Here is a 72,089-nt window from a genome sequence, read left to right as displayed (position 1 = left end):
CTGCCTAAACATGAGATGAACAATGATGATGTCGGTAGACATCATAACATGGCTGTGTGGCAGACCGAAGCTCAAGAGATCTCAACCCTACACAATACAGGAAACCAAGGAAAACTGAAATCAGGAGAAATAATCTTTCCCAGTGAAGAGCACACTAATTGGTTATCAAATACCAAGTGGTCAACCCTGAAACATACTTACAGATAACATTATACAGACTGAACATGTTGTATTTATGTATTTAAGAATACACACATACTCCGGGCGGTAGTGGCGCATGCCTTTAATCCCAGCACTCAGGAGGCAGAGGCAGGAGGATCTCTGTGAGTTTGAGGCTAGCCTGGTCTACAGATCGAGTTCCAGGAAAGGCACAAAGATACACAGAGAAACCCTGTCTCGAAAAACCAAAAATAAAAAAAATAAAAAAATAAAAATAAAAAAGAATACACACATACACACACACAGATATACATACATACATATACTTATGTAACAACTACTAATAAAAGAAGAAGCCATGGATGTGAAAGCAAGGAGGGTTCTATGAGAGGATTTGGAAGGAGGAATGGGAAGGAGCAATTTGTGTAATTATATTATAATCTCAAAAATAATAGGAATAGTTAAAAAATACCAGTAAAAATTCAATGCTCTGAGCTTTCCTGCTTTAAGTAGCAGAACAGTAGTCCTTTGATGAGATAAATGTCAACATTCCAGCTGGTTTTGTGTCAACTTGACACAAGCTAGAGTCATCAGAGAGGAAGGAGCCTCAGCTGAGGAAATGCCTCCATGAGTTCCTCTTTTAGTGATCAATGGAGGAGGGCCCAACCCATGGTGGGTGGTGTCATCCCTGGGCTGGTGGTCCTAGGTTCTATAAGAAAACAGGTTGAGCTAGCCATGGAAGCAATCCAGTAAGCAATGTTCCTCCATGGCCTATGCATCAGCTCCTGCCTCCAGGTTCCAGCCCTGCTTGAGTTCCTGTTCTGACTTCCTCCAATGATGGAGTATAATCTGGAAGTGTAAACCAAATAAACCCTTTCCTTGACAATTTGTTTTTTGGTCATGGTGTTTTGTCAGAGTAATAGAAACCCCAACTAAAATAGAGGCATTCATTTAGAGAGCCCAGAAAACCCACACACCTTCCCCTGGGTCATCCTGTGCTCCTTGCTTTCAAATAGAAGAATTTCATGTGTTTCTAGTATAAAATCTAGTCTTGTACCACATCTAGTTTTACCTTTTTCTTTTTTCTTTCCTTTCTTGACCTCTGTAGTGGAGATATATGCTAACTTTATCTGGGGCATATTTCTGAAGTTTGGAAATTGAGTATGGATTTTAATGGAGACTTACTGGAAACGTATGGTGGTATTTTATTTGTGCTGAAATGTGATTTTATTTGTATGTTAATAATAAAGTTGCCTGAGGATTAGAGCTAAAAGCAAGCCATTTAGCCGAAGTCTGGCGTTGGTGGCACATGCCCTTAATCCGATCATATGGCAGGCAGAGTCTGTGTGTTCAAGGACACAGCCAGGTTGGTGACACACGCCTTTAATCCAAGTACCAACCACAGAGACCTGGAGGTCTGTATAGACAGGCAGTGATGAGGAAATCATGTAGTTGGTTTTAAAGCCAATGAGAAGGTAGAACAGAAAGGCAATAAGAAGACAGGTCACACAGAAGAAGGTCTTTCTCTCAGGGGAAGGATGGCAGTGATTGGTAAGCTAAAGGCTATTCATTAGTGCTCTGATCTCTTGGGCTTTTAACTTGGTATTTGGCTCTGTGTTTCTTATTTAATAAGACCATTTAGAATTTCATCTACAGAAACTGAACAGATAAAAAGGAGAGAGAACATTCTATTACCTTGGTTTTTGTAATATCAGGTTCCTCCCAGACCAGGATTCAGAACTCCGCATTCAGACATAGCTCCGATAAATTCAGTATCTCTAGGCACCCATCATTTAAGTTGCTTATTAAGAGTGGAGTAACAGGTGATGAGCAATTCCCCGAAACTAGATAGACACAGAGAATAGTGAAACCATTTCTTCTTCTCACACCACTTGCTGGGAGTTTATTTTAAAAAGTATATAGCCTGACACTAATTGTGAGTGAAATAAGACATCAAAAGAATCTTCTTAATTAGCTTAAATAGTGATCATTACCATCAGAAAATGAGTCATTCAGAAAACACACGTAATTGCACTCTTCCTGTGTTATGGGAAGCCCAGAGACTGAGGAGCTACATTATGGGGGAGGAACAGAGTAGACCATGGTAACATTCATCATGACGAAGAAATGCGCTTTGCCATTACTGATTGTGGCATCTGACATGTGCCTAAGTGAATACAAAAGTGTTTTGAAACCAGGAGGTTGGCAGGATGTCCTGTAATTTCATACCTGCTTGACAAAAATGAAACCAAGGAAGTGGAACTTTTGATACTAGTATTTAGGGTATCATCGAAATTTAGGGCCCAATGCTAGGCAAACCTGTTAGAGAGACTTGGGTTTCTCCTCAGGGACATTTACCATCCCTTCCAATGCTTCTAACTGCATAGTTTTCTTTTGAAAATTTTTCTTCAAGGGGTTGGAGAAAGTTGTTGTTTCATATTTATATCTACGTGTGGATGTAAATAACTGCACATCTTTTAGGGGATACTTGAACATTAATTATTTCCACAAAATTACAGAAACTGTTTTTTTTTCTTTGAATTGTAGAAATTAGTATAAAAAAGGGGGAAGGTGGATGAGACCATAATTTTCTTGGTGCCTTAAAAAAAACCCCATCTTGGACATGCTGGGCCCCAGGTAGAACAGCTATGAGCAGGTGTGGTAGCAGATACCAATGGAATCTTTGAATGGTGTTGAATGTGAAGGGTTGATTTACAAAGTTAATTAAAAGAGATCAGTTTATGGAGTACATCCTATATTTTTTGAAAAATTGGAGATGGACACTTGGAGATTTATAATGAACAGAATTGTCATTTTAGTTTAATCTAAGCAAATAAAAAGTCATTTTGATGTTATTGCCTATTAAAATATCACCTTGGGTAGTATTTCTTGTGTGTGTGTCTGTATTACTATTATTATTGCTGTTTTGCTATAGGATCTAGTTATGTTTCCAGGTCTTGAACTTCTGGGCTCAAGTGATCTTCCAACCTTAGCCTCTTAAGTAGTTTGGGCCACAGGCTTGTGCCACTATACCTAGAGTTAGGGATTTGGGTAGTTTTTTTTATTTTAAATTAAAATTTATTTTATGAGCATGAGTGTTTTGCCTTAATGTATGTCTGTGTACCATGTGTGTGCCTGTGGAGAACAGAAAAAGACATCAGATCCTTGGGAACTTAGGTTAGAGATGGTTGTGAGCCACCTATGGCACCAGGAATGGATCCCACAACTAGTGGTCTTAACTTCTAGGCAGCCTTTCAGTCCCTAGGTGAGGTTTTTTTTTTAAGTTTTTTTTTTGTGCCATAAGCTTTTTTTTTTATCAGTCTTGTGAATTTTACTCTTTACAGAGTAACATTTTAATATATAAAATTAAATACTTAAAAATTTAACGTAGAAAATTAATACGATTGAAAGATATTTATCAATATACTTACAGTTTTATGCTGTATGTTTCATGAAGGCATTAAATGTAAGACTTGGTCCACAGGCTTGTCGACTACATAAAACGTGGTAGTGATGAGTTCAAATTATACTTCAACACAACTGTAAGAGCTCTCTCCTGTGGCATGAGAGTTCTGATGGAGGGAAGTTACAGTACTCAACTACTGCTGTGGTCATTATTCTGTATAATACAAAGAAATAGTGCATTTAATTAGGAGCGAAAGGAGCGAAATAGCATACATCCTGGGCTACCACACTTTTCAGCTTTCGGAATCCTGTGACTTCAGACCGTGTGGTGTTGACTCTAACAGCTCCAACTGCAGCTCTCCATGAAGGTTTCAATTGTGGTGCAGTGTTGGGTTCCATCACCCCAGCTTTTAAGGTTTAATTTGCTTACTGTTAAGCTGGGAGATACACTGAATACGCCATGAAGCTACTAAGTAGAACAAACGATGTAGCACATATTTAGTCAAGAGCACAGCAAATGACTTCACATATATTTAATCTACAGGGAAATGCATGCTTTAAAGGAAGTTCAGCCAATAGCAGCTCACAACAGGTATTCATTTACCAACTGTAAGAAGTCTAAGGATGATATAAAGTGACACATAAATCATTTTACAGGGTAATATGGTTTATTAGCTCCAAAAGAATTTGAGAGGGGAGACACGTTGTAAACTGTATTTTACTCTGAATATCTGGAATATGCCATGAATCTACTTGTCTAAAGTTAAGTAATTTATTAGTATATTTTAATTGTATAAAATAATGAGTTGCATCATGACTTTTTCATACTTAGAATGTACTTTGATCATGACTTTTTCATACTTAGAATGTACTTCGAGCATATTCTTGTTGTCTAGTGTTTTAAGCCTCAAGATTGTAAAACAACTTTACAAGAATCAGGTATCAAAAGGCAACTCAAATACCAGTGGGGTACAATAACTTGTCAGGGCTTGTACGTAGGCAACATTATAAGAAAATGATAGAGTTAGTGAAGATCTTGTCTCCCCCTGTGCAAACGTAGGAGGAAGAGACAGGCAGGGGAGCTCTTTGTGAGTCCCACTGGAGGCAAGGTTCAGTCTGCATGTGAACCTAATGCCGCTTCACCCTCAAAACCAGAGCTGGGTGCCAGGATGGCTTCAGGCACTTAGCTCCTTACCTACAATGAGCTAATGGAGAAGAAACATCAAGTGGCTTTCCTCGGGGAGAAAGGTCCTTAAGCCGTAACTTTGCAGGTTGTCAAGAGGTGGCTGGGCTTTTGGAACTTTGACATTGAGCCTTCTACAAGCAGATACATTAATTTCAGTCACAAAGCCACAGTAGTACATTTAATGACCTTTTTCTTTTATGTAACAATAGGTCTGTGTATGATGTACACACGCTCAGCTTGATGAAAGCTGCTAATTTCTGTTTTTGGGTTTGGGAAGCTACAATTGAGTGTATTCAAGATTTGGAACTCGCTTCTAGGAAAAGCACATGACTGTGGCAGAGGCCAGATGAGGACGGCGCTCCATCAGAAGCACCTCTCATTAAGGAGAGAAGGACTCTCTCCCTACGGAGAAATTTATTGTAGGTGCCTCACAGAGACCACATGTTCAGTCACATGGTATGTTTTGTGAAGCCAGGTGCATTTTATTGAAAAGATGCAGTGCACTTTATTATTGTTTTCCTCTTCGAATAAATACCAACTTGTGGGGCTCGTCTTTCTTTCACCCTTTATAGTTGTGGCGAACACCAGAAAGAGTATAATTTTCAAATGTCATGGAGAGTGGCGTAATTGCCATTGCCAACTGCATTACAAATAAGCATTTTCTCTTTTCAAATGGCTTATCTTGCTACATCATCGTGCAAATGACATACACATTGATCTTACCCCACATGATTCTATAAAACGCATAATAGAGTTTTAGAGTAATTTTAGTATTATAGACGGTTTGAGGGGTTAGTACAGAAAGTACTCTCAGTTGGATTCTGTGGCTCTTAATTTATATTTACCAATAGAGAGTTTCTGCTTTTCCTTTTCTAAGCACTTTCTTATTTTTGACACTATAGTGTGCTAAAGTCATGTCTTCTATATTTTCCTCAGTTCTAGAAGTCTGTGTCCTTACACAACTGTTTATTTCACTAAATACTGACACAGGTTGAACATTCTAAAATACCCGAAAATCTGAAATACAGAGTTCTCTGAAGTCTGATTTTGTTTTTTTGCATACAGAGTTTTGGATTAGGAGTGTGCTGCTGGCTAAGTCAATACAAATATTCCCCAAATCCAGAAACTGCTCTAAAATTGCAAACAGTTCTGGTATAGACATCTCAGCTACATACTGTGGAGGAAATCACAATATTGGTGCTAGATGAATTCATTATTGTTAGGGTTTGTTCCTCTCAGATTTTCTCAAATGAGAGGGAAAAGAAATGCATGTAGCCATACCACTCCATATTTATGCTTACATGTACAAAATTACATGTATATGTACATATGCTTATATCCATGCCCACATTCATCTATATCAATCTAATCACAAGGATACTGATATCCATATTTTCATCAGTTATCAGGTGGGTCACAAAAGACTCCCCTCTTGCTCTCCTGTGAACTCTCACTGCAACACACAAGACTCATGACCCACTTATTGTTTGATTCCCGTACCGATGTGTGTTAGCATCGGAATTGTGAACATTTAGCCCTGTATCCTGCTGAGAAAAGACAGCATAACCAGTTAGAGTGCAGTACTTATGAAAGGTCTTTGTTCTTTGTCTTGCAAACTACACTCATTTTTAAATGTTTAGGTCAGGCTTTTGACCTACACTCTCCACCAGTGAGGTTGTTTCATATGTTTATAATATGTGTATGTTTTTTTGTCATAGTCTGTCTGTGTTTCCTCTTGGACTCCCTGGAACTTCTAAATGATTAGTTTTAAGGTTTCATATATGTATAAGTTCACTGTCAATTCTATGGATTTTGACAAATGCATATTTCTGCCACAACAGTATCATATATATAAATGTTGCTATCCAAACACTGCTATGTGCATCACCCACTCAATCCTTTCCCTTCTCTTGGATGCCTGGCAGCCAGTGATTTTTTTCCACACTTTGCTATCCAGAATATCATATAAGTGCTATATATATAGTATTTAGAACAATTATCAATGGTCACAGAGCCTATGCTTTCTAAGATATCTCCAATTACAGTTTTCTCAAACACATGTTGTGATATATAGATACAGTGCAAAGAAATGGAAATATCTAAAGCATATCTTATTATTAAACATTTGAGTCAAAATATGACTGCAACTCTGCTGCCCAGTTGTTTTTCAAAACAGCCAGTTAAAATTTAAGGTTAAATGTATTATTCTTTTTCTAGTTCATTTTTTTTCTCTGATTTGTACTCCAATGCCCATTCCCCCAAACTAAGCTTAAGCTCTTGTTAAAAGGAACATTATAACTGCAAGTTATAAAATATATTCAAGTGAGGACTTGCAGTTTATTTCACCATCAAATGCTGCATGATGTCTGTAATCTACTGATAGAACACAAAAGAGATATGGAACACAAATTACATAAAATAGATACAAAAAATTGCCACCAGTTGTGATGATATCCATTTAGCCAGACCCAGTGGACACTCTTCTGTCCTCAGCCTCCTTGATTTCTCATTAGTGTTTGAACAGGTGAACACTCCCCACTTACGGAACCATTGCTCCCATTGGCTCCAAGTCCCTACATTTTCCTATTTTTTTTCCTCTTCTGATCCTGCTTCCTATATCTCTCTTGAGATATTATTTAATTCTAGACACTCTTCTCCATGATTAGCCTCTTATCTAAGCGATATTTCTCGCTTCCCAAACCTTTAGATGAGTTGTGTTCTTGTGATAAAACTTCAGCTTGACCTAGCTCTTCATCTTGTTCCCTACTTTTTTTTTTTGAAATCTCAGATATTGAATTATTTTGATCAGCAAGGCTATTTTGCAAAGTAAAAGTGCAAGTCCTTAAACCCTGCTTTTTTCCCAGTGGCTTTTAAGTGAATTCTTATGCTGAAATTAGCTTAGATATTTCCTGCAGGAAATATCAATGCGATCCTAAGTCTTTATCAGGAAGTTATATCCACTTATCATTGTTTTTCAACCCCCTTCTTGGACTATGAATTAGCTGCAAACAGCCTGAGATAGATCATCTGTTGATAGGCTGGTGGACAAAAAATATTTGTTTTGGCTGCTACAGGAACTCCTCTAGGATTATTGGCTATTTTGTGTCTGAAACAGGTGGACTTTTTACTGTCTTAATTCACATTAAATTAAAGTAGATAGCTTTGTATTAGCAGAGGATTTTCAGCCTTGACTGTGTCCTGCAATTATACTGAGAACTTCAAAATGTACTCATGTTTAGCTTGCTTAACTATTCAAATTCTGTCTTTACGAAGACAGACGTATTTTTTCAAAGATCCTTTGATAGGAACATGTTACCACAAGGTCTGAGAATTACTGACATGTATAATAGAGTTATATTTCTATCAGTTACATTTAGTATTTGATTCTGTGTCACAATCCTAATAATGTCCTTACCACAAAAACATGGTTGGAAGAATAAATATTTTAATCTACCTGTATTAGTCAAATTTCTCTAGAGGAACTGATAGAATGAGTGTGTGTGTGTGTGTGTGTGTGTGTGTGTGTGTGTGTGTGTGTGTGTAATTTATCAGAGTGTTTTATAGGATGTGGTCCAGCTAATTTGACACTGGCTGTCTCCCAACAGAAAGGCCAAGAATTCAGTCGTTGTTTAGTCCATGAGGCTGGATGTCTCAGCCAGTCTCAGACTACTACACTGGCTTCTGGAGAAAGGAGGTTCTAACCTCAGGGATGCCTCAGAAGCAGGCTGCATGAACTTGCCAGGAGAGTGAGGACAAGCAGACAAAAGCAAACACTTCCTTTTTTTCCATATCCTTTAATGTAGGGTGTCATCAGAAACTGTGGCCCAGATTTAGGGTGGGTCTTCTGACCCCAAATGATCCCATCAAGAAACTACTTCACAAATGTATCCAGCTACTTGGATTTTAGTTGATTCAACATATAGTCAAAGTGATAATTAGAAGTGGCCATCACATCACCTGATGTGACTAGCACTTTTTTTTTTTTTAGGATTTATTACAATTTTAACTCCAACTCTGGCTCTCAAGCTCTCCTTTAAAAATAATTTCCAACATTTTTTCACCATTGGTGCCATTTTTTTTGTTCTCTTAATATATGAATATGCCCAACACTTGAAATTCATGTTACTGATGATGTTGATAGCAGTGTTTCAGAAGCCAGGCAGCAGGACCCAGTGTCAGCCGATCATTCAACTTTTGAAAACATATTTGACATTTGTACTCTTACTTGTTAGACTCAACCCCTTGAAAAATCCCAGGGTTCAATCATGCTGTGCTCACCTTGGCATTGATGCTGATGAAGATGATAACTGTGACCCTTGGCTGCAATCACATTCTACAAATAGGTCACACACACTGTCTAAGAAGCAGAACATGAGTCTGGTGAGTCATTTTGGAGGTAAAGATGCTTTTAGCTTCCTAACCTTCCTAATTTTTGGTTGGATTAAGAGCAGATGCTTAAAATCAGTCTAAAACTTATCTTTTCAAGCCATGTGTGGTAGCTCATAGTGTTCATACTTTTCCAATTAGATTTTTCTGAGTTCATGGAAAAGCCAATGTTAAAACCATCACCATTAAAATGAATTCTTTAAAAAAATGTGTGGTATTTTTGTTTTCAGCTGTTTATCAGAAACAAAGAATTTTTTTTTTTTAGTTTTAAATTTGAGTTGACATTTCTAGGCTATCATGTTTTTGGATATTATGCTATGTTGTTGAAAACTGAAATACTCAAGTTCAAATTAATGGGGGCAAAGTTATATAATCAATGATTTCTTCACATACTGGTGATTTATTTGGTGTTATAAATAATGTACCGTTCAGAAGTATTTCAATCCATAAAAGGCTATCTTGATTCCATTTGTGAATAGCTCTAAGAGACAAAGTATTCCACAGCAATATATGCCCCAAAACTCAGCATCATTTAAAAATCAATATTGCATCTTTATCATAGAGACTGAAGTTTCCTGCACTTTACTCAGCAAAATATAATTCTCCTGCATGAAAAGCTGGAGATCAAATAGACTCTTGCCTTTGGCAGATGTTATTATAATCACATAGTAACGAGGAAATGAATAGGAAATGGTTCCTTAAAAACAATAGCTAAAGACCCAAAGATGATTTAGTGGGTGATTTTTGTGTTCCTATTATCCACTGATAATGAGAAAATAGCTGGGATATTCATATCATCTTCAGGATTAGGTTTCCATGGGTTTAGAAGGAGGGAGACACAGGAGGCTATTTTGAAACAGTCAAATTCTGTGCCCTTTATAAAGACAGAAGACGGCCATATGTGGTGGAATACGTCAGGCTGTCTGCAGTTAAGGTGTCTCAAGATTGGAAGTCACTTATAACATGAGGGAAAATGTAGATGATTTTTGGAAATGCCATTAAATTATCATGAACATAAGGAAGACACCACTGACTTAGTAATGTATTAGATAACACCACCTTCATTTTAAGATCTAATTTCAATTTCTTTTCCTTATCAGTATTAGTCTAGAGATTTGAGGGGAAGCAAAAATATATTTTAGGACATTTGGCTGAGCTAAATCAAACTTGCTAAGGAGACAACTTAGCACACACAGATAGATGGAGTCTGATCAACTCAGAAGTAGATGTCATGGGAAATACACTTTCTGAGTTTGTAAGAGCCTTGTTCTTGCTGTTGACCTTCAACTAACCTGTCAAGTCTCGCTGTCAGAGAACTTATCCACATCCATGAGTTCTCTAAGTGATGCTTTTTTAAAGGACTCTGAATGACTTTTACAAATTTCCCAGTTGTTTGGATTCCCTCAGATGGAGCTATCACCTCTGAATTCATTACTAAACTTGATTTTTTTAAAAATAAAAAAAATATAACTTACTTTTAAAATTTAATATAATTAACTATGGATCTATACAAAAGCTTGATGGTTTTGTAGAGGGCTTCACCTAGTGTTTTGGTTTATATCTGGAATGTCTCTCATAGACTCATGTTTTGAATACTTGGCCCTAGGCTGGTGGTACTGTTTTAAGAGGTGGAGCCTTGCTGATGGAAATAAGCCAATAGAGGCAGGAAAGTTATTCCTGTTCTGGGCTCCAATTTTGCTTTCTCATTCTTGGTCTGCCATGATGTGAACAACCCTTTCCACTTACTCTTCTTGACACGAACTGATTGGCTTTCTATGCCTTTCCTGCCAGCATGGACTGAAAACCTCTGGAACCATGAGGCAGATTAATCTTTCTTTTTCACTTGTTTCTATTAGGTATTGTGGTCACAACATTAATGAACATTCCTCAGGGGAACCTGGCCTTCCCTTCATCTGTGGTCTTCTGGGTGTGCAAATTGGCTCAAGTCTGGAAATTGGTTCCCAGGACCAAGTCATTTTTGCTATGATCCAAAGGAGCTTTTCTTTTACTTGTTGGAGAATTTTTTTTTCTGCTTGTACAGATCAAACAAAAATGTAGTAGGCTTCTTATCTATTGTGTGTGTGGAAACACCATGACTGATTAGCTAGTACCAAAGGTTCAAATGAGTCATGCTACTATAAAATTCACATAGCCTGTGCTGCCCATTATGGACCAGGACACTGTGGACATTGCCTTGCCTATGCTGTCTATTATGATAACTATGATCACTTTGCCTTTGGCTATTTAGTGCCAAAGTGGCTCTTGCTACTTCGGGGCCCAAAACTAAATACATTGCATTTAATTCATTTAACTGAGTGTGAGCATCTCCCATGCTAAGGTCTGGCACAAGGAAAAGGGCGACAACAACAAAGCTCTTCCATTGCGCTGGTGCGCTCTCACTGTTTTGTGTATTATAGGATTAGTGAAGGGCGTGTCTTCTGGGCCTTTCCATTGTGGAGGATTAGGTTTTACACAGTGTACCCACTCTAGCATTGCAATTTCCCTTAAAATCCCTTCATCAGCACTAAGCCAAGCGATATCAGGCATTTCAAACTCCTTTTCAGTGGGCCATCTTTTCACAAATGCTTCAGATAATCATTCAAAGTTTTGATATTTTTTTTAACTGCACAGGTTTCCATATTAAGCCTAGAATCTGCACCTAGAGGGCCCATATCAATAAACTCATCTCGATCCAGTTTTATGTTCCTTCTACCATTCTCTCATTCTTAAAATCCATTCTCACATATGCTCCCCACACTTCTTGAAAGAATTAGCAAACTCATTAAGCTCTTTAGTATTGTAGTGCATCTCCCCATAGTCTACTCATTCTATCTCCTACCTAGAGGCCTGCTTAGCTCTAAGTCTTGTTATAGGTCTAGAGGCAAGTACTGGTGGACCCTGAGGGACATGAATATTGTCTTGCCTGGCATCTCCTTCAGAGAAAGGAGACATGGCTTAGCAGACATGAAGAATTAATTTCTTCAGTCAAAGGCAAAAAAGGCAAAATATGTGTGTGTGTGTGTGTGTGTGTGTGTGTGTGTGTGTGTGTGTGTGTGTGGTGAGTGTGGGAGTACATTTTAATCATCAAAAATGTTATCATTCCTTTTCTTTATGAATTAATTTCCATCCTATTTTTCTTACATATTAAAATCTAACATAGTATCTTATAGTTGTATAATTATATTTATGAACATAAAAGTAAACTTTGTATGACAAGGGCTGATAATGAGGCACTGTGGCTCTATATTTGTACTTGAATAGTACTGATTATTGTAATGAAATCATGTTTTAATTTCAATAGCAAAAAGAATAAATGTTACAAAAACACACTGATTTCTGTCATAGTCCCATTATTCTAAAATTACCAAATTTGTGATAAGAATTAATTAGCAAACAGCATTTGGTGACCAGTGACTGCTGAAGACTGGGCACTCAATTAAAACACATCCATGACTTTTCTGTGCTCAGCGGTGAAAGCAGAGGGACAGTGAGATGCTTCCTGGTTGCTGCATTCTTTGAGTGAAACCAAGGATGTGGACATTTCATTGCTTTGGATTTGGCCCCTACTTGTTTACCCTTTGAATATTTAGGTGTAACCAAATTGCATGCTAATTTGAAAACCTCTATCTGCCATCTGTGATGAATATACTTAATTTACTGATGACTTAAAAGAGCAAAACACAAAGAATAACATAAAATACTTGTAAGTAGGAATATACATTTTGTTTCTTATGAGAAACAAACAAACAAACAAACAAACAAACAAAAAACAAGGCTGGTAAGATGGCATGGTGGTTAAAAGCCATGAAAAGGTGGGAGTTTGGTAGCTATAATCTATATGGGAAAGAGAAAACCAATTCCACACACCTGTACTCTGGTCTTCATACATGTGCTGTGACATACCTATGTGCACGTATACACACATGTATTATGGACATACAAACAATAATGATTAAATTAAAGTAAGAATGTGATAGAATGAATTGTTTTCAATGTGAAAATAAAATTTATGTCTGCAAATGGTATGTAAATGTTTCTAGAAGAGAAAAGGCAAATGAAACAAATACAAGAAAAACTGATTAGATTCTAATCATACTGTCAGAAAAAGGGATACATGAAAACTAGAAAACCAAACCTGAATGCATGTGGCCAGATGATTCCCATTGTTCCTTCAGGTCATTTAGCTTATCATGACTTTAGGAGAAGACAGGCAGACACTGGGCAACTTAACAGCCTAACCATGGTGCTAGGACTTGGTAGAACGCTTTCTTATAGATTGTAGAGATACCAGGAAAGATGTTTCCATACTAGTAGACTTCAACCTTCCCATGTGGGGCCAGCTATTGTAACAGGATAGGCTCCAGTGTGGATTGTACTCCTGCTGTTTTCAAAGCCTCTAGTGAAAGGCTGTAGTTCAGAGTGCTCTACCACATTGTATGGAAAGAAGAGCTAGGACTGAAATTTCATTGTCAGGAATTGGTAGGGGGCATGATGGGAATCACAGCAGCATTGAGAAGACCATCAGAGAATAACAGCTCTGAATCGGAGGTGGGTGGGTTCAGGAGTTGCAGCTTAGTTGATAAATCAAGCATGTAGTTTAACTTGTACATTTGGGTATAATTGGTTTGCTTCTTTATATATAATCATTCTTATAGATTATATTAAAGATACTATTATTTCCCTACTACCCAATCCCTTCAATGTCTCTCCATTCTTTGTGTGTATTTATACTAAGCTCAATTTAGGCTCTACTCAATTTGTAAAAACAATGTACATGCCCATTGTTTATTCCTTTACTCGTCTATCTAAGACACATTCATTACTAGGCACTTGGCTTTGGAAATAAAGTGGTGGATAAGGTAGTGATTGTCTGTGATCTCATAGAGTGTAAAGTATCTTGAGGCAATTACTGTCAGGAAAAAGAATAGTCTAATAATTACTTATGATTGCATTTTGACTTTTATAAGAGTAACTTTGGATAGCACGGCCACATATAATTTGTCAGCTAGATCATAACTAGTTCCTTTGGATTGTTGTATGTCTCCCAGTATAAATCAGAATACGACTGACCCTGCATTTGAAGCTGAAATGACTGATGGCCAATCAGTTATTTTTTTTAAATGATGTACAGTAATTTTATTCTGTAATTTGTGCCTGAAGTCTGCATCTGCAATTCTCACTGAAGTGAATATCATTCTCTAGACTTATCCTCTGGCCAAAGTCCATGTTTAAATAAGAGCAGCTGCATTCTTGATCTCTGAATGTTGGTTTATTGGTTACTGGGTCTCAGTTCATACTGTTACTGTTGCTCATGAAGCCTCCACAGAGCCTGAAAACAGTTTTACAGTGTGTCTTGCCAGAGAGCTGAGACTTCTGCTCCAGGCTGTACTCAGTTGCCTAGCTTTCAATAGGGTTAACTGAATGTGGGTAACACCATGGGAACTCGAGGAGTTTCATGCTAGTACAATGCCATGGCAAATAGCTGTTTATGTGTTTTGACTTGTTAAGGAGTTTCTGTTTTAACTTAGTCACTTAAAAAACTGTCCTTAGCAGTAGAACATGATTGTATGTAAACACTTCTGAATGTACATTTCAAAGGGCATTGAACATCTGCTTTCTTTATGGTCACCCAGCACACACTTTTATTATGGGACCATACCTCACTTGGACTTTTGTGCAATGTCTGTCTTTGCCACCAGAAAATAAGACAAGTTAGACAAAAGTTCTTCTGTGTATCATTTCTGCATATCTTTTTATTCTGTGACTTAGACTGTGTTCTGCTAAGTGAACAAGTAAATGGATATCTGTAATTGCTGAATGTATGGTTCTATTTATGATGAGTTTTTCTCAGAAGACTCAAAAAGCCTTTAACAAAGAATCCCATTTCCCCTTTGAACATAAAAACAGACAATGTACAAGAGGATAAGAACTAAAGTTTTGCCATACAGCTTCATCATATGAATAAGAAATAATAGAGCATATATCCAATTTCTTGTGGAGAAAAACTTAGTCTCTTGAAGCTGAATGTATAATTTTAGAATGTGCATCCAGGAAGTAAAATCAGATCAATAGCTTAAAGATTAATCCTTTACAATTCCCTTCAAGAGTTGGGGATGTAGCTCAGTGGTAAAGGCTTACCTAGTTTGAGTGAGGCTCAGAGTTTAATCTCCTACATGGCCAACATCCAAAACTGTTTAACATACTTAGACCTGTGGATTTTCAGATAATTGGATCATTACAATTTTTAAATAGATTAACTCATTTGGGAAGAAAGGAGCATAATACATGAAAACAATGCTAGTCTTTCTAAAATTTATAGCTTATTTTTACCTTAGTTTTGGTCCGTCTTTTACAACAATGAAACAGTTATGCCTTTAGGCACATTTTTCCAATGGAAATAACTCTGATTTTTAAACTTTTACTCATTTCTAATACATCTTAAATAAGGAACAACACTTTCCCCTTCCTTTTTCTTTCTCCAGCCCCTCCCTCAAATTGATCCTCCACTCTCAAATTGATAGCTTTTTTCTTTGCTTGTTATTACATGCACACACATACACGCATGCGTATGCACAAACCTATAAATACAACCTGCCGAATCTGTTTTTTGTGTATATGTGATTTCAGGGTTGACTGCTTCACAATGTATAACTAATAATGCAGGTCTCATCCCTGAGGCAGGCTAATTCCCTGTCCACCAGCAGTCATTGGTTACCTACAGTTCTTTGTTTAAGGGTGGGGTCCCAAGAGTTTTCCGCCTTCCATGTTAGCATTTCTATTGATATTGCCATTGCTCAGACATTGTTTATGGAACTATTTCTAGAAAAGACTGTGTCACAGCAGGCTTCCTGGTATTCAGGGTCTTACAATCTTTCTGCCCTTCTTTCTGTGATGTTTACTGAGCCATAGCTATAGCAGCTGTGACATAGATGTATTGGTTGCGCTGGAATCTCCATGATCCATTGACCTTTGCATTGTGTCCAGTTGTGATTTTTTGCAATGGTCTCCATTTGCTGTAAAAAGACATTTCTTAATTAGGACTGGTAGCTATTATATCAGAAGATCTGGAGCTAAGAATCACAGATGAAAGAGAACATGTTGTATTTGTCTCTCTGTGTCTGAGTTTTCTCACTGGATATGATGTTTTCTATGTCTGTGTGCAAATTTCTTTTTTTTCTTTATAGCTGAATAGTGTTCTATTGTACATATGTAACCATTTTCATTGTTGATTCATTTGTTGAAGGTCATCTAGTTTGTTCTGTTTCCTGGCTATTGGAAATAAGGTGGTGATAAATGTGGGTGAGCAAGTATCTCTAGAGTAGGGTACTGACCCCTTTGGGAATATGCCAAGAAGTGGTATACTGGAATTATATTGTAGATTTATTTTTGTTTTTTCGAGTATTCTACAAATCGATTTCTAGAGTGGTTGCACCAATTACATTTCCACCAATAATGAATGAAGGTTCCTCTTTCTCTACAACCTCGCCAGTATTTGTTCTCTCTCATCACTCTGTGTGTGTGTGTGTGTGTGTGTGTGTGTGTGTGTGTGTGTGTGTGTGTGTAAATGCCATAACAGAGCCCATTACTTTGTATGCTAACTTCAAAAATTAATTACAAAAAGATGAGTATCTTGTTCATCTTCAACAATACTTGTTAATGAAAATGGTTTTGGCAAAAATATATCTGAACAGTTCAAATGCAGTACAGTGCTACTTTGCGTGACTGAGCATCGTGAAAGAATGTAGATATAGAAGGGGAAATGGACAGTCAGGAGAAGATGTCAACTTTCACAGAAGTGAAAGGACTAATAGTGTGCAGATCACGGACTGGAATTAAAACTTGGCTTAACTAATCAGAAGACAAATATTTATGAGGGGAATATGATGTCATTTATAAAAGATGACAGCATTGGCTTCCTTTAAAATGCTATCTATGAAGATGGATAGAATGGTAAGGATTAATGTTGCATAGAAAGATTCTTGGTCGGGAGAGGGAGTGTTACACTATTGCTCAAAGTTTACAGTGTTACACAACATCAATTTTGCATCAATGCTCTGGTCAAATGTCAGGAAACGCCTATGAAACACATCTGCTATTGAGCAGTAAGCAATTGGTTTATGAAGAAGCTCATTTTTAGGATATTTTATATCCATAGACATTATAAGTAGCCTCCATGGTTGACAGAGCACTTTAAACAGTAATATGAAACCATGGGCATCTGCTAATTGCATACTTATCCAACAGTCTTTTTTTTGTTCTGTGCAGTAGCATAGAATAAAGAACCCAGAAATTGCATGAACACAGACTGATCTACCTACAATGTTCAAGCTCCAGTGCTTATTACTCCTACAATTTACTGATTTACCTTAGTCAAATTACTCAATATCTCTCACTATCAATTTCCACAGAAATGAGACCTGATTTCTTAAGTCCCTCTGTCCCATTTTAGTCTTATTATTCTATACGTCTCTGATTCAGATTCCTATCTGCTGTGTTTGGTGACAGTAAGGTCAGCTTTTTGAAAGTTCATTTTGAATGTAGAGCTACTAATAAAGCATCACCAAAATATGATGATACATATTATACATTAGACACTTGACACATATTCCTTAATGCAAAGAGGCAAGAAAACACAATGGCTAGAAAGTGAGGCTGGAAGCATCAACATATCCTTCTATTACTCCCAACCAGTTGGTCTCAGTTGCTTTAGATTCTTTAATATTTATAGAAATCAGTCAATATTACTGAAAGCAGATTCGACTTTAGTAACAGGAGATGGGACTTGAGAACCTGTATTTCTAACAGGCTCTGATGTGAGGCTGATGCTTCTGCTCTTGGGGTTATATTTCTGACACTCAGTTTCCTCTTCCACATGTGGATAACAATATTATCTCTTTCATTACTCTTCTGGGGACTAAGCCCAGATACTCTGAATGTACTTAGCAGTGCCTATCGTGCAGTAAATACTACTGTTAGTTATTATTATGGATGGCCTTTATATGAGTCCCATGGGACAGATGTAGTTATCAACTGTTTTCTTAGACTTCAGTAACTTGTTTGGGAATTGAGCACAGGCAGTTTGTGTGACAGTTTCTATGACTTCCATAGAAAGCAGTGGTACAAATTTCCTTGTTTACAAATTAATAATAATAATAATAATAATAATAATAATAATTCATTCCCCAAACTCAAGTTTTTAAACCATTCTGTTCCCTGTTGAGTGGACCCACAACAAGTGTTGCTTAGTAGCTTTCCCCAGTGTCCAACAGTCATCTGAAATTTTCTCCTCCTGGATCCCATGACATCTTTAATCATGACTTTCATGGACACATGTGGATGTCTTGTCTCTTCTTCAGTCTTCAACTTGTGTTGACAGTTTCTGATCCTACAGAAGCCACTTGCTTCTTTCAGCATCGTTTATCTTCAAATTTGTATTAACCTTATTGTACTGCAAATGGAAACAGAAATGATGAGTTTTATTTCTTAGAGGAGAGAGTTTGAGACGAGACATTTCATGGGAGGGAGACAGGCTGTGTTTCTGCCTTCTAGATTGCCCTCATTGACCCCTGGGTATCTTTGAGGGTGGCCTTGTCAGGATTAACTGTCTCAGGATTGACTCACAGTGTGTGGAGTTGGGCTTTAGGTGAAATTTTATTAGAGTGAATGATTTGAACATTTAACATCTGGTAAGTTCTCTCTGTATTCAAAAGAGCTTAGAAAGAATGTGAACAGCAATCAATAAACCCAAGATGCTAATGAGGATGTGAGTCAACCCTGGCTCAAGTTTTTATTGAAAAAGTAATGATCCAAGGCATTTTTATAGGGACTAATGCTCTTTGTGTACCAGAAAGAAAGCGAATTAATGTTTCCTATTCTTAAAAACATTAATTGTTTACATTTTAAATTGAATTGGGTTTGGAAAACAAATATAAAAATTGGATCAAAATAATATATTGAAAAAAAAACCCAACTTACTTCTTATTTATTCTTCTCTTAGAGATTGTCACCAGCAACAGTTTGCTGTGGTTCACATGCTTTCAGCTTCCATACGGCCCAGGTGATGTTTTCTTTTGAATAGAAGGCTAGTTCAATTTGCTTTCTCCCTGCCTTCAGATTTACACTCCAGTAGTCAGTTACAAGTCAGTGTCTGACAACCAATATATTACAGAAGTTTAGCGGTTTGTTATCTTTGAAGAGCAATGATTTAAAAGTGCAACATGCCAGCCAGGACTTCCATGATCTGATTAACAGAAGAGAAATCAGATATCTCAAAATAGCAGCACAAAGCCAACCATGCCAGTAACTTAAGGGGAAGTCATCAAATCTGAGAAGTGAGGACTCTTGCTCTGAATCTGAGCAGCTGACTTTATCACAGGTTTCATTTCCTCCCAAGAGATTCCAAAGACATGCTTAGAACGAACACTGTGCTTGTGTCTTTGAACTCTAAGGAACAGTTTCTCATAATTCTTTTCCTGGCACAAAGCAGTTGTGTATACTTGTTTGTTTTATTTTCATCTGCCCATTTAAAATCCATGGTTGTGTGTTGAGATCATTCTGCAATGTAGTCTTGCCAATAGATTGAATGTGGGGAGTCCAGAAAAGGTAAAAATAGCCAAGACTACCCTTAGATAATTGACTTGATAATGGGTTTCAGTGGGGGTAGTTATTAGTAGTTATTTTCACTAGGGAGGGATGGAGGAGACACTTTAGAGGATACTAACAAATGCTCCATGGCTGTCAGAATAAGAACATCTCGAGTTCAAGTGCTAGGTCAGGGCTGGTGACCAGAACATCATTATTATAAGGGGGGAAGTAAGCTATGGGACTAGAGAAGAACTCTGGGGAGTGGGTGCTGTTTTAGATAAGAGCACTATGGTCACTCTACCACCTGGTGTTCAGAACAGAAGAGGCATCCTACAAAATGGAAAAGAGCAGCCTATGAAGCAGGGACAGACAATGAAGCATGGTGGACTGGGACCTAAGAGAAGACTGTTTCCAAAAGGACATGATTGTCTAGTATAATGATATTTTATTTGTACTGAAATGTGATTTGTATGTTAATAAATAAAGTTGCCCGGGGGTCAGAGCTTTTAGCATGCCATAGCAAAAGCTGGGCAGTGGTGGTGCATGCCTTTACCCAGCACTTGGTAGGTAGAGATAGGTAGATCTCTATGTGTTCAAGGATACAGTCAGCATTGGAGACACACACCTTTAATCTCAATACCAACCACAGAGACCTGGACGTCTATACAGACAGGCAGTGACTAGGAGGTCATGTGGTTGGGTTTACAACCAATGAGAAGGCAGAACAGAAACTCTATAAAAAAAGACAGGCACAGGAAGTAGCTCTCTTTTGGAAAGGTACAGCGACAGTGAAGAGTAAAGTTTTTAGCTCTTAGCTATTGCTCTGACCTCTTGGCTTTCATCTCTGTATTGACTCTGTGTTTCTTATTTAATAAGATGGTTGGTTACATCTACAGTCTATGCTTACTATTACTGTGTGTTGGAGTAGTATGGGGATACAGCAATGGTGCATGGCCATCCTACCTGAGAAGTTAAGAAGGCCAAGGTAATTCCTCTGAGCATTTCTTTATAGGGACTGTGCTGCTAGTGAGAAACATGCCAGGTGCTGGAAAAAGATGGAGGTCAGGAAGAGTATTTTCAAAGTGAGTGGGAGGGATTGGAACATAGCTTTGTGATGATCAAATATGATATTGCAATAAAAAGAAGAGATGCCTGTATGAGCAAAATCTTTAAATCGATGGAACAGAATAAATACAGATGTTAAGAACAGGGTTAGCATTTGATAGGAGTACGTCAGTTCATTCACTGCACAAGAAGGGAGGTGGGGGGTATACCATAGATATATATGGAGGTAAGCTTGGTATGTGGAAGATATAGGAACTATCTCCTAAATACTCCTATTTTATTAGGAAAAACAAGAGGTAAATCTTTTAATTTAGAATAAGTATGGAGCCTAGTTTGGAGGTTTGGGGAAAAGATATAAAAGGAGTATTTGAAAAAATTGTGAATATCCTTATATGTGGCACCTAAAACATTTGCTGTCAGAAGTGGATAATAAAACAGTGGTTAGAAGTGGCTTAGGGAAATGTGAGTGATGGAGGGGTGTGGCTGGAGTTATCTCCAGTCCCGCCTGGGCCCACACCCACTCAGACCCAGATAAACACACAGGCGCTTATATTATTTAAACTGTTTGGCCTAATGGCTCAGGCTTCTTGTTATCTAGTTCTTATATCTTAAATTAACCCATTTCTATTAATTTATAAGTTCCCATGTGGCTTGTGGCTTACTGGTACTTACCTCTTATTTCTCATGGCGGCAGCTAGCAGTGTCTCCTGACTCAGCCTTCCACTTCCTAGAATTCTCTTCTCTGTTTGTCCCACCTATACTGTACTTCCTGCCTGGCTACAAGCCAATCAACGTATTACTTATCAATCAATCAGAGCAACACATTCACAGTATACAGAAAGATATCCCCAGCAGTGGGGTAGTGGAGGGTTAGCAGGAGAGCAATTGTACAGGAGGAATATCTTCAGTGTTCTATAGCACAATGGCCAATTATGAGAGAGAATATGAGAGGAATGGACACTATTGCTAGGTAGTATTTGCTCTTTTGAGGGTTAAGGTTAGAAATGTTCTGGATTTTGAGTCCCAGCGGCGGCCCACAGAGGTAGACAGGCCCGGCGGCAGAGACAAGCAGACGCAGGTAGGCCTGCGGCGGGGGCCGGTGGAGGTAGACGGGCCCAGCGGCGGCAGCTGACAGGGATATTCAGACCCAGCGGCAGCCGGCAGAGACATTCAGGCCCAGCGGCGGCCCACAGAAGTAGACGGGCCCAGCGGCGGCCCGCTGAGGTAAACGGGCCCAGCGGCAGCAGCCGACAGGGACATTCAGGCCTGGCAGCAGCCGGCAGAGACATTCAGGCCCAGCGGCGGGCCACAGAGGTAGACAGGCCCGGCGGCAGAGACAAGCAGACGCAGGTAGGCCTGCGGCGGCGGCCCGCGGAGGTAGACGGGCCCAGAAGCAGCCCGCTGAGGTAGACGGGCCCAGCGGCGGCAGCCAACAGAGATATTCAGGCCCGGCGGCAGCCGGCAGAGACATTCAGGCCCAGCGGCGGTCCACAGAGGTAGACAGGCCCGGCGGCGAAGACAAGCAGACGCAGGTAGGCCTGTGGCGGCGGCCTGTGGAGGAAGACGGGCCCAGCGGCAGCCCGCTGAGGTAGACGTGCAGCGGCCGACAGGGACATTCAGGCCCGGTGGCGGCCCCCAGAGGCAGACAGACCCAGCGGCAGCTGACAGGGACATACAGGCCTGGCGGCGGACCGCAGAGGTAAACAGGCCCAGGGACGGAGACAAGCAGACACAGCTTGGAACAGGGACGCCCCTAACCCCAACATCTGGGGAAGAAGCTATCTCCGTGGGTCAGAACCAGAACGAATCTGAACACTCCGTCTGAGGACAACCCAGGGCCCAGCTGCTGATCCTGTGAAACCCAACAACTTGGAGGTGTTGGTGAGACTACCCTGCTCAGCTGAAACCCATCTGGGAGAGGATTCAGATGCCTACAGTTTAAAGTCTGAAGAAACAAGATCAGCTGAGGAGTTGACAAATGAACAAAAAGTGACCTGAGAACACAGAAGAAGGCGCTACCCAGACACCAAACCAGATCACCAGAATCATAAGTATATAATTCACCGATCGAAATCAGCTGCCCCTGAAGAAATAGCCCAAAAGCACCAATTTAACCAAGAACCCCTACTAAACCAAGACTAAAAATTAGAACAAGAGAGGCACTCTCAGACACAGACACCACCTGCACCTCACAGAGGAAGAGATGAGTAGGCGCCAGTGCAAAAATACAGGCAACAACATAAAGACCTATATGGCAACATCAGAACCTAGTGATTCTACACCTGCAAGACCTAAACATACCATGACAGAAGAAACAGAAGAAATCAACCCTAAAAATGACATTAAGAAGATGATAGAGGCCCTTAAAGAAGAAATAAAACATTCCCTCAATGAGGAAATAAAAACTTTCCTTAAAGAGGAATTGAAAAACTACCTTAAAGAGGAAATAAAAACTTTCCTTAAAGAGGAAATAAAAAACTCCTTTAAAGAGGAAATAAAAACTTCCCTTAAAGAGGAAATGAAAAACTCCATTAAAGAGGAAATAAAAAACTCCCTTAAAGAAATGGAAGAAAAAACGAACAAAAAATGGGAAGAAATCAAAGAAAGCCAAGAAAAAGCAATTAAACAGATGAAAGAAACATTCCAAGATCTGAAAAATGAATTTGAGACAATAAAGAAAACACATGCTGAGGGAATGCTGGAAATAGAAATCCTGACAAAACGAACAGGAACTACAGAAACAAGCATAACCAACTGATTGCAAGAGATGGAACAGAGAATCTCTGACACTGAAGACACGATAGAGAAAATAGATTCGTCAGTCAAAGAAAACAATAAAGACAAAAAAGTCCTAACACAAAACGTCCAGGAAATTTGGGACACCATGAAAAGACCAAACCTAAGAATAATAGGGATAGAAGAAGGAGAAGAATACCAACTCAAAGGCACAGAAAATATATTCAACAAAATCATAGAAGAAAACTTTCCTAACCTAAAGAAAGAAATACCTATGAAGATACAAGAAGCTTACAGAACACCGAATAGGCTGGATCCAAAAAAAAAGTCCCCTCGCCACATAATAATCAAAACACTAAACACATAGAATAAAGAAAAAATATTAAGAGCTGCAAAGGAAAAGGACCAAGTAACATATAAAGGCAAACCCATCAGAATAACACCAGACTACTCAATAGAGACTATGAAAGATAGAAGATCATGGACAAACCTCATGCAGACACTAAGAGACCATGGATGCCAACCCAGACTATTATACCCAGCAAAACTCTTAATCACCATAGGCGGAGTAAACAAAATATTCCAGGATAAAACCAGATTTAATCAATACCTGTCCACAAACCCAGCCCTACAGAAAGCACTAGAAGGGAAAATTCAACCCAAAGAAGCTAAACACATCCATGAAAAATCAAGCAATAGATAATCCTACACCAACATACACCACAGAAGGACAACACAACACAACCAAAAAAATAACAGGAATTAACAATCACTGGTCATTAATATCCATCAATATCAATGGTCTCAACTCACCTATAAAAAGACACAGACTAACAGAATGGATTAGAAAACAGGACCCATCCATATGCTGCATACAAGAAACACACCTTAACTCCAAAGACAGACACTACCTCCGAGTAAAGGGCTGGGAAAAGGTTTTCCAAGCAAATGGACCTAAGAAACAAGCTGGTGTAGCTATCCTAATATCTAATAAAATAGACTTCAAACTAAAATCAATCAAAAGAGACCAGGATGGACATTACATATTCATCACAGGAAAAATCCACCAAGATGAAGTCTCGATTCTAAACATTTATGCTCCAAATACAAAAGCACCCACATTCATAAAAGAAACACTACTAAAGTTTAAAACGCACATCAAACCCCACACATTAGTAGTGGGAGATTTTAACACACCACTCTCACCAAAAGATAGATCTACCAGACTGAAACTTAACAAAGAAATAAAGGACCTAACAGATGTTATGACTCAAATGGACCTAATAGATATATACAGAATATTCCATCCTAACACAAAAGAATATACCTTCTTCTCAGCACCCCATGGGACCTTCTCAAAAATTGACCACATGCTTGGACACAAAACAAATCTCAACAGATACAAAAAAATTGGAATAACCTCCTGTATTTTATCAGACCACCAAGCCTTAAAGTTAGAACTCAATAACAACAAAAATTATAGAAAACCCACAAACTCATGGAAACTGAATAATACCCACCTGAAACATCAATGGGTCAAGGAAGAAATAAAGACAGAAATTAAAGAGTTCCTAGAATTCAATGAAAATGAAAGTACAACATACCCAAACTTATGGGACACTATGAAAGCAGTGCTAAGAGGAAAATTCATAGCTCTAAATGCACACATAAAGAAGATGGAGCAATCCCATACCAATGAATTAACAGCACAACTGAAAGCTCTAGAACAAAAAGAAACAAACTCACCCAGGAGAAATAGACGCCAGGAAATAATCAAATTGAGGGCTGAAATCAACGAAATAGAAAACAAGAGAACAATACAAAAAATCAATGAAACAAAGAGTTGGTTCTTTGAAAAAATCAACAAGATAGACAAACCCCTAGCCAAATTAACCAAAAGGCAAAGAGAGAACACCCAAATTCACAAAATCAGAAATGAAAAGGGAGACATAACAACAGACAATGAGGAAATCCAGAGAATCATCAGATCATACTTCAAAAACCTGTACTCCACAAAAATGGAAAACCAGGAAGAAATGGACAATTTTCTGGATAAATACCAAATACCAAAATTAAATCAAGACCAGATAAACCATTTAAATAGACCAATAACCCCTAAAGAAATAGAAACAGTCATCAAAAGTCTCCCAACTAAAAAAAGCCCAGGACCAGATGGTTTCAGTGCAGAATTCTACCTGACTTTCAAAGAAGAACTAATACCAATCCTCTTCAAAGTGTTCCACACAATAGAAACAGAAGGAACACTACCAAACTCTTTTTATGAGGCTACAATTACCCTGATACCCAAACCACACAAAGATGCAACAAAGAAAGAGAACTACAGACCAATCTCCCTCATGAACATTGATGCAAAAATACTCAACAAAATATTGGCAAACCGAATCCAAGAATACATCAAAACAATCATCCATCACGACCAAGTAGGATTCATCCCAGGGATGCAAGGATGGTTCAACATACGGAAATCAGTCAATGTAATACACCATATAAACAAACTGAAAGAAAAAAACCACATGATCATCTCCCTAGATGCTGAAAAAGCCTTTGACAAAATCCAACACCCCTTCATGATAAAGGTCTTAGAAAGAATAGGAATACAAGGAACATTTCTAAACATAATAAAAGCAATTTATAGCAAGCCAACAGCAAACATCAAATTAAATGGAGAGAAACTCAAAGCAATACCACTAAATTCAGGAACAAGACAAGGCTGTCCACTCTCCCCATATTTATTCAATATAGTACTAGAAGTTCTAGCTAGAGCAATAAGACAACAAAAGGAGATCAAAGGGATACAAATTGGCAAGGAAGAAGTCAAACTTTCACTATTTGCAGATGATATGATAGTATACATAAGTGACCCCAAAAACTCTACCAGGGAACTTCTACAGCTGATAAACTCCTTCAGTAAAGTGGCAGGATACAAGATCAACTCAAAAAAATCAGTAGCCCTCCTATACACAAATGATAAAAGGGCTGAGAAAGAAGTCAGAGAAACATCACCCTTTACAATAGCCACAAATAATATAAAATACCTTGGGATAACACTAACTAAACAAGTGAAAGACCTGTTTGATAAGAACTTTAAATCTCTAAAGAAAGAAATTGAAGAAGATATCAGAAAATGGAAGGATCTCCCATGCTCATGGATAGGTAGGATTAACATAGTAAAAATGGCAATCTTACCAAAAGCAATCTACAGATTCAATGCAATCCCCATCAAAATCCCAACACAATTCTTCACAGACTTGGAAAGAAAAATACTCAACTTTATATGGAAAAACAAAAGACCCAGGATAGCTAAAAGAATCCTATACGATAAAGCAACCCTTGGAGGCATCACCATCCCGGACCTCAAACTCTACTATAGAGCTATAGTAATAAAAACAGCTTGGTACTGGTATAAAAACCGACATACGGACCAATGGAATCGAATTGAAGACCCTGACATTAATCCATGCACATATGAACACCTGGTTTTTGACAAAGGAGCCAAAACTATACAATGGAACAAAGAAAGTATCTTCAACAAATGGTGCTGGCATAACTGGATGTCAATATGTAAAAGATTACAAATAGATCCATATCTGTCACCATGCACAAAACTCAAGTCCAAGTGGATCAAAGACCTAAACATAAATCCAGTTACACTAAACTTAATAGAAAAGAAGATAGGAAGCACTCTTGAACGCATTGGCACTGGAGACCATTTCCTAAATAAAACACCGACAGCACAGACCCTGAGCACAACCATTAATAAATGGGACCTCTCAAAACTGAGAAGCTTTTGCAGGGCAAAAGACACAGTCAATAAGACAAAAAGACACCCAACAGATTGGGAAAAGATCTTCACCAACCCCACATCTGACAGAGGATTGATCTCCACAATATATAAAGAACTCAAGAAACTAGACATCAAAGCACTGAACAGTCCAATTAAAAAATGGGCTAAAGAGCTAAACAGAGAATTCACAAAACAAGAACTACAAATGGCTGAAAGACATTTAAAGAAATGCTCAACATCCTTAATCATCAGAGAAATGCAAATCAAAACGACTCTGAGATACCACCTTACACCTGTTAGAATGGCTAAGATCAAAAACACCAATGACAACCAATGTTGGAGAGGATGTGGAGCAAAGGGAACACTCCTCCACTGTTGGTGGGAATGTAAACTTGTACAACCACTATGGAAATCAGTATGGCGGTTTCTCAGAAAATTAGGAATCAAACTACCTCAAGACCCAGCCATCCCACTCTTGGGCATATACCCAAAGAATGCTGATACATACCATAAAGATACATGCTCAGCTATGTTCATAGCAGCACTATTTGTAATAGCCAGAACCTGGAAACAACCTAGATGCCCATCAACGGAAGAATGGATGAAAAAAATGTGGTACATATACACAATGGAGTACTACTCAGCAGAGAAAAACAATGAAAGCATGAAATTTGCAGGCAAATGGATGGAACTAGAAAATATCATCCTGAGTGAGGTAACCCAAACCCAGAAAGACAGTTATGGTATGTACTCACTCATTGGTGGATTCTAGATATAAAATGAACAATCAGACCACAACCCATAGAACCATAGAGGCTATATATATATAGCATGGAGGTCCGTAGGACGACTGTGGCATATAATAAATTTCAGTTTTACTCAATTATTGAAAAAAAATAGCCAAATGAATGGAAACACATGAACTATGAACCAAAGACTGAGGGGCTCCCAGCTGGATCAGGCCCTCTGAATAGGTGAGACAGTTGATTGGCTTGATCAGTTTGGGAGGCATTTAGGCAGTGGGACCAAGTCCTGTGCTCATTCCATGAGTTGGCTGTTTGAAACCAGGAACTTATGCAGGGACACTTGGCTCAGTCTGGGAGGAAGGGACTGGACCTCCCTGGACTGAGTCTACCAAGTCGATCACAGTCCTCGGGGGAGGACTTGTCCTGGAGGAGATGGGAATGGAGGGTGGGCTGGGGGTAAGGGGAGGGCGTGGGAGGGGGGAGAATAGGGGAACCCATGGCTGATATGTAGAACTGAATGGTATTGTAAAATAAAAAATATATATCACAAAAAAAAAAAAGAAATGTTCTGGATTTTTCCTCCAGTCACACTTAGACACTCAGTGACAGACATGTAGTTGACATTAGAGTAGGATTAAAGAAGGTGGGTGTTTGCTTATCAGCTACAAAGGAAGCAGGTAACTGAGGATATATGGAAGGAGCAACTTAGATGATGAAATTAGGGGTCTAAATTTAATAGGAAGAAAAGATGGAGTTTTAGAAAAGTAGATGATATGATCTGGGGAATGAATGTCCTATAAGCTTCAGAGAATTTTGAAATATGGGTGAAAGAGAGTGAACTGGAAGACAGGAGGTGGGGGTTACAAAAAGGACACTTAAAATTGATGTTGCTGATGTTAGAAATATTATTCCAGACATAACCAATAAGTATGTATTTGATGTAGGGGGAAGTCAATATCAACTGAAATTAGGGAAGTTAAGAGACTGACATGCTGTAGAACTAAGTAGATCAATTATCTGAATATAATAATCATAAATAAATCATAGAAAAATGATTAAAAAATGAGAAGAATCCCAAAGTTTGACTCTCTGAGCAATAAGAGAATGTAACAGTGAGAATAGATGGCCTATAGTGAATGCATTTGGTAAAAAGAGTTTGGCAATCATAACTTTAAAGGAAGCCATAACTATAACAATGCAATTATGCATTTTATGTTGGCAAATTCAGTTTTTCAGACACAGAGATTTAGAATATGTATATTGTTAGGTGTTACTGGTATTGAATGTCAAATAAGTATGTTGAGTATATGTAGAGCATGAAGGGTGTGTTCAATAGAGCCATTCTGATTAAAGATCAATGAAATTTGAACCAGATAAGAAAAGGAGGAAAGACATGAGCTGAAACATTGGGAAGAAGAGTAGGGTGTTGGCTACTTTTTAGTGGGTTGGAAGTCCATACAACTGGAAGTAGAGAATGTCATGGATATAGATAAAGAAGAAGAATGAATTTGAAAGCTAGAGCCTAGTGTTCAAATTAAGAAACTTGAGTCTTCGCTGTTGAAAGAAACAACACTGATAGTGATAATAATAAGATGGACTAGAAGCCTGGACTGGAAAGAGGGAAATAATCTCTGGACACAAGGAAGTAGGGAATCGAGATATTGGAGTGTTGTTGTCACTAAATGTTTTGACAAGAACGTGTAGCGGTAAAAAAAACTACAGGCAATAATCTGGAACAAGTGGTGAGAGCAGAAGAAGAGTTGTAGATGACAGTAGCAAGTAGGGGGCAGAGAAGGGAGTAAACAGAGAAAGCAGAGGATAGAGTAAGCTTGGAAAGATGGAGAGAAGAAACAGTTTGGAGGGAACAATGGGATCCAGGTAGACATCTTTCATCTCCAGGCTTTGCAGTACAGAGGAGCATGAGAAAAAACCCTTTACGTATGAAGATCGTTGAGTGTGTTGCCATGAGGAAGGAGTCTTTGGGGGAAGTTCTGTAATAGTTGCAGGGGACACATAACAGAGTTCCACACTCCAGTGGTTCACAACAACAGAAACTTATTGTCTCATCATTTGAGGCATCCAACGTCCAAACTAATGGTGCTGGAAGTATTATATTCCTGTTGTAGGCCTCTCTCCTAGCTTGTAGTAGTTCTTTGGCTTGTAAGAGCATACCTCTAGTCAACACATGGCATCCCCTTTGTGTGCATGTGCCTGTGTCTAAATCTGCCCTTTTAAAATTAAGGACACTAGTCATGTTAGATTAGAGGGGCATCCTACTTCAATATGACCTCATTCAAGTTAATATCTGAAACATCTGTTATATCTAAATAAATGTATTTCTAAACAGTATCATGGTGTTAGGATTCCAACTTATAGTACAATTCATGGCGAAGATGGTCACAGGTGATGGTAAAGAGGGCACAGTACGTTTTGGGTATAGAAAATGGTTGGGGAAATGGGTCAGAGTAGTTGATATGGAGGAAATTAGGGGTAATGGATTATGTGGGAACTGAGCTCTCTGATTAATCAGTCATATGAATTCTAGGCCTGATAGTGTTAGATCTGATGATGGCCAACTGGGATAAAATGAGGCCACCAGTAGGTATTCTCATTTGCAGCTTACAGCAGTGTGATGGCCAAGGGCTGAGTGAAAGGACCCTGGTGTGCTGATATCCAGAGCAAAAGGAGACATAAAGATCTCTTTCTTCTTGTTGTGGAATCAGTGGGATCTTGGAGGAGAGCAAGTGGCAGGAGGCTGGAAATTTCTCTCCTTTGTAGGTATTGCACCATGTTAGTAGAAGCCTGAGGTGTGAGGAGTCCTTGCCATCTGATGGTGTGGTGCCATGGCACTTGTCACCAGATGACCTCTGGAATCCATGAGTGTTTTTTCAGCTGTAGGCTAGGGCACCATGTGTGATATTATGAAAACACTTCGGAACACATTTCAGCAAGGGTGAAACCCAAATCAGCAGAAGCTAAGTTTATGCTAACAGGGAGATAGATATTTTACTGGGTATGAGTACATGAAGTTCTCATGTGAGCCTACTGATTACTGAATTTTGTATGTTCATTAGGGCAAGCATGATGAGATCATTATTAGAACAACCTTTATAAGATTTGTCAAGCAGACAAATGGCTTGGATGCCATCTGTTTTTGTTTTCTTGCTCCACCTGTGAACAATCTCATTCCTTTCTGCATTCCAGGGAGTCCTTACCTGCCTAATGCTTTCCTCTTCTTCATTTTCTGTTTGCTTCATGAATTGCCCCCAATGTTTTTAGAAAAAGAAAATATTTTTTTTATAATTTTTTTTTTTTTGGTTTTTTCGAGACAGGGTTTCTCTGTGTAGCTTTGTGCCTTTCCTGGAACTCACTTGGTAGCCCAGGCTGGCCTTGAACTCACAGAGATCCGCCTGCCTCTGCCTCCCGAGTGCTGGGATTAAAGGCGTGCGCCACCACCGCCCGGCTTAGAAAAATATTTTTATTGCACTAATTGATTTTTTTTAAAAGGAAGACTACAGGCTAAAATTTATTAACCATTAGCTATGGTATTAGATGCTTTTTACAATGTTCTTTCTTAATTTTAATTACTCCTGGAAGATAGTATCCTCTTTAATACATGAGGAAATTGAACCACAAATAGATTAAGGGATATTCCTCTAGGTAATGCATCTAGTTACAGGCACACGTTCTTTATTCAAATTCATGCTGGTGGCCTTGAAAGCCTTCTCCCCCATTATGTACTTTGCTCCCTGGTATAGCAAATGTGGGGTCACCCTGATGGCTGTTTGCATCGAGAGAAACCCCATACTGTGTGGTGTGACAAAGGCAGCTTCTTCGGCTGGAGGATGGAGGCCCTGGCATTAGATCTGGCTCTGCCACTTAGTAGTCATAGACTACCTATCACCAACTGTAAAACAGAGTTCATCATAGCTTTTCTCAAGATTGTGATGGTGAAGGAATGAGATGAGAATAGCTAAGGAAATTAGTGCCTATAATATTCTGTGTTTAATGCTGAGTTTTCCTTTCTCTTTGCTGTTTGTTATTCAGCTACAACTAGAATACTTGCTGAATCAGATAAAAGAGAACTTTCCCTGTCATTTAGGAATGATGGACCATGGCACAGGCAAACTGGTGAGGAGATTTTTTTTTTTCAGTACACCCCAATCTACATTAAGGCCGAACATTCAGTTCTGAAAGTTTGACATTAATTTATACTTTAGAATACATTGTTAGGAAATGGGGTAAAAAGCTCCCTTCCAAATGTCTGCTGACTCTGGCCACTCAACAGGTTAATCAAATCTTATACTGTGTTTAGCTATCAAGTGTGACTCAGCTATTCACAAAGGCAATTCAGGAACACACAGCAATTTCCTTTCAGCTATAGAAGAGCCAAAGGAATGCCACTGGCATGTGAACTGGAGTAGAAGTCCGGAAACACTGAATGGGACTTTGAATGAATTTTTACTCCATGGAACTGAGTCACTGTCACCTCTGTCTGTACTCAGACATTATGAGATCATTACTACAACAGCTCCACATCAGAGTTGGTGTACTTGTGGATCACTGTGGAATCCTTGGACGGGTCCTCCTCTCAGACATTATGAGATCATTACTACAACAGCTCAGCATTGGAGTTGGTGTACTTGTGGATCACTGTGGAATCCTCAGACGGGTCCTCCTCTCAGGCATTATGAGATCATTACAATGGCAGCGTTGACACACTGGAGGATCACTGTGGAATCCTCTGATGGGTCCTCCTCTCAGAGATGTTAAGCCACGGGATACTTGGGTAATGTCCAGGTCTCAGCTTTCCAAAGGTCCTGCAGTGATTCTGATCAGAGGCTCTGCCCATGACACTTTAGGGAAGACCCATTATCTGGCACAAGCTCAGTGTGAGACACATGCAGTCATATTGTCCCTGACTAATGTCTTTTCAGTATTCTTTTTTTCTTCCTCCTTTAATTATTTTTTTAAGGTAGGATCTCACTGTGTCTCCCTAGCTTATTTGAAACTCACTATATAAACCAGGCAAGCCTCAACTTGTACAGATCTGCTTATATTTGTCTTCAGAGAGCTGGGATTCAGGAGTGTGCCACCACTCAAAGCTTGAATTTCTGTTCCTACTGCTTCATCATATGCATAAAAGAGTGGATATATCCTAGTGGATAAACAATGACAGGCAGTTCTGCATGTGAGATTATTACTAATTCAATAAAGGGCCAGCATCACTTATATCTTATATTGATCTTTAGCAGAAAACATTGGGTAAATATTTGTCTCTTATTTCTTCCTACTTCTTAAACCACAGTTATCCATCATGATGGAATAACATGAACATTTATAAAACAATGCCTCAGTCTTACAACTATACTTTCCAAAAAAAAAATCAATTTTGCTGATCTAACTACATCCTTTTAATTTCACATCTCCTAGGGGCATAGAACCAACAATCAGATTTATAAGGCTAGAAATTTCATCATAGGCCACCTAATATGTTCCTTGCCTTTGGCAGAATGTCATCTAAATCAACCTATTGCAATTGTACATCTAAGAGGACCAGCAAATCCTGCACTTGTGTTGTTGGGGCACTCCAATTCCACCCATGTTTCCCATTTCCACATTCTGGCTTGTATGTTTTTCTATGGATTCACTACTGATTTGCATCATTAGGGCAAGAGAAGGCACAAGGGTTGATCTCTGAGAAGTTTATGTGCTTGGCAGACATGGTCCTCATAAACAATGAAGGGGTTTTTGTGGATAAAGGTTTTTGTACAGAACAATCTTTAGGGGAAAAAGGAGGTCCAGAGCATAGAAGAGCAGCCACACCAGAGATGTTCTCTTTACTCAGGCAGTTGGACAGCCACAAAGAAATTCTTTACCCTTTACTTGTCCACCAAGTCAGTGGACATGATTAGAGCCAGGATTAGTGGTATCTAGACCTCCAATCTTCATTTATTTTTGAATTGTTTTGCATCATCTGTTTTTCTCATATAATCTTAGCATCTTAGAACGATGCGAATATAAATAGTAACAGAGTAAACAAAGGATGGGGGCAAAGCAAAGACCCAAGAGCCAGCCAGCCATACTCTTCACAGGTAGCTGAAAAATTTTGTAATTAGACCCCACCAAGCCTATGCGATCATAATAAAGTACCTTAATAGCCAGTAGTGTGCAATAAGAATTTTAATCCCAGCAGTTGGACAGCAGATTCAGGCAGAACTCTCTGAGTTTAAGGCCAGCCTGGTCTACAAAGTGAGTTCCAGGACAGCTATGGCGGTTACACAGCCTGTCTCTTTAAATAACCACCCCCAATTAAATAATTAAAGAAAAGAACTTCTATTTTTTTGGATTAAATGGTAGATGAGATAAGAGTTATGTGGGGTTTGAGAGAGGCATCACTGGGTAATAGTGTTTACCATACAAGGCTGAAAACCTCAGCTTGATCCCTGAAATTCACATAAGAGTAAAGGAGAGAACTGACTCCATAAATACCAAGGCATGGGGCTTTAGTGGTCTCATGACCTGTGAACTATTGGCTTAGTGTCTGTCTTAGGCTTACTATTGCTGTGATGAAACATCGTGACAAAAAGCAAGTTGGGGAGGAAAGAGTTTATTTTGCAGACAGTTCCATGTAACAAATAGCTAAATCTCCAAAGGCAGTGAGGGTAGGAACTCATGCAGGGCAGGAACTTGGAGAGAACAGTGAATGCAGAGGCTATGGGGGAGTTCTGCTTACTGGCTTGCTTCCCATGGCTTGTTCAGTGTGCTTTCTTACAGAACCCAGGACCACTAACCTGAGGATGGCACCACCCATAGTGGGCTGAACCCTACCCCATCAATCACCAATCAAGAAAATGTCCTACAGGCCTGCCAACAGCCAGATTTTATGGATGCTTTTTTTTTTTCAGTTTGGGTTTCCTTTTCTCAGATGACTTTAGCTTGTGTCAAGCTGACATAAAACTACCCAGCATAGTGTCCAAACTGGTGCTCAAGGTCACTCAACTTTGTCCTCTGTGTGTCCACTCTGGGTCAATGTCCCCATGAACTTGGAGAAAATATCGCACTGACAGAAAGTAAAAGCACCCCAATACTTTATTTAGTGTACTGTTTGTATCTTATAATAAATATTTATTACTTCGGAGAAAAGAAGTTTCTTGGTGTGTGGTATTCCATCTTCTGGGAAAAAAAATATTGAGACAAAAGGGTATTTATTGGTTCTCACTGTTTATTTATTCTCAAAAGGAAAACAACCTCCTTATCAGGGAGTGGGGATATGACAGAGCCAAGCCTACAAAAATACCAGTGGAAGATGGAGGCGATGACAACTCAGGCTGTGTCAGTGACAATTCTTCACAAACAACCCGTCCTCACCATGAGAAAATGGCTACTCTGCTGTCAATTGTTCTGGTCTATGGCATACCTCTCTTCTAACTGTTCTGGTCTGTGGGCATACCTCTCTTCTAACTATTCTGGTCTATGGCATACCTCTCTTCTAACTGTTCTGGTTTATGAGCATACCTCTCTTCTAATGTGATCCCGGGAAAGTCACATCTGCTTTGAGTCACAGGTTCTCCATTTGCAAAACAATAATTGGAGCTGTGACCTCATGTGATTTTCACTTACAATTCCTGCAATTGTCATCTTTTAAAACCTTGAGTCTATTTTTTGGGCGTGGGATGGGGAGTATATAATGGTTTCAAAGTGAAAATCCCTTGAAGTGTGGAAGTGCTTAAAGTATAAACAAAAATGTCAGTGTTCCATGTGGTGTATAAGAGCAGATGGTGTTGAGATGGGTGCCTCTCTGTTAGAAGTGATCGTGGGAGGTCTGTTCTTCACTAATGGAACCTCTGGACTGCAGAGCAAGCTTTGGCTGTTAAGTGCATATGGAAGGATCATAAGTTCTTTCATGTTTGTGCTGCTCCTCCAGACCTATGCTATTTGTTCCTCTTCTTTTTTCTTCTTCCCTGTGGACTTCTGAAATCATATCTACTTATTTCATTTTGTGTATCTATAATACAACACCACAGACTAAACACTACTTGTAATACATCGTAAGGTATTTATCTGACTCAGAGTCATAAAGGGTAGGAAACTGAAAACAGGGTGCTGGCGTCCAGTGAGGGTCTTCAGCTGCATTGCTACATGGTAGAATGAACCGTGGCATAGGTGGAAAGATGGAATGATAGCAAGCTCATTAAAAAACCTACTTGTTATGATAATGACATCGGTTCTCTCCATTCACCAGTCATCTCTTCATGGTCACACCTCTAAAAATTGTAATATCAGTAGATGTAAAGCAAAGGCTAACCAGACTACAAGCCACAGCTCCAGAGAAGCTAGCTAACAAGGAGAACCCTAAGAGGAATGCATGGATCACCCTGGGAAGGGGAAATAGAGGAGATCTCCATGAGTAAACTAGGAATGAGGGGTGGGCAATGGGGGGTAGGGGATGGGAGATGAGAACATAAGGGAATGGGATGGTCAAGCTGGCTTAGGGATGGAGTGGGAGAGCAATGAAAGAGATATCATGATAGAGGGAGACATCATGGGGATAGGGAGAAAGCAGGTGCTAGGGAAGTTCCCAGGAATCCCCAAGGATGACCCCAGCTTAGACTACTAGCAATAGTGGAGAGGGTGCCTGAACTGTCTTACCCCTGTAATCAGATCAGTGACTACCCTAACTGTCATCATAGAGCTTTTCTCCAGTAACAGATGGAAGCAGATGCAGAGATCCACAGCCAAACACCAGGCTGAGCTCCAGGAGTCCAGTCAAATAGATAAAAGAGGGATTCTATGAGCAAGGGCATCAAGGTCATGATGGGAAAACCTGCAGAGATGACCAAACCAAACTAGTGGAAACTCATGAAATTTAGGTCAACAGCTGTGGAGCCTGCATGAGATTGGACTAGGCCCTCTGCATAGTGAGACAGTTGTATAGCTTGATCTGCTTAAGGGGCCTCTGGCAGTAGGATCAGAATCCATCCCTGGTGCATGAACAGGCATTTTGGAACCCATTACCTATGATGGGACACCTTGCACAGCCTTGAGGCAGTGGGAGGGGCTTTGACCTGCCTCTACTAAATGTACCTCCCCATGTGAGGCCTTACCTTCTTGTAGGAGGACATGGGAAGTGAGTTGGGAGAGAGAGACTGGAGAGGCAAGAGGAGGGAAGAGGGGGATCTTTGATTGGTATGTAAAATGAATAAAAAATTTTCTTAATAAAAAATGATTAAAAAAAGAAAAAAATGTTGTATCAGTTTTCAAGTTCTAGCCCAGCAGGTTGGTACACAACTGTAATCCTGGTATTTGGGACTTGAAATGGGAGACTCAGTAGTTAGGGGTCAGCCTAGGCTGCACGGAACATTTGAGGCCATTCTGGGTTGTATGATACTACCAACAACAACCATGAAATAAGTTGACAAATGCCAGCATGAACCTGGGGGGACACATTCAAGATATAACATCAACTCTTTTCTCTTCACTGCTTCTCACCCCATGAAAGTGGAGATTGTGATATGGGCATCTAAATAGGCAGATCCCCAGCTTCTCCTGTCTGTATCTGCAGCTTAACTTTTAACTAGGTAATTTTCTGCTTAATTTTATATATGGGTCCTCATGTGAAATTTCTACTGATAAAGTAGATCCCCTGCTGAGCATAGCCTTGAACAAATTTCTTATTGAAAGATTATTTCACATTAAAGAATACCATGGTGATGAACAACACAATACTATAGCAGTAGAAGAATATCATTCATCTCTAGGTGGAAACTCAGGGCCAGCTGAATATCCTGGAACCACTTTTTTGTGTGTTTTCTTGTAGATATATAGAAATTGAAAATCTTTGGGATCCTATAGTAGTAAGAGAAGGGTAGACAGGATGAAAAGATACTGAAAATCAAGTAACTTGAGGGACTTTTGCAGAGGAAGGAGAAATTTAATGTGAATTTGAGAAAACCAAATAATAGACATGATTCTAATTTATTTAGCCAAAGGACAAATGCATAGAAAGAAGACAATATCTTTGTTACTATTGAGGGCAGAACTTGGTTCTTAGTTTAGATCTCTGGGAAACAAATCTGGTCTCAATAAACAGGAAGGATGTCAGGGAGCTAGAGGCAACTTACAATTTATAATTATTTACATGGTCGGCATCTGTCATAGGTAGTAGAGAGTATCTTGGCTTTGGGAACAAATGTTCTAGCATGGTGGGGGGAGTGGGCCTCTGCATTGGCCTCGAGGTTGTATCTAATGACAGCTGAGGTTTTGAGGCTCTGAGATTCCAGAGATAATGGACTGAGTAATCATATTTTGCTTAGTTCAAAACTCACTTTGCATCTTTGGTGATATTGTTAAACTGAAACATCTTTAACGGACGGTAGCTTCCAGGGTTTATTTCTGCCACATAATTCAGATTTCCTGTTACAAGATACTTTTATTGCAGAAAAATTCAATACGCTCAATAAGCCCAACACAGTACATAAAGAGGCTCTTAGGAAGCTACTATTCCTTGACTGTAGGGAAAATAAATCAAGCTCACATGAATTATTTGTTTTTAAGTACTCATATTTCTAAACATTAAATCTTGAGAACTGGCATACCATATGTCTTAGTTGGGGTTATCATTGCTGTTATGAAACACCATGATCAAAGCAACTTGGGGAGGAAAGGGTTTATTTGACTTAAGATTCCAAATCACTATTCATTGAAGGAAGTCAGAACAGGAACTCAAACAGGGCAGGAACCTGGAGACAGGAGCTGATGTAGATGCCATGGAGGGGTGTTGTTTACTGGATTGTTCCTCATGGCTTGCTCAGCCTGCCTTCTAGTAGCACCCTGAACTACCATTCCAGGGAAGGCACCACCCATAATAGGCTGGTATCTCCCCCATAAATAACTGTTTAAGAAAATGCCTTACAGACAGATCTTACAGAGGCAATTTTTTCAACTGAAGATTCCTCCTCTTAGATGACTCTAGCTTATGCCAAGTTGATATAAAACTAGCCAATATACAATATATGACAATTAATATCCTATATGTTGATTTAATATTAGACTCCAATGAGAATAAGTCTACTACATTAGAGATTTTAGATATCAAAGCAAAATTTTAAAGTAGTTGTTTTCTCTATACTTCCCTTTAACCATTTCTGAAGTCTTTCCCTGATCCCAAGATGGCATTGATCTGTTGGTCACCTTCTGTTATAATGTCATTTAGGGTTCCTAAAAGTCCACTGAAAAGACCTTTTTCTTTTCCTTTGGTTTCACAGAGCATTCTCATGGAGACAAAAAATTTAAGGGACATTCCACTATAATGGAAACAGCAAGACTGTCTGTTCTGGAGTTTCTGCAAGAAGCTATGAGCAGTTCCGCTGCTTTCAGATTGAGTACACACCATGTGAGCAACTTCACACTGCTCCATTAGCCTAAAAAGCCCCTTCTTCCTCATCCCACATCTACCACCAGAGGTGAAAACAGAATGCAGAAGCTTCATCTCTGCCAGAAGCAAATATGATTCTTCTCTTTCTTTCCCATGTATTTGCAAGTTTATTTTGACCAAGATTGGAGGAAAATTGTTTTAAAAAATTAAGTGGGGGCGGGAGGAGATAAACTGGGGAAGGTTGATCAATAGGCAGTAAGTTACATCCAGACAGGAATGATATTCTTCTGCATAGCAGTGACTGTAAAAAGTAACAATGCTAAGAGAATTTCAAAAAAATCTAAAAGAAATGGTTTTGAATGTTTATATTACAAAGATATATCTCTGAGGTATAGTTACGTATAGTATAGTATAGTATAATACATTGAATATTACACAATGTATACATGTATTGACTATCATGTGGTATCCCATAAATATGCATACTTTTTGTTTTAAAATAGCAAGTCAAAAGGTGTTATGTGTAGCTCAATATTTAAGAGCATTCATTAAATCTGCCACTTTTGTTTTTCTGGTGAGAAAGATTTCTATTAGTACTTCCTCTTTAGGGATCATCTTACATTATAAAACACCCTCATTTGATGGGTGCTGCCCCTTTCAACTTCCACCCTTAGATAACCTTAGTCTTTGCTAATGCTCAAGACAACTTGGGGAATTCCACATGATGCAGCATGAGAGCTTCATAGAATTCTAGAGCTGGGTTAACTATTTTTCAGAGAACTGGCTTATGACTTTCATTTTAGAATTAGAACACTGGAGTAAGGAGCAATTTATGAAGTTTATATAAGAGCTAGATTTCTGCCTTACAAAATACTTATGTTTATAGCCATAGACAAGTGCTGCTCTCAGCCACTGTCAGAGAAGCTCCCTTTTTTGATTAGTGGGTGATGGTTCATATAGAGACTCACAACTTATTAAAGTGTGGAAGAATAAGCAACTCTAGAATGACTGGCCCTGAACAGGACATCTGTGTCAAAGGCTCAGGGCCATCATGGAAGGGAGGGTGTACACAGAAAGAAAGAGCAGAGGCTGTGAAGGAATGCTGCAAGAGAGTCTCTTCGGGACACAACACAGCTGTGGTGTTCATAAACTCATTGCGTCTGTGGCTACTTGCATAAGAATTGCACAAGATTGGGCATCCTCATTTCAGCTTACAACCTGAAGGACTATGGGTAGCTAATGGTGGCTGGTGGAGGGGTTTTATTTTCTTTAGTGATATAGCCAGTTTTAAGTTGCACATATTCCAGTAAATAACATCCTACCCAAGTTCATGACAATAATTATAGTTAACACACACACACATACATACACACACCATAGAAGTGGGGGGGCACTTATTGAGAAGAAGAAGGGCTTCATTTACAGAGGGAAGGAGAAAAGGGAGGTAATGGGGAGTGAAAATGACCAAAAGTTCAGTATATTCATATATATATCATCCAAGGATAATAAAAATTGGAACTCAGGTATCTTGATTCTTTGCATAGTATTCTTTGTTTTATGACATAGATGGATATGAGGACAACATTTTTCATTTAAAGAACATTTTTTATAAATGAATTTATTTAAAATATTTTCTGCAAATAAATAATATGGACATCTTGCCTTTTGGTACAAAATACTACGGATTTTATTGCATTCATGGGTTTGTATAATTTTTGCTACCATCACTTAGGGATTTAAAAAGTATTAACAGATGTCTGTCAAATGGGTTTGCACATAGTGAAAACTCTGAGTCTGGCAATGTACTGAGAGCATCATACACTTGAGATTTGTTCCACAGTTCCATGAATCATTCATTTGCTCTTTTTTATTATTAGTTATTTTCATCAGTTGGCTCCATTGCAGCTTGTTCATCCATTAACCCATTAAGAGACAATGGGATTAACGTCAGAGGACAGATAATTGACAGATGGAAACAGATTGGACAGATGGAAAAGCATGGGTCACAGGATGGCCAACTGTACAAGTTTGCTTGGCACTCTATAGCAGTTCTATGCTGGTCTTGGGACTGGAAAACCTGTCCCAGGAAACTGATTAGGCCTATTGCTGGCCCAAGATAGAGGCTGATATTAGAGGGTGTTGTAAAGCCACCAAAATTTATCCAATTTCTTTTTTTCTACCCCAAAGGACAGCATACCCTTTTCTCCTTTATCAAAGCCAGACACCACCAAGGGCTCTGCTAACTCATTCACTTCCAGCTTTCCATTTTACACGTGGAGCACTGTGGCGAACAAAAATATTTCAGTTGCCAATTAAGGACACTTGGACAATAGAGACAATTATCCTTATAACATAGAAGTACACAACAGAAAGGCTTTTGTGGGTTTCTTACTACCCACAAAGCATTTACTTCAGAAGAAAAAGATGATGAGTAGTCTCTGTGGTGCTTCCAATGATAATGGCCTCCGTAGGCAAATATGTTTGAATGCGTAGTCCTCAGTTAGTGAACTGTTTGGGAAGGATTAGGCAATACAGAAGTGCATTCTATTTGACTTCTTTATGAGGAAAGGAGAAATTAGCTTTACAGGAAAATAAACAAACAGAAAATAAAGAACAAAAACGCAGTGCTGACACGTAAGTTGACCCTGGAGTGTTCCATTGGACAAAATTCATATTTTTGGTAGCAGGATGGTTTTGGCTTTTGTTGCCCCCTTGGAAGAATATTAGTGCATCCCAAAATTTCGGAGCTATTCTTTTACATCACATTTCTCTCTTTTGTATGTAAATGAGCCTAGATGAGACAGTTCCTGTGTGTCAAAGCTCAGTGTGTACAGCAGTATTCTAAAAAGCATGGCGGAGTGGACGGCTTAAGTAACTCCATTGACCTGCGTGACTAAAGCTAGTGGTGAAGAAGCACACAATGGACAATGGCATGTGACACTTGCCTATCACCCTAGAGATGTTAGTCTGTGCCAATGGCACCCATCCTATGGGCTGTAACACTTTTGGGAGTCGAATGACCCATTCGACTGGTCACCTAAGACCTCCAGAAAATACAGATATTTACATTACAATTCATAACAGTAGCAAAATTATAAAGTAGCAATGAAAATAATTTTACAATGGGAGGGGGCTGTCACTACAAGATGAGGAACTGTATTAAAGGGTCGCAGCATTAGCAAGATGGAGGACCACTGGTCTATGCTGTGGTTTGGATGAGTGTCTCCCAAAGGTGCACACATTCAAGTTTGAGGCACCCTTAGTGGGAGTGGAACTTTTAGGATGTAGTACCTAGTAGAAAGTCTCTAGGTCACTTGAAATGTGTGTGGCCTGTAGAAATCTGTAGTCTTTTATCTTTCGGTTTAGGGATGTGAATGTTCACTTGCTCCAACATATGCCTCTTGCATTTCTAAACACATTGTCCTTATTAGAAGTCTAAACCAACGGGGCCATCTGATCTTGAACTGGAACCTTCAGAACCATGTGTCCAAATAAATCTCTTTTTACTTCACAGGTAACCAATACTAGTTGCAGTAACAAAATGCTGACTAGTGTATTCTAATTGCTATTCTTTCAAATATATGCAACAAATTAAACACAGCACCATCTAATTTAGTTAGTTTGGGGTTCTTTTCAAAGTGGCTCATACTGAATTTAATTAAGTTGAAATCTAATATTTCCAAATAAAAAAAGTGAGGAACACCTGTCTTCAGAAATACCTTAATGGTAAATTCTTCTTCATCCCAACATTTCAAGAGCCAGAGAGAATGTGAATAGTATATGCATAATTATAAAGAGTAGACGCAAACCTGTTGCAGTTAAGAGAGGCCAGATCAAAAGCTGGATTGTGCTGTTGGGTGTGGTTGGTATCAGCACACCAAGGAAAGGTTAATTTACTGCAGGCCCCGGGTTCTGTGAGAGTCCCTCCTACTGGCAGAATGCTTTCAGGAACAAGAAGTAAACATTAACATTTTGAAGACTGAGTGGACTTGCTTCTAAACAGGCAGTCTGGAGTAGGTGCTCAGTGTCGTTAGAGTGTACTTCTGTGATGCTCCTGTCTTCATAATTTTACCTCATAATCGCACATTGAACACTTTCATGGCAAATGTCTTGCCCTGGCTTGAATATGTGTCCTATCTAAAACTCAGATTGAAAACATTTTGAGATTACCATACAATTATATTTCTTCCTTCCCGTTCCTCCCTCTAAACTCTCCCATGTACCCCTTCCTGCTTTCCTTCAAATTCATGGCCCCTTTTCCACTGGTTGTTATTGCATGAATAAATATATATTTATACATATACATACATACATATTCTTAAATACATCCTGCGCAGTCTGTATGTTACTTACATGTATGTTTTAAGGTCTGACCGTTTGGCACTGTACAACCAATTGGTGTGCTCTTCCTTGGGAAAGGCTGCCTCTCTCACTCCCAGCTTTTGCCTATAGTTCTTTGTGTAGGGTTGAGGCCTCATGGGCGTTCCCTTGTCCACTTTGGCAAATCCACTGGTGTCATCATTGTTCAGCTTTCGTGTGGGTAGTCACGTCAGTGAGAATTCGAGGGTGTAGCTTCATGTTACTAGGAGACACAGTCTCACAGCGAACTCTCTGAGCCTCTGGCTCTTGACATGTTTCTACCTCCTCTTCTGCAATGTTTTCATGGTAATACTACTGGGAGGTGGGGCCCTTAAGAGATGATTCCACCATCAGGGATTCACCTTATGGATGGGTAAATGCTGTTCGTGTGCAGGAGGATATTAAGGGAGAGAACTTATCTTCCCTTGCCTTCTTTCTCTTGCCTTCTCGAATCAGCAATGGGATAATACAACATAAAACTCCTGATACTTGCTAGCTCTTCTGTCATGGGTTTCTTACCCTCCAGAAACATGAGAGATAAATTTCTGCTTATTAAAAATTATCTACTCCATGATATTCTGGTATAGATAATACAAGATGGATTAAAGTCATCCTTGTTAAGGGCAAAGAGATCACATCATTTTTGTCCCTTCTACTTTTATTAGGAAAGCAAAACTTTGTCAGAAAGTTTTCCCAGTAGACTTCCCTTTTGTAGCTACTTCTAGCTTGAGAAAGTCAAAAAGTGTGTTCTATCTAAGGTCAATCAATTTTTGTTTTCTAATACCAGAAAAGAGGGGGGAACAAGTGAGCGGTCAAATAACAGTCTGCCCACATGTTATGGCTCCAGCTCTGATCTAGTTGTTATACTGACCAGCCCCATGGGCTTTGTTTTCCTTCAGGTCGTAAAAGAATACAGACTGTAAAAATAGAATTGTGCTGAATGATCTCTTGAAGTGGAATTGAATGTTATTATAGGTTATCTATGAAATTTAGGCTGTCTGGTCATTGTTTAATGAGTGGCTATTATCAGAGTGGCAATGTTCCTTTTCCCTTGGCAATGGTAGTTGTATAGTTTTGAAAGTCATGTGCAATGTTCTTCAGATGCCGTGAATTATTAATTGTTTGGGACCAGGAACTATTTGTGGTCTATGGGCTGGTCTATATCAAGGATAGTTGTTTCCTTCTTTTGCATGGAGAGATGTGTCCAAGGAGCCTTCAATTCCCCTTAATTGTCACCTATATATCCCAGAACCCTAGAAGACACTAGGCAGAGTGGTGCCCAAAATTTAATGAAGGGGTGGGGTGCTCTGTGGCAAGTGGTGATGATTCATCCAGAGCCAGTGTGGGTGAAACTTATCTCACATCCTGCTTCTGCCTTTTTATCCTCCACATTGTATCGTTGTCTCACAACCATGTAGCATTTTTGTTCATGGTTCATGTAACTTGTGATAAAGAATTGCTATGAATCTTTGATGCCCAAAATACCATGCTCAAAAGAGTCATTAGGCTTTTTAGAAGAACCATCTTAACGATTGGCTGAAATTGATTTATAGTATTCATGAAGAGTGTATAGTTTTGACTGACAACATTTATAGTTAAGAGCATCATTTATTTTGAGTAAAATGGTGGAAGAAATTAAAGAATAGGTCTAAGGGGCTGAGTGCGAGGTTCTTTGGCTCCTATGAAGACAAAGACTATAAATTTGTACTTCCTGCTTCCTGTTTTCATCCATGTAACTCTTCAACTTTACCCAGTCTCTTAGTTTCCTTCTGATAACCCCTCAAAATCATAGACTTTGCCCTGGAAAGGAAATTAGAAATCATGTTGTCCAAGCCCTTCACCTTGCAGATGAGGACCTCAAGGCCAACACTGGTTCATTAGCACTCTCAAGATGAATAATTCAATGGCAGAAGTGAAAAATTAGGATCTTTTGAGCATAGTTGCTGTCAATGTGGTTTGGCTTTTTTCAGAGCTCTGAATCACTGCCCATGTGATTGCACATTTGATTGAACACATACAATTCCTTCTATAATTAGAGGCAGGTAAAAATAGCAAAGGGATTTTACCACGTCTCCACTTCCCTGGAGGTCAGGTCACAATTATTGTCTTCCTTTTAACAGCAGTGCTATAGTTTTATATTAACTATTTTATTAGATTTTAGGTTTTAATATAATTATTGCCTGCGGCCACTTAGGAGTAGTGAAAGCATATGTAAACAAAATCTGGGTGAGGCCAGAAAAGGATGAGGAGGGGAGATGGAAGAACTTCCCTGTAGATTGTAGAGGTGTCAGGGCAGAAGTGAGAACTGCATACATGTCACAGCATGGTGATGCTGTGTCATGGCCCAGAAGCAGAAGTCAGGAGAACTGGATTCTCTGTTGCTGGGTTCATGCTCTGCACCTTGGAAATTCCTCCCTCATGTAAGACCTTGGTGACTTTTGGCTATTACCATTGACTTTTGTATGACTAGAATGAGCCAAGAAAAAGGGAACCTTTGAAGTGACCCCCCCCCCCTTTTTTTTAAATCAGAGCTCTGGCAAAGATGATGTCATAGATTTCAGGCTCTTTAACACAGATCTTTCACATGATCAGCTGAGGAGCCACAAGACGAATTTTGAACTTACCCTTTAGTTCTCAGAAGAAGGTAGCAATCTTAGGCCCTAGGTGTGGGAGCGGTCCTTCTATATGTGAATGAGAAGATGCAGGTTGTGAGCCCCTTGGAAATGATTTTAAAAAAAGTTACATAATCCAATCAAATTAATAGTGAAAGTTTATTTATTTATATTTTCAGTTGAAAGAGAATTACATCATTTTCCCCCTTTGATCCCTCCAACCTCTCCTATGACCTTGCCACACTCAGGTTGATAGTCTCTGTTTCTTTGATTATTATTGTTTCATATATCAGTATATGTACATACAAATAGATAATCAACCTGCTGAGTCTGTTTTTTTTGTTTATGTGTATATAGATTCAGGGCTGACCACTGTGCACTGGACAACCAATAAGGAGACTTATCTCTGGGCTAATTCTTTTCCTGGTGGTCATTAGTGGCCTGTAGTTATTTGTCTGTGGGTGGGCCCCAGGACATTTTATTCCCCTCCATGTCAACATGCCCATTGATACTGCCATTGTTCCAGTCTTGTTTATTCAGCTATTTCTAGGAGAAACTTTCACAGATGATTTCCTGGTGTTCTGGCTTTTCCAGTCTTTTCACACTCTCTTCTGAAGTGTTCCCTGAGCCATAGATGTAGGAGCTGTGATATAGAGGTATCCATTGAAGCTGGGATCCCCCGTGATCTATTGATCTCTATATTGTGTTCAGTTGTGGTGGGTTTTTTTTGTTGTTTTGTTTTGTTTTGTTATAGTCTCTATTTGCTGTAAATGGAGGCTTCTTTGATGAGGTATGGCAGCTACCCACACTTGTCTGAGTATGTAAGGATGAGATTTGGAGTGTAGTCGGTAATTATTCTGGTTAGCAAAACTATGGTAGTAGATTCTTTTCTAAGGTCCATGCCAGTGCTAACCCTGGGAAGCTGGTTAGGTTTTTGCTACCAGGTATGATTGCCCTCCTGTGGCATGGGACTTAGGTTCAAGTAGACAGCTGTTGATTATCACTAACATGCGAGTGACTCTTAATTCATCCATATGGATACCTTGCCATGCTGGACATTGTTGTGATTCACAGGTATTGCAGCTGGGCAGGATTCTTTAGTTGTGTCCATCTGATGGCAACTCCATAGCATTTTCTGGTACCATGGGAACAAGAGCACAGGAAGGAGGCATTTGGTCCAGAGCCACATGAACCACCTGATTCTGTGTCCTGAGTGTAGAGGCTGAGAGGAGCAGTGGGAAGAACTAGGGAACCCTGGGTTCACACGAAGAAGCAGAGTCCCCAGGGGCAGCGGAGGTGTAGTGGGAGGAGGCAAGCCTACAGACAGACTACAGCAGGAGCAAGAGTGAATCTGGAGAAACCGGAATGTTGGACAGGAAGGATAATAAATGCAGGCTACCTGAGTCCCAGATCAGTGTGAGCACCGAAGGTCTCTGGTAGAGAGCAGTTCTGTGGGTTGGTATGTATCACAAAGGGATGGGGATGGCCTAGAAGAAAGGCTAAAAGAGGTGGTGGTAAAGAGCTAGGGGGACTCTGGGTCTGATAGGTTAAAGTTTTAAAGATAGTATACTTTTAAAATATTTACAAAATTGTAGCATCAGTTTTACTTGGATATAAGTCAGTATCATAAAATTTACCCACCAATGTTAAGTTGATGTGTGCCTGTATAATCGTAGTGCTGTGGAGCCACCACCATAGTTATGGAATATTTTCACCATGCAAGGAAACCCCATATCTTCTAGCAATCACCTCTTCTCTTACCCCCCAACTTCTTACTTTTTCTTCGTTTCTCAACAATCATCCCTTTACTTTCTATTTTTACAGATGGGACAGTTCTAGACCATTCATATATAAAAAATCTCCCATTATAATCCTCTTCCATCCACATTGCAGTATTTGTCACTACTTTATTTCATTTAAAATATACAATTTTACTTTTAGTAATATTTTTACTAATTCTTTGAGAATTTCATGTAATGTGTTTTGATCATTTTTCACTTCCAACTCTTCCTAGATCCTCCCCTACCTCTTTACCCACTTAATTTTGAGTTTTCTTCCCTCTCCTCATCCTCTACTTTCCCCTTCTATCTTACTGAGTTCAATTTGTGTTTCCAAACTACTCTTTCATGTGGGGGCATGCCTTGGAGTGTGGTCGACCTACCAGGGATCACATCATTAAAGAAAACTCTCTTTCATGTATCCCTCCTTGATCTTTTTCAAATTCATGGCCTCTTTTTGTTTCATTTATTGTTATTACATGCATATGTATATGAACACACACATATTTATATATATATTCCTAAATATACCTTGTTCACTCATGTAGGTTTTCAGGGCTGACCATTAGGTATTTGGTAACCAACTGGTGTGCTCATCCCTGGGGAATACTCTTTCTCCAGCTTCCATGCTCATTCCTGGGGAAGACTATTCCTCCAGATCCTAGTTTTCCTCATTTGTCTGTAGTGCTTTGTGTAAGGTTGAGGTCTTATGGGCGTTTCCACATCCACTTTGGCATGTCCATTGATGTCAGCTCAAGTTTGGGCAGTGTGGTGCATATACTCTATTGAATATTAGTCATCTATAAAGAAAAACAAAATCATGAGCTTTGAGGATAAATGGATGGAACTAGAAAAGATCATATTGAGAGAAGTAACCCAGACCTAGAAAAGGCATACATCTCATGTCCTATCTCATTGAAGGCTTCTAGCTTCAAATCTTCAGATGGGAGCACATAGCCCAGAGTAACTGCAGAAACCAGGAAAGTATGAGGGGACCATTGCTAGGGTAGGGGGCTGGGGGAACAACAGAGTAGGGGATAGCAGGAAGAATTACATTTTAAAATTAGGTAATCTTTAAGAGTGAAAGTTATTCTTTTCTCCTTCACATAGATATATAGTGGTGAACTAGCAAATAAAATTGGGCCTTAGATACTCCTCTGGAATAATATAAAGGAGTCGCAGATTTATTATATTAAAAAAGATGTATTATTAAAACTGCCAGCAAACTGATCAGTTTGAAAGGAATGCTTCCCCCACATTCTAGCGGAACTCATCCTGTTTGACATGTTGACTTTAGCCTCAAGACAGCCCTAGAGATCCTAGGCACACTAAGCCTTATGATAGATGTGAATTCATACATGAACACAAATTTCCAATCACAGCTTCCTGATTTTGTACATTATTATTGTTCAGGCTTTTTCTCATCTTACATTTTAGTTATTTTTTTTATATAGTGAATTTTCAAAGCTAGCATAGTTACTGTTTTCTTAGCTCACTGTTCTTCTGGATATTTCATATTTTCTTTTTGACCATTTTGCTTTTCTCCACAATACTCTTTTAAACAGTAACTATTTGGAAAGAATACTTTGCTTTTTATTTTCTTGAGAGCATTTTTATTCATTTATTATTTATTTAAAGGTGGTTTGTCTGGTCATGTTGCTCTAGACGAGCGGGTCTCAACCTTTGGGTCACAACTCTTTTGACAAACCTCTGTCTTGTAGCTGGAGTTTTCCTGCCTTGCCCACAATCAGGACAAATCTTTATCACCCCCCAGTCCCACAGCCGCTCAGACCCAACCAAGTAAACATAGAGACTTATATTGCTTAGAAACTGTATGGCCGTGGCAGGCTTCTTGCTAACTGTTCTTATAGCTTCAATTAATCCATTTCCATAAATCTATGCCTTGCCATGTGGCTGGTGGCTTACCAGCGTCTTCACATGCTGCTGGTCATGGCGGCAGCTGGCAGTGTCTCCCTGCCTCAGCCTTCCGCTTCCCAGAATTCTCCTCTCTCCTTGTCCCACCTACTTCCTGCCTGGCCACTGGCCAATCAGTGTTTTATTTATTGACCAATCAGAGCAATTTGACATACAGACCATCCCACAGCAAAACTATTTACATTACAATTCATAAACGTAGCAAAATTACAACTATGAAGTAGCAAGAAAATAATTTTATGGTTAGGGGTCACCTGAGGAACTATATTAAACTATATTAAAGAGTTGCAGCATTAAGGAAGTTGAGAACCACCGCTCTAGACTGACTGACTTTCTTGCAGATGTTTGAAACTATGGTTTTGCAGTCATCCAACCTTCCTTATTGCAGTTGAGAGGCCAGCTGTTGGACTGATGCATACAGAGTCGGGCACGTAGCTCGCCTGGTAGAGTGCTCAGGAGCATGCTAAGGGCTCTGGGTTGGATCCCTGGCACTATATAACACAAAGAATGGCATCTCTTATGTATAATCCTAGCACTCTAGAAACGGGAGGATGAAGATCAGGAATTCAAGGTCATCCTCAGCCACACAGTGAGCTTGAGAACAGCCTACGCTGCATGAAATCCTGTCCCAAAGAAAAAATAATTCATTTTGCAGGTAGCTTTCTTTGGATTTTGACTGCTTCCAAAATCTCTGCTTCTCTTTTCCTGCTGTGCGGTGTCCAGACAGGCATTTGTTTTTCTGTTACTGGCATTGCAGTAGTTTGCTATTGATGTATGTCAAATCATCACAAATTTTTATCCTAAAAATGTGTCCATGTATCAATTCATGCCTATACATCAACAGTATGGTATGAGATGCTGTAGGGTCTATCTTGAGTCTGAAGTTAAGATGTCGAATGGGCTGAGTTCTGCTAGGTTCTGGGGAGAAACACTGCTCCCAAACTGATCAGTGTGTTGTCAGATTTCAGTTCTTTGTGTTTGTAGGAATGAAGTCACATTTGTTCACAGGCTATTGGCCAGGGATGTTTCTAGTTCCTAGAAGCCACCCATACGCCTCTTTATCCCACAGCTTCCTGCATCTTCAAACCAGCAGTAGTGTGCCAAGTTATCTTCTTGTCTCATGTCTCACTTCATCTCTGACTTGTCTCTAGATTGAAAAGATTCATATGCTTTAGTCAGATTATCTTCCCAGGCAAATCTTATATTCTTCAAATCAAATGTGCCATCTAATATAATCTAATCCTAGAAGTAAAATTGATCATAGTCACAGTTCCAGGAATCAGGCAGGGTCCATACACTAAGAAGCAGGTGTGTATCTAACATGTGATATGTTTATGGGACTCAAAGTCAAGTCACATCTCTGGTACACAGCAAGCCACTGGCTCTACTTAATAATTCTGAGCTCCACACAGCTGAAACCCAGGAATAGTGTGGCCTTTTTCTCACTCAGTAAAGCTAGGGTTAGCAGTATCTTTTTTTTCTTTTACTTTTAACATGTTTCCTTTAAACTTTTAAACACCTGAATCATTTATTGTTGTTGTATTTGCTCTTTTGGGTGGCCTGCCACCCAGCTCCCAAATAAATCACACACGGAGGCTTATTCTTAATTAGAAACGCCCAGCCATAGTTTGGCTTGTTGCTAGCCAGCTTTACTTAAATTGTCCTGTCTAGCTTTTGCCTTTGGGATTTTACCTTTCTCTATTTCTGTATACCTTTTATTATTTCTTACTTTGTGGGTTGCTGTGTAGCTGGGTGGCTGACCCCTGATGTCCTCCTCCTTTTCTGGCTATTCCTTTTTTTTCTCCCAGATTTCTTCTCTCTGCCTGCCAGTCCCACCTATCCTTTCTCCTGCCTCACTATTGGCCATTCAGCTCTTTATTAGACCCTCCGGTGTTTTAGACAGGCACAGTAACACAGCTTCACAGAGTTAAACAAATGCAACATAAACAGAAGTTACACACCTTAAAATAATATTCCCCAACAGTTTATCACTAAAATGAAGGAGAATTCAGTATAGATGAGTTAAGATGTTTGCATTTCATCATTTGTTTTTTAGGAGCTCTCATACATTGACAGGGGGCAAGAGTTACTGACTAGGGCACTTTTATATTCTATGTGACACATGTGTACTCAACATTGTTTAAAGAAATCTACATGTATAGGCAGGCCATTTAACAATATAGAAACACAGCTAATGGTTGTTTTGTTCTGAAATCTCACCTTCCCCTTCTAGCCTATATGCCACAGGAAGAGTAGGAGGCTGATGCCCCTACACATGAAGTAGACTCCAGGGTTCCAAGAACTAGCTGAGCCCAGACGTCCAGAGCATGACAGAAAAGTGGAAGTGATGATAAGAGGTACAGACATCACAGATCTCAGAAATGCAGCTGAGAACCTGACCCAAGGGGCAAGATTGAGCTCTGGGATGGTTGATTGCCTGTCTTTTGCTTCTTCCCTATAAAGCCTGGCTGGCTGGAGATGAGATACAAGGCGGCCTGTTGTTTGTTTGTAGAATGTTAGTTTCTGCCCTCTTGGACCACAAGTTCTCCAAATAAAAAGCAATTTAACAACTGAATTCCTATCTCTGCTCATTGGCTTTTGTGATAGAGACAACACACTTCCTGGTGATATATTGTGATGACTCCACCAGGATGCTCCTGGACTCCGGGGTAAGTTAAGGGGGAGCCATGATCACTGCCTAGATGGAGGTGGCCCAGGGTTCTGGGCTTGGAAACTCCTTAGTGGCTGTCAAGTGATTTCACTTAGGAACTTCCCTTCCTTGGCTACCCAGTCTTGCTCACTCAACAAACTGAATCACTGCTGTGTTTTCGTTTTTTTTTGGGGGGGGGGGATTTGGAGTGACGTCTTCCTTGGGTAATGTCACTCTTTTTAAGTTCTACTGTGTTTTCCAATCTGCCACTGAAGCCATGTCTACTAATCAGTAGCAGAAGAAAACGAGAAGTTTGTAAATATTGGCAACACGAGTTTCCATGCCAAGGTACCCATTATCTTAATGCCTCTTGTGACCTCCGGGCGGTGCCGGGATGGCAAGACTGAGTCATTCATGGAGTCACACTGATAACGGTCACAGCATCTGCTAAGCAGCCTGTCTTTGGGGTTTGTTGCTGCTTGATCCCTGAAGAATTTCCTCCTTATTTCTTTATGGTTACTGCCATGGTGGTAGTAGTTCAAAAAAGGGAGAGCCCAGTGAAATTTCCCAGGATTTCTGGTCTCCATTTACACACTCAGCTCGTGTCTCAGTATCATGGTATAGTAAATGTTACCACACTAAAAGCAGGAAAAACCAAATGTTGAATGACAATGCTCTACCAAAAAGATTATTGTGTTGAAAACCTTCCTTATGATAGGCATGTTGACATTTACGTGTCAAGAAACTTGGGTTAGTGACTTGTTTAACTTCTAGTCCTGTTACCTAGGTATTAAGCATCCCAGCTGGGGGGCATTTGTGGTCCTTTACTTCCAACTCTGGTCATTTCTCGACTTCAGCACAGCGCAGCTGGTGTTTTCTGAGTATTGGTGATGTGACTACCACTGCAGAAACACTTGTGGGTCTTGGATTCTCTGATGCTGCTGTATGGACATCACCCTTGGTTTAAGTTATGTTGTTACGTTTCGTTTCACTGTGAATCTCAGTTACCACGCACTGCTGATCTGATTTCTTCATTCTATCTTCATACTGACAGACACCTACAACTGTTAATTTTATTATTATTATTTTTAAAGTAAATCTATCTGGTTGACAAGCTTATTTAGATTCCACAAGAGGAAATCTGGAAGCCAGGGACTTCTGTAGTTTCCTGACACTTAGTGCATAATTTTCGAAGCTCAGGATCAGTTATCTTAGCTGTATAAAGGAGAGCACCTAGATCAGTGATCTCTAGCATTTAATTTTTAATCACAAGATTTCTTTTTTACTCAAATGAAATCTAACAGACTTTAGCGTAGTAAACAGACAAAATCAGTTTACTGCAGTGGGAACAGCTTCCCCGTTACCCCTATGGCTCCTGAGACTTATTGAAATGATACAGATGATCTCTAAGGCACTGCTACCAAATTAGTGCGTTATTGGGTTGCTCAAGGACTGTACTTCTCATCTGCTCAAGATCTAATGCTGGGGTTCCTGAACTGTTCAGCATCTGTCCGCAGGTTGAAGCTTGGCTGGGGGTGTAGCAGGAGTGATTGAGGGGCTGGATTCAACACCCAGGAAAGCTGGGATTAATTGCCACCTGTAACTCCGTATCATCCAGGCTACCTTTGGAAAGCACCTTAATCTCAGTGCATCTGTTTCTGCATCTGCAGAACAGGAGTAAAACTAGTATCTGCTCTGGAGAGTTAATGGGAAGAATAAATATGCAAAGCATTTAAAACAGTGGCTAGCTCTATATAAATGCTAGCTATTATTCCTATTACCTCTCAGATCTGGCCAGACTTGCAGAGGGTGGAAGGTTAATAGTGACCATTAATTAACTGGCTTAAGCAGAAAGGGATCTATGGAAGATGTGGCTCCTGTGTTCCTGATTTGCATATATGGAGATTTTCCTGGGCCACCTGTTAAAATTTCACTGGATACCACTGCTAGGCTTCTTGAACCAGCATCTCCTGGGGAGAGGTCAGGAAATCTATGTCCATATAAATGATTTATAGGATATTTATGATCAGGAAGTTCAAGTTGGAAACAGCAGCACACAACTGTTATATTTCACAGATGAGAAAGCTTAACACTTGAGTGCTCAGTGGCTTAAGGATAGCATTAGTGGTCCCAGTCTCAGCTGACTGTACCCCTCTACTCTCTGATGGCTCTGCTGCTTCTGTCCAGCTTCTGCCTGAGGTTGTCCAGATAGAAGAGACAGTTCCAGGACAACTCAACCAACATTATACAAGTCTGCATGCAGAACTTAGCTCTCTGGCATACATGAATTTTCTTCATCAGGCAGACTTTGGGCTTACCTGTTTATTCTTAACATTGTTTCTAAAATAATGATCTCTGGGAACCTGCATTTCCTGGAAGGTCTCAGAGTCTGGCAACTGTTTTTGCTGCTCACATAGGAACATCAATATATTTCGAAATGCAGGTTGCTGCCGATATAATGGGGATGGGTGGGCAAAGAGATGAAGTGAAAATGCCAAAACTATGAGCAATCTTGACCAGTTTGCATCATGTGAACCATGTCAATGTCCAAGAACAGAAACCAAAAATATGCTTCTGTTTAGTTAGTCAGCAGCATCAATTACTAGTGCTATTATTGTTATTATCCTCCTTCTTCTTATAAATGGAAAGGGAGGTAGCTAGATTGTTTCTTACATTAATTCTGCAGGAAGTTAAGAGCTATGTGTGTTTGGCTGTGAATCTCTGCATCTGCTTCCATCAGTTACTGGAGAAAGGCTCTATGTTGACAGTTAGGGTAGTCACCAATCTGATTACTAGGGAAGGCTAGTTCAGGCACCCTCTCCATTATTGCTAGTAGTCTAAGCTGGGGTCATCCTTGTGGATTCCTGGGAATTTCCCTAGCACCAGGTTCCTCCCTAACCCCATAATGTTTCCCTTTATCAAGATATTTCTTTCATTGCTCTCCCCCTCTGTCCCTCCTTGATCTCGACCATCCCATTCCCCCATGTTCTAATCTCCCCTCCCCTCCCCTCCAAAGTCCCCCTCATCTGGTCAGACATCTTGCTTACCCTTGATACAGTGGAGAGGGGCTTGGTCCTGTCTCAATGGAATGTACCAGGCTTAGCTGTCCCTCCCATGGGAGAACTTACCCTGTTGGAGGAGGGGATGAGAGGTGGGGTGGGGGAAGGCAAGGGTTAGGGGAGAGGGAGGAGGGATGAGAGGGGGACCTGTGGTTGGTATATAAAATGGATTAAAAAAATAAAAAAAGAAACTAAACTTTCATATCTCACATGCGCGCGCACACACACACACATACACACAAGAGCAAAGTGTGAGGCATGCATAACCCGTAATTCAGTCTCCTCAGCTGGAGCTGCTGCTCTCAGCTCTCTTGTCCACAATTATTCTTCTCAGTTTTGATAACTCTATGAGTTCAATTTTCTACATTCTGATTGGATTGTATCACCAGGGAAGAATACATACATTCATATGGTACATATACATGTATCATATGTATGTATACATGTATGTAACCTAAACCCATGCATTGTAAGAACAGCTTTAGGATCACAGAATTAGCGAGGACAGGAAGCAGAAGTCAGGAGAACCCGAGGAAGCAGGCAGAGAGCAGCTCTCCATTCCTGGAGAGTAGGTGGAGTCCTTGAACTTGAAGGAATTTAGAGATCAACAGATAAGATGTAATTAGAGTCCAGGTCCTCCGGGAAGTGCCAATTTAAACTCGGCAGGTTGGCTCTGGATGTACCACAGGTAGAAGAAGAAATGCAGCAGTGAGTACCTTAACAAAACGAAACAAAAACATCAGAATGAAAATCAGAAACACCTGTTTATGTGTCTAGTCCTTTACCCAGTTAGCCAGCTCAGTCCTGGAGCTTTGGATGACAGAGCTGACTTCTCCCTGTAGAAGACGCTGAAGCCAGAAGGGAGCTCATCGTCTTCTAAGAGCCAGGCCGTTTTCTCAACCCCTACCCCCACCCCCATTTCGGGGAGAGCAGTCTCACTTGTGTCATCCGGTCCCTGAGGTGGCTCACCTTAGCCATTGAACTCCCTCTGGGGACCAGGAGGTGAGTTTGTTTCAAGCTCAGAAGCAGGTAGGCTCTCTCCCCACCAGCTGCCACCTTAACCACACCCTCTCAGTAGAGCGTGGTTCTCACCATGGCATCAAGAACTATATCCATACTCACACCTCCCTACATACATGTATATAAACATTAAAGGTTAGGATGAGAGAACACGAAATATTTATTCCAGAAAAAAATAATTTTTTTTCATCTGCAAAACCATTTTTATTGAAATTAGTTTTCTGCTATTTTTTTTTTTTTTTGGTGTGGCACAGTGCAAGGCCTGGGTTTCAGAGGCTCTTGGATAAAACAGACAAGTCAGAGTTTGCACTGCTCTGGTTCTGTACCAAGTGGAAACCCAGGGCAGATGCAACAGCAAGAACATTATGTCCCACATAAGATGACAAGAGGTTTCCATGGTGACGCTGAGTCTGTGTATACTCTTTAAGTTAGCTTATTGTAAATGAAAGGAAGAAATACAACAAACATTTATATTTTCCCTTTAAAAGATGAAATGTGTTACATAAAAAGAAATTAAATATTTAAAGGTTTTGAGAATTTCATGCATGAGGATGTATCACTTCATCTCCACCATTCACTCGCCCCTTTCCAACACTTCCTGTGTCCCCCAACTCCCTTTTAAATTTGAGACTTCTTCTTTAATTATTCAATTATTTCTACCCAGCAGAAAAACTGACCACATACTGAGACACAAAACAAATCTTCAATTCAGAAAAATTGAAATAATTCCATGTATCCCTTTTGACCACAACGGCACCAAAGGTTAAAACCAACAGCAAAGGAATCTCAAGAAATCAAGAAAGAAATAAAATAAATTCCTGGAATTAAGTGAAAATAAAGACAAAAAAATAATAAAGCCTCTAGGACATAGTAAAAGCAGTAGTAAGTGGAAAAATTACAGCTTTGACCATCTATGTTAAAATTCAGAAAAAGTACAAATAAATGACTTAAGGATGCACCTCAAGAATTTGGAAAAACAAGAATAAAAGAAACCCAAATCTAGTAGGCAGGAAGAAATAATAAAAAACAGAGCCGAAATTAATGAGATTGAGACAAAACAATACAAGAAACAATGAATCTAAGAGCTGGTTCTTTGAGATGATAGACAAGATTGTCAGGCCTTTGCACAAATTAACCAAAAAATTAAATAAAACAGAAGGAGAAGACTCTAATGAAAACAATCAGAAACGAACAGGAAAATGTCACAACATACACCAAAGAAATTCAGTATGTCATATGGGATACTTAAAAACCTATATTCTATTAAGTTAGAAAATTCAAAAGTAATGGGTGAATTCCTAAATTTATCCAAACCACCAAAATTAAATCACAAGAGATCAACAACTTTACAGATCCACAGCAAATATGGAGATTGAAACAGTATTAAAAACAATCCAGCTAAAAGAAGGCCAGGTCTGGATATATCCACAGCAGAATTCTGGCAGATTTGCAGAAATTTACAACCAATATTCCAGCCTTAGTCCCCTAGCACCCAAAGCTCCATTCTTATAGGAATGCTAAAAAATGTGGGGGTAATTCCTAGCATGTAAAAAAAGGGAGAGTTGACTTGAGCAAGCCTCTTTTTCTTTAGTCAAAAATTCATTAGAAAAAGTTGCTTTATTCTTTCAATTGAGCAAACTTAAAAACCTTAAATAAAAGGGATTTTGTATTTTGAGAATTTCATACATGAGCACTGTATTTATGTCATTTCTACCCTTCTTTCCATCTCCTCCTATACCCCTCACCATCTCACTCATGACCTCTTTAATGATTCTCTCTCTCTCTCTCTCTCTCTCTCTCTCTCTCTCTCTCTCTCTCTCTCTCTCTCTCTCCTCTCCTCTCCTCTCCTCTCCTCTCCTCTCCTCTCCTCTCCTCTCCTCTCCCTTTTCCCTTTCTCTCTCTCACACACATTTATATATGAATACAACTTGCTGAGTCCGTTTAGTATTGCTCCTATGTGTACATGTTTAGGGACAGCCACTTGAGTTTAGATACACTGTGAGGACACTCATCTCCTGAGAAGACTTCTTCTGAACCTTCAGTTGCTTGTTGCTCTTTGAGATTTCCCTCATCGGTGTTGGTATGCTGACTGGGGTTGTTATACAAGTCTTATTTCGGCAACCATATTGTTGAGATTTCACGGGTGCAGATTCCCTGTCATGTAGAAGACACAATCAATAGTAGATTTTCTGGTCCTCTGGCTCTTATATCTTTCCATTTCCTTTTCTACTATGTTTCCTGAGATTTAGGAGAAGGGGTTACATTATAGATGTAGCTACTGGGGTTAGGCATTCCATAGCTGCTTGTTCTCTGAATTTTGACCAGTGGTAGGCTCCTGTAATGGTCTTGGTCCAATGCAAAATGAAGCTTCTTTGATGAGGGGTGAGAGCTACACATACCTGTGTGTATAAGGATAGGTATTTAGAATGCACTTAGAAATCATACTGGTTTAGGAAAGTGGGAATAGTAGGTTCTCCTCTAGGATCCTAGACTTCACCAAACTTAGGTTGGCTGGCTTTACAATGGCAGACATGATTCCTTCCTATTGAGTCTAAATGAACAATTGCTGGTTGTGCCAAGATATAAGTGCCACTATTGCACCACAGGGGTAGGAAGAGCCCTGGCGCTTGCTGCCTTCTCAGTCTAGCCCAGTTGGTGAGCTTCAGGCCAGTGAGAGACCCTGCTTCAAAGGAGATGAACAATGTTCCTGAAGATGATACCTGGGGTTGCCCTCTGGCCTCTACCTGTACATACACATGCACTTGGACACATACACATCATCATCATCATCACCATCACCACCATCACCATCACACACATGAACACGCACATATACTCACAAAGAGATCCACGCATGAGATGATTAAAAGTAGAAATTCTATAGTAGTGTGCTCAGATTGTTAAATAAAGAAATGAAAGGACAAAGTAATGAAATGGCTTGCTGAAAGTTACACTAATGGCCAAAACCAAACAAGTTAGGGCATGACTAACCTATACATTCTGTACACTAGACTTAGCCTGCTTCTAGTGGTGTTTCTTTTCCAGTAGTTTGACTATATTCTACCATGTGATAAGCACTTGAGTGTATGCTTTTGTGCATGTTTAAGTGAGCTTCCTGTTACTATAATAAATATCTGTGTCATCAACTTATAAATAAGAAAGTGTTTATTGTGGCTGAAGGATTTAGGGGTTTTGGTCCTCAATGTCGATTTTATTGCCTTTGAACCCATGGCCAGAGCACATCTGGAAGCAAAGCTGGATACCTCATTGGCCAGACAGAGAGAAGGAAAGACACATACTAAAGTTCTAATATTCCCCTCCCCAACTTGGGGGGTATGCCCATTGCAAACTTCCCACTAGACCCTAGCTCGTAAAGTTTCCTTAACTCTCAATAGAACCAAAATCGAGACCATATCTTTCATACACAGTGTTTTTTGGGGGAACATTTAAAATCCTAATTATAGCATAACAATATGCAAGAGGAGAAGAAATATAAAAACAGTGCTAATTCTTGCAGTACTTACCATCTCTTGATTGATATAAGACAGGATGAATCAATAGTGAATGGTACAACCCAGTGGTTCTTCTCAAGTTTTATGTGCATAAGAATCACACATACATTTTGTGACAGGTGCAGGTTTTGTTTCAGGAGGCCTAAAATGTAGTGAGTCTGGGGTTTGTTAATCTCAGGTGAAAGACAAACTACTAGAAAAGACCCATTTTTGAATAACAAGACAGGGCAGAAGATAATTAAGGGTAAATTACACAGTACAATTATACAACAGGAAGGAGGTTAGAGGAATAAGGTGTAATCATAGTCTTTTTAGTGGAACAGATGGCATTTGCAACCAGACAGCCTGGGTAAGATGGGATCAGGAGAGGTGGGAGACACCCTTTGTGATAGCCTTCACTAGATCTTTGTATATTTGCCCTTATAAAAGAATAGACTTAATGAGAGCAACAGGACCACCATTTCCAAGGTCAGCTTACAAAGAGATATTGTTTTCCATCTTGCTCACTCTGCCCCACTTGGATGTTAGAAGCTGCCAAACACTTGGGCCAGGTGAATTAATGAATTAAAAGCAATTAATGACTCCAGCGAACAACTAACTGGGACCTGAGATATGTCAAGACTCATATGAATTAGCCAGAACTAGGTCCTTCTTGAGTCACACCTTGAGATGATCATGGTTCTAGGATACTGACAGGCAGAGCTGGAGGACTCTTAATCCAATTCTCAGAACCCTGCTCATAGACTTTATTAGTCACTGTTTTAAGCTTCTGGGTTACACAGCTGTAGGTAACTAATACAGTTGGAAATAATCTTGAAAGGAGAAAGATGTAGTGGGGAAATTTGATTCTGGAGCATGGAAGGGCTGGCTGACCTGTGAAAATAACATGAATATGATTCAGAAGCCATTGTATGTTCACTCTGCCTCTGTCTCTTTTTCAATCTTGTGTTCTCTCTCATTCTTTTCATGACTTCATGAAGCTACAATACACATAGAATATATTTCAGTCATTAAAATACACAACTCACTGGCTTTTAGCATGTTCAAAGAGTTTTTAAATTCACCACAGTCCATTTTCAGACACTGTAATTTCTTTCTAGACAAATCTCATACACTGGAGAAATCATACCTAATTTACTCTGATGCACTCAAGCCCAAGACACCCTCCTCTATCTATCTTTATTCTATCTATCTATCTATCTATCTATCTATCTATCTATCTATCTATCTATCTATCATCTATCTATCTATCTATCTATCTATCTATCTATCTATCTATCTATCTATCTATCTCTATATTCCTAAATATATATGCCTAAATTCCTATATATATTCATATTCATATATATATATACATACATGTATACATATATATTCCTAAACATATAAGTATAATCTGGTCAATCTGAATAATGTTACTTGTGTATGCTTCCAGGCTGGCTATTTGGTTTTGGATAACCAACTTGTGTGCTCTTTCTTTTGGAAGACTTTTTCTTCCATTCTCAGCATTCTTAGTTGCCTATAATTCTTTGGGTAGGGATGAGGTCTCCTGGCTTCCCACGCCTCAATTCATGTTGGCATATCTATTGTTTTCCTTGTTCAGGTATGGCTTGGCATTTATGCTGGTGAGACTTTATGGTGTAGCTTCTGACATTAGTAGGAGACACACTATTACAGCAAATTCCCTGATCTTCTGGTTCTTACACCTTTTCCACCCCCCTCATCCCCTTCTGAAACATTTCCTGAACATTAGATATGGGAGTTATATTGTAGATATATTCCCTGGGACTGGGCTCCACAACTCTGCATTGTGATTGGTTGTGGTGGTTTGCCCTAATGGTTTCCTTCTGTTGCAAAGAGAAGTTTCTTTGCTGAGGGGTAAGTACTACATTAACTTGAGTACTACACTCACACTTAGGCTGGTTTAGTAAAGTGGTGGTTGTTGGTTCTCCTCCAAGATCCATGACTTCACATAGGTTTCCAGTACCAGGTATGTTTTCCCCATGTTCAGCAGGTCTTTACTGCAACTGAGAGCTGTTGCTTACTACCAAGGTATGTGGACCACTATGGAACTGTTGGAGTTATTGTGCCATGCTAAGCGTCGTTGTGGTTCATAGCATCATAGCTGGATAAGACTGTTGTCTACTTCCCTCCTTTGGACGCTTGCTTGGTGCCCTTTGGTACCATTCAGGTCAGATCTAGCTCAGGAGTTTCTGAGCCCCGTATCTGAAGTGCATGTGTCTTCAGCAATAAGAACTTACCTTCCACCTGTGGTGGGGGGCAACCATTGGCAATAGTCTGTATGTTTTGGGACTCGTTGACAACCCTGACTGACAACTCCAAAGAGGGCTTCTCATGCCTGTTTTGGGTTTTTTTGTTACATGCCCATTTGGTTCACAGAGGGAGTACTGTCAGCTCAATTGGGAAAATTTCATTTAAACTAGGTAGGTATAGTTGTGCAGGACTTATGTGTATTATAGATATTTTAGGTAGAGAAGATGTGACATTTGTCTTTCTGGGTCTGGATTACCTCACTTAATATGATCTTTTCTAGTACGGTCTATTGACCTGTAGATTTCATTTTTCTTTAGAGTTGAATAGTCTTCTATAAAGTATATATACCACATTTTTATTATTCATTCATTGATTATAGGACAATTAGGTTGTTTCTATTCCCTGGTTATTGTGCATAGAGTGGCAATAAACATGGCTGAGCAAGTATTTGTGGAAATAAGCCAAGGAGTGTTTTAGCTGGGTCAGATGGTAGATTTATTTTTAGCCTTTTGAGAATTCTCTACATTGATTTCCAGAGTGGCTGTACCAGTTTGCAGTTTCACCAACAGTGAATGATGGCTGGGAAACATTCCTTCAGTCACTTACGTTTGAGACACTATGTCAAGCAAAATTTTACCTAACTGAAGGTCTTTAACATTTACTCCTGTGTTTACATGAAAGATGTCATATTGCTCACATTTAGGTCTAACAATACTTTACAGGTAACTTTTGTACATGGCATAAGCGTTAAACTTATTTCCTTTATATGTGAATGGCATAGTTCCTCTCATACCATTTATTATAGTGACAACTGGCCCCACTGAATTTTCATGGTACCCTGTAGGAAATCAGAGATGTGTGAATTTATTTTTAATAATGCCATTAAAGTTGCTAAGTTTAATAATTACAATCTTAATGATTTTTCTTTTATTTCTTCAATCTATATGTCTACCTTATATTAGTACAATATCTTCCTGACTATAGTAGCAGTTTTGACAGCACAAGTATAAGGTCCTGGATTTTATTCCCAGCACTACACAGACATACACATGTGCATGCACGCGTGCGTGCGCACGCGCACACACACACACACATCTAGGTGATATTTTTGAGAAAATTTACATTGATTTTGTAAAACAATTCAGGATGCATTGCCATGCAAAGATCATTAAGTATTCCATTAATGAATGCAAATATCCTTGTGTTTATTTAAAGACTTTAAAGTTTTTTTTTTTTTTTACAATTCTTGCATTTTTTCAGAGTAGACCTTTTTTATATACTCTATTACTTTTATTCCTAAGCATTTTATTCTTTTGATTGTTATAAATGAAATGTTTATTTATTTATTGCCAGTACACAAACATTGACTTTTTTTTTTTTTTTTTTGGTTTTTCGAGACAGGGTTTCTCTGTGTAGCTTTGCGCCTTTCCTGGAACTCACTTGGTAGACCAGGCTGGCCTCGAACTCACAGAGATCTTCCTGGCTCTGCCTCCCGAGTGCTGGGATTAAAGGCGTGCGCCACCACCGCCCGGCTCAAACATTGACTTTTGTATGTTGATTTTGGACCCTATCATACTGTGAGGGTATAGCTGTTAGCTAAATTAGGTCTTTTGACCTTTCTGAGGATGTTCTTCATATGTTGGGAAGGATGCAGTGTAAAGGAAACATTCATCCTTTGATAATAGGAGTGCCAACTTGTACAGCCACTATGGAAGTCAGTGTGACTGTCCCTCAGGAAGCTGGGAATAGATCTACCCAAGATCCATTTATACCACTCTTGGGCATATACCCACAGGAGGTTCAATTCTACTACACAGACACTTGTTCAACCATGTTCATTTTCATAATAGCCCGAAATTAAAAACAGTGTAAATGTCCATCAATGGATGAATGGATGAAGAAAATGTGGTGGTACATTTACACAGTGGGATATTATTCAGCAGTTAAAAAAATGAAATTCACAGGTAAATGGAAGCTAGAAAAAAATCATCTTGAATGAGGTAACTCAGATCCAGAAAGACAAATATGGTATGTACTCACTTATATGTGGATTTTAGCTGTTAAGTCTTTGATAAACAAGCTATGGTCCATATAACCATAGAGGTTAAGTATAGAGTAAGGGACTAGGGGCAGAGGAGGACAGATACATCTTTCTAGGAAAGGGAAATAGAATAGATAGTTATTATTGGATGAGGGAGGCAGGAATGGTAGGATCAAACAGGAGGGGGAGAGAAGGGGAGTGAGTGAGGAGAGATAATGCTGGGAGAGAGCGAAAAGTAATGACAGTCGGAGGTGTCAAACGCAAACCTAGTACAGTTTTCTAAGGAGGGACAGAAAGGGTGTGGGTTTCGAAGGGAGGGGAATTGGGGAGAATCTTGGAGGAATTGGGGAGAATCTTGGAGGAATTGGGGGAGGGAACCGTAGTCAAGAATATGTTGTATGAAAAGAATCCACTTCAATAAAAAGATAATCATCTACATTACAGGTAGCATTACCTCTTTTCCGATTCTAGTGCCTCCACTTCCCTTTTTGCTTACCTAATTGCTTGACCACACTGAGCAGAAATATGAACAACAGACATTCTCACTGGTTAAAGTTCCAGTGGCCGGAGCTGTTGGGGGTGGAGACAGGAGGATGCTGGAGATTCTTTGCCAGCCAGCCTAAAGGAACCGAGCTCCAGGTTCAGTGAGAGACTTTTTCTCAAAAGAATAAAGCTAAGAATAACAAAGCAGTGTACTTGGCTTCCTCTGGCCTCCACATACAGGCACTCCTGGGTATGTGTGTACATCAGTCACACACATATACCACCTTCCACATAAAATAAATAGATGAAAATATTAAAAAAATGTGATAATATGTTTTTGTCCTTTGTTTTATTGATATAATACAATGCATGTTTGGTTGATAAATGTTGACTGTGAAATCAGTTATACATTCTTAGGATTGATGCCTCTTAGTCATAGTATGATAGCATTTTCTGAGGATTTTTGTGCTTATGTACATAGGGTACATATTTATGTACATAGGATACATGTTTTCACTTTCATGAAATATCTTTGCCTGGTTTTGCTATCAGGATAATACTGGTCTAGCAGAATTAGTTGGGAAGTAATCTTTTATTTTGAAGAGTTCATAAAGAATTAGTATTATTTATTTAAATATCTAGAACTCAGTAGGAAATTCATCTGCATCTAGGTTTTTCTTTATGGAAAGTTTAAAGATCATTAAGGCCATTTCTTTAGTATTTACATGTATTAAAATGTCTATATTCCCTTGAGACGGTTTGTGTCATCCAAGAGTTGTGCATTTCATTCCAGTTGTTAAACTCAGTGGTTTGAGTTCTCAGCATTACCTTGTATTACTTCTTAGTTTTGAGTGGTTTGTAATGAGATGCCCTTTTTTATTGATGTCCTGACATTAATAATCTGGATCTTCTGCCATGCTTCTTGGTCAGAAAGATAGTTTGTCAATGATATCTCTTTAGAGGAATACCTAAAAAAAAAAAAAAAAACCCTTAGTCTTTTTAGAGGAATATGTTACTGACTTGCCTTTTTTCCCCCTTGCTATTCCTAGTTTCTTCAGTTTCCAACTGCCAGCTTATTTCCTCCCTCTATTTCCACTTAACCTGTTCTTCTTTCAAGTTGAGTTCAGTTTCTTCCCTCCTTTTTAATAACATTGAAAACATTCTATCTGTACATACATTTCCCTTCAAACAGTGCCTTCCCTGCATCCTACAAACTTTGATTGGTTACACTTTCATTTTTATTTCTCTGAAAAATTTTAATATTTCTGTGTGATTTTACTTTTGATCTATTGATTATTCTTAAAGGTATTGTTTAATTCCCACATGATTGTAAACATTTCTATTATTTCCTTCTGCTGTTGAGTTCTAATTATATCCCACTGTTGTGGCATATACATTTAAATTATTTCAGCACTTCTCAATGTATTGAGGCTTATTTGAACACATCTACCATATGGTGGATCCTGGAGAAGCTCTGGTGTGTATCTAAAAGATGCGCAACTTCTCTCTTTGGTCAAAGCATTTTGTAGATGTCAGAGGCTGATTTCTAGGGTTCTAGTCTTACCTTTCCCCCTTATACTTCTAAAAATAAATAACTCTCGGTATCAAATCATTCAGTTCTCCTTTAAAAAATTTAAGCTTTGCTTTTGTGCTTTATTCGAAGCACATATGTTCCTGATTATTTTCTGATGGATCAACCATCTTTTCATGTTATCGCTCATTCTTATCTCTGTAACTTTGTTTAATCTGCAGTCCATTTTGAATGATTTGGTGGAACGATTGCAGCTTTCTTGTGCTTGCTGTTTGTATGTGTTTCTCATTCTTTCGCTTTCAACCTTTTGTGTCTCTGAACATACCGTGTGTCTCCTGTACATAGAGCAGGCCCGCTTTTCAAGCCAGACTCGCTTTGATTTATTTAATGTATTCACACTTAATGCGATTACTCAAGTAACTGAATTCACATTCACTGTTTTACTTCTTGTCTTCTCCGTCTCACGTAATTTTTTCCTATTAGTCTGATTCTGCTTTAGTGGTTTCTTTGTGCATTAACTGAATAGTGCAAATGTGCTTTAGTCATTCTTCTTTTCATTGTTCTCTGATGGAAGAGTGAAGGAAGTTATAGAGGGAGCATTCTTGGATAGGACTACAACTGTTTACTAAACTTCATGTGAGAGCAAACATCAAAATGTGTATCTGGGGAGGGGAGAGAGAAAGTGAGAGAGAGAGACAGAGAGAGACAGAGAGAGAGAGAGGGAGAGAGAGAAAGAAAGAGAGAGGGAGAGAGGGAGAGAGGGAGAGAGGGAGAGAGAGGAGGAAGAGAACGAAAAGGAAGAAAGGAGAGTAAAAGACTGTAGTCAGGACAGGCTGGTGCATTTGGTTGATAGGAACACTACAGAGAGGTGGGGAAGCAGAGAGAAGTACTGCGGGAAGGTCATAAAGTGCTTTAAGCAATGATGTGGAATTTCACAACTTAGCAGGTGGGCAGTCTCCTTGGAAACTGACATCTGTGCAATAAAGTCTCGTGTAGATTCAGGTAAGTAATGCTAACTAGACCATCCTTGTGTGTTCTGGGAATCCTACTTAGTTAAGAAGAAAGGTTCGTTTTTGGTCAGAGTTACTCTCACTTGAACAGAGAATTCTTTCCACGATTGAAGTTGAAGGAGATCTGTGGATGTCACATGTGTTACTGATATAGATCTACTTCATTTTTGAAGTTGGGCTTTTCCCCACTATGGAGATGGCTGGTCTTGATTTTTCCCAGTGTTTTTCCCCAGGGAAAGACTCTTCGTTTATATTAATGGCTTTGATGTGGTCATAAGGCACCTGCCTGCTGTTCATTGCTATTTGCCCTTCACCTTGTTTCTCACACTGTTCTTGGTGTAGTTTCATGGATGAAAACCTGTTTTGCAGATCTAGGCATTTTGTGGATTTTGGCTCTGTGAACTCTGTTATCAAACAAATTTAGTGGGAACCGAGAGTGTAGGTGAGCCTTTCACTTGAATGCAAGGCTGTTACTTAACATAGCTCATGGCTAATAACTATCATTCATTTGAGCATTCAAACTTGGTTTCTGTAGCAATTCCAATTTCCATATGAACTTTTTTTCTTCCATAAAGCCTACATTTAGCTTTGATCTCTGATAAAGTGCTCCACTGAAATGAGGGCAGCATGCTTTTGCAAGAATAAGAGCTTAAAGAATATTAAACTGTTTTGATTTTTAAATTACAAACTTCAATAATGACAGTGAAAAGCTTTTGAAAACATTACTCATTTCTGGTGAAAAGATCCTTGGGAAGTGAGTCAGTCACTGTTTTAGTATTCTGTATTAGATATGTGTAGTCGTATTTTCTTGCTGGGACTGCCAGCCCACGGATAATGACATGGGGACTTATTATTAATTATGAAAGCTTGGCCTTAGCTTAGTCTTGTTCCTCACCAGTTCTTATAACTTAAATTAACTCATATGTTTTAATCTGTGTTGTTCTACGGGATTTGTTAGCTCATCTCTGTACTGTCCATCCTGCTTCCTCTGAGTCTAGGTCATAACTCTGCCTTTCTTTTTCCCAGAGTTCTCTCTCCGCCCAGAAGTTACACCTATACTATCCTGCCTAGCTATTGGCTATTCAGCTTTTTATTACACCAATCACAGCAATACATCTTCATACAGTGTACAAATATTCCATACATATGTGAGATGTGATTATTCAAGGACAAGCCAAGGAAAGTTTATGTATGCTTAGGTGAAGACAAAGGGTTAAACTCATGCCATTATGTCCTGGTCCTTGCTCCTGATCTTTGAACCCACTTATCCTCAAAATGGGATCTTTCTCCTCCATATATTAGTCATTGACCTAGCATTTGCTCCCTGGATTTCATTGCTGATGGAAACAAGAAGGGAGGAAATTTACATTACTTGTATCCTTTGTTATAATTATGCACTACCCTGCACATGAAAGCACATAGGAGTACTTGATTAAATTCATATCATCTAGGCTTGTGGTTGAAGGAAGAATTGAGAACACAGTTCCTGTATACTCACAAGCCATTCACAGTCTCACAAATACCCATACAAATTCCCTTTGTATTCTCATTTTTGAAACCTATTAATGATTAAAAGATGCTATTAAATTTGAAATGTATCATCTATTTAATACTGTCATCAGCAGAAAAATTTCTATGTCAAAGACACACATTCAATGAGAGAGATACCCCAATATATTAGAGACATTAAAATAGCCCTAATATATATTAGAATAAAAAGAACCAAGGAGTGGGAACAGGAGAGATGTCTAAGTTGTTAAGAGTGTTGGCTGCTCTTCCAGGGTACCTGGATTCAAGTTCCTACACCCACATGGCAGCTCACAACATCTGTAACTCCAGCTCCAGGGCATCCAACACCCTATCCAGGCCTCCTGGGTACCAGGCATGGGCGTGATAGGTAGGCATACAAGCAGTCAAAATACTGGGACACATCAAAAAAAATACAAAAATGACAACAACAACAACAAAACCCTCAAGTCTTTTGTTGAGCATTTCTTTACCATTTTCTCTTTTCTAATTGTATGTGTCCCCCAAGGCCACCTCAAAAAGGCATTTGAAGAGTTCTGTTTCTGTGATCTCTAGTCAGAAGTAGGCATACTGCTTAGCTATGCTAGTGTTCTCCAGAGAAAGATGTGGGGCTTTCTGACATTCTGCCCCATGTGCTACGCTGTAATTATACATTTTCTTACATTAGCAAATATCCTCAAATCTAGAAGTCCTAATCACCGAAACAAACAAAGAAACAAACCAACAAAGACAGCAATTTACAACATTTTTCTGTTGAAACACAGTGCAAGAATGAAGTTGTGAAAGGAGATTTCTGAGTGCTTGTGAGAAAACCCCAAGAAATCAGAATATGAGTCTGATGAGCTCAGTTTCTTCCAAACACAGAATTGTCCTTGGAATCTGTTTTCGTGCTTCTCCCAGGTGTAGCAGATAGGAGTGAGGTTAGTTCAGCTGTTGTTATTCACATGCCTCTGTGGAGAAACATGTTTTTGGCATGTGCAGCTTGTCCTTGTGATTGTATACTTTACTCAGGTGACACTTCTTAACCTTCAGAATATAAACTGTCTGATGCTCTGAATAAAGTTGGCTATTACATGAGGCTTTAGTCTATTGCATTTTTAGGCCCTGCTCTCCTAGGTTCATGCTAGAGCAGTAAACTTTCCCTAAGCCTTACAGTTAATGAAATATCTGCTCATCAGACAAATTATAAGAAATCATTTGTTTTGTGCATTTCTATTTGATGGCCTTCCCATCAAGAGATAAAATTTCCTTTCCCTCATTAAATCATTAGGAAATATTGCAATGACAAGAAATGATACAAGAGTCTATGTCATTGAAGGTTAATGTAGACTACAAACCTCTGGTGTCTATTATTGTCTTTTCACACATTTTCATTCTTATACTCCAGTATACTTAACTTCAATTACTTATTTCTGCTTGATATATATATATATATATATATATATATATATATATGTATAATATACATTTATATTTTTTCCTAGTGACTTAAAATAAACCTGAAGCTATGTAGTATGAATCTTAAAAGGTCATATTAATAAAAACAAACCCAGAGCCAGGTATTGAGGTGATTGCTGGAAGATCAGAGAGACAGAATAGGCCACAGCTACCTCACCTCACCAACTTTTCAACCGATCCTGTTTCCTCAGACTGGAAGCCTCTGAATCCTCATCTGGAATGGATCTCAACTGTTTCTCAAAAGTCTAAAAGCTTAAATGACCTAGTTCCTGGTTTTCATGGCTTATATACCTTTCTGCTTCATGCCATCATTTCCTGGGATTAAAGTCATGTGTCATCATGCTTGGCTGTTTCCAGTGTGGCATGAACTCACCGAGATCTGGATGGATGGATCTCTGTCTCCAGAATGCCAGGATTAAAGGTGTGTGTGTGTGTGTGTGTGTGTGTGTGTGTGACCATTTTCTGGCCTCTATGTCTGTCTAGTGGCTGTTCTGTCCTCTGACCCCTGATAAGTTTATTAGGTTGCACAATATATTGAGGAACACAAAAATCACCACAAAGCTATGTGTTTGGTGAGCACAGTAAGATGTGGGAAGAATTACTCTGTTCAATAAAATGTCAGGCTCATTGGTTAAGAAAGTATATTGAAGCCGGGCGGTGGTGGCACACGCCTTTAATCGCAGCACTCGGGAGGCAGAGCCAGGCGGATCTCTGTGAGTTCGAGGCCAGCTTGGGCTACCAAGTGAGTCCCAGGAAAGGCACAAAGCTACACAGAGAAACCCTGTCTCGAAAAACCAAAAAAAAAAAAAAGTATATTGATCCTGCACTCTGTCATTGATTATGTGGTCTTTAAAGCCCTTCTGCTATGGCTCTCATCCCAATAGGATATGTGTATGCATGTATGTATTTCTTCATTGAACACACTATATTCCTCTTCACAAATTAGGGTACCTAGTGTCAGAGACATGAAAGCCAGGTATAGGTTATATGAAAAAGCTCTATGAGTAATTCTGGTACCCTTCTGGTCTCAGATTCTTTTTGATTAAAAACTAGTGGTCTGCTGTTCAGTAGAATTTCCCAGGTGAAGTTTCTTGGGAAGAAATAAAGGGGGTGTCTTGTGAAACCTTTCACAATGTAGTGATAGTTCAAATACCTTTTATATTATCCTTTTATTTTTATCTTACACATCTTACCATTATTTACAGACCGAGTTACATACTTACTTACCTTCCAACTTGCTACTTTCCTAGGAATAAAGCCCATTTTTTTCTAGTCAGTTTCATGACCCCTTCCATGTCTTAAGTCTCTTCCTAGTTTTACTAATCTGAATTTCTTGTCTTTGTATAAGAGTTCTAAATTATTTATTACTATTATTTAAAGGCCAGTTTTCC

General features: G+C 39.3%; 3 long non-coding RNA genes across 6 annotated transcripts in view; 1 reads left to right on the top strand and 2 right to left on the bottom strand.

Moving 5' to 3' along the window:
• Positions 1 to 3,769, bottom strand: part of LOC143268758 (uncharacterized) — a 16,960-nt gene extending 13,191 nt beyond the window's left edge. The window contains exons 1-2 of the long non-coding RNA XR_013044882.1: positions 3,591 to 3,769; positions 1,855 to 2,003 (exon numbers count right to left, since the gene is read on the bottom strand). This is a non-coding gene — a long non-coding RNA (uncharacterized LOC143268758). The remainder of the gene's footprint in view (positions 1 to 1,854; positions 2,004 to 3,590) is intronic.
• Positions 3,770 to 16,852: 13,083 nt separating this feature from the next.
• Positions 16,853 to 21,797, bottom strand: LOC121822914 (uncharacterized). 2 transcript variants are annotated; one of them, XR_006064225.2, is made up of 3 exons: positions 21,458 to 21,797; positions 19,112 to 19,376; positions 16,853 to 18,584 (listed from the first exon to the last, which is right to left on the bottom strand). It is a non-coding gene; the product is annotated as an uncharacterized LOC121822914 (long non-coding RNA). The 2 variants fall into 2 exon arrangements; XR_013044881.1 differs by having other exon boundaries at positions 19,112 to 19,283.
• Positions 21,798 to 28,631: 6,834 nt separating this feature from the next.
• Positions 28,632 to 52,754, top strand: LOC143268661 (uncharacterized). Of its 3 annotated transcripts, none has more exons than XR_013044719.1 (3): positions 28,632 to 28,715; positions 39,340 to 39,604; positions 52,367 to 52,754. It is a non-coding gene; the product is annotated as an uncharacterized LOC143268661 (long non-coding RNA). The 3 variants fall into 3 exon arrangements; XR_013044717.1 differs by having other exon boundaries at positions 28,632 to 28,749; XR_013044718.1 differs by lacking the exon at positions 28,632 to 28,715 and adding an exon at positions 32,118 to 32,203.
• The last annotated feature ends 19,335 nt before the right edge of the window (positions 52,755 to 72,089 follow it).

Source organism: Peromyscus maniculatus, chromosome 15 (genome assembly GCF_049852395.1).
Source record: "Peromyscus maniculatus bairdii isolate BWxNUB_F1_BW_parent chromosome 15, HU_Pman_BW_mat_3.1, whole genome shotgun sequence".
Lineage (NCBI taxonomy): Eukaryota > Metazoa > Chordata > Mammalia > Rodentia > Cricetidae > Peromyscus > Peromyscus maniculatus.
This window is presented reverse-complemented; position numbering and strand designations above follow the sequence as displayed.